Source organism: Camellia sinensis, chromosome 5 (assembly GCF_055761805.1).
Source record: "Camellia sinensis isolate YWXY chromosome 5, ASM5576180v1, whole genome shotgun sequence".
NCBI classification, from domain to species: Eukaryota; Viridiplantae; Streptophyta; class Magnoliopsida; order Ericales; family Theaceae; genus Camellia; species Camellia sinensis.
In genome coordinates, this window is record NC_138965.1 from 221,331,838 (window position 1) to 221,403,926 (window position 72,089).

Below are 72,089 nucleotides of genomic sequence, written 5' to 3' on the forward strand. Positions count from 1 at the left end.
ATGTTTTGATTGCGTAGACCGCATATTTATTTATTTCATTACCTGCGTAGACCGCATGTTTTGATTGCGTAGACCGCATATTTATTTATTTTATTACCTGCGTAGACCGCATGTTTTGATTGCGTAGACCGCATATTTATTAATTTCATTACCTGCGTAGACCGCATGTTTTGAATGCGTAGACCGCATATTAATTTCATTACCTGCGTAGACCGCATGTTTTGATTGCGTAGACCGCATATTTATTTATTTCATTACCTGCGTAGACCGCATGTTTTGATTGCGTAGACCGCACATTTATTTATTTCATTACCTGCGTAGACCGCATGTTTTGATTGCGTAGACCGCATATTTATTAATTTCATTACCTGCGTAGACCGCATGTTTTGATTGCGTAGACCGCATATTTATTAATTTCATTACCTGCGTAGACCGCACGTTTTGATTGCGTAGACCGCATATTTATTAATTTCATTACCTGCGTAGACCGCATGTTTTGACTGCGTAGACCGCATATCAATTTCATTACCTGCGTAGACCGCATGTATTGCTTGCGTAGACCGCATAATTGTTCAATTTCATTACCTACGTAGACCGCATGTATTGCTTGCGTAGACCGCATAATTGTTCAAAATTCATTACCTGCGTAGACCGCATGTTTTGCTTGTGTAGACCGCATACTTGTTAATTTCATTACCCCTGCGTAGACCGCATGCTTATGATCAATTTCGTTGCCTGCGTAGACCGCATGCCCCATTACATATCTGTATTTTCACAGCATTGTTATGCTTCCCACTTGCTTTGCGCTGTCACGCATTTCGAGTACACTACTATGCATGTTGCTAACGATATTGTACCTGTTAAGTTTGTTTTCTTTTCAGGCACGATATTGTATGTACGGTTCATTTGAGGCTGGTGCAACCAGACGAGCCGCACAGGTATTGTATCCTCCGAGTGAGACGTATTGAGAATTACATAATTCTCTTACATCCTTTCTGCATTGTAGTGTAGTTTGGTATATGCTAGCTTAAAATTGTCGCATGTGTGCGTCGTTACAGCTTTCTTTGCATGATCATAAGTTATGCTCGGCTCTGTGCATTGTCTTGCATTTTGCCCCTGCCTTCGGGCGCATATCTTGTTTGTCTTGCATGTTTGTCTGAGTCTTCGACCTTGTCAAAAATGGGTCATCTCCGGGCTTTGACATTCACTCCCGTCATTGTTATGACTTTCGAGTTCTGTCAGAGAGGGGCAACTGTAGACACCCCATTTTTGACCGTCCTCAAGACTTGGACGTCACCATTTGAACACTCGGTGATTATCCATGTTTGTGTTCGTTTGGAGTTCCCGGAGGTCTCGGCTCGCGCGCTTTGCCTCAGGATCTCCGAACTTGACTGTTTAGTGTCTGGTTTTACACCAAACACTTGTGTTTTGCCTTGGAGGGGCAGGGAATGCCTTGTGAGGCATCCCCACACACCACCGGCAGTGGCTAGAGGCCACCGGCTGGTTTTTGCTGCCACCGGCAATGTAGATTGCCAGCCGGCACTATTTGTTGCTGGTCAGCACTATTTAGTGCCGGCCGGCACTCTTTTTTGTCAAAATGACCTTTTTGGCCGGCCGACTATTGTGCATCTGCTTTTGCAGATATTTTAAGACAGCTGTCTTGCTTTTTGCTCCCCTCCATACACGTGTATGGAGGGATCTCCCTCTTATGAAGATTGTCTTGTAAGCTTTACAAGACAAGAAGTTCCATAAAGGGAGGGGCTTCTCTCTTGGCTAGAGGTTAGAGACTTGAGATATTTTGGAGAGCTTAGACAGCCATTGTTAAGCTCTAGTTTTAGGGTTAGGGTTAGATACACATCCTATCTCTCTTTCCCTCTCTTTTGTGCTCTAGGTGTTTTGTGTCTTACTATTGCACATAAGCACCTAGTGTTTCACCTTTGTCTAGCTACTGAGGTTCTAAGGGACTGATTTTAGTGTTTTATTGTTGGATTCAAGCCAAGGAAGGCCATTGGAGCATCATTGTTGAAGAGGTCTTCAAGGGTAAGAATCTCACCCCTTTATTCCCCATTTTTGCACCTTATTTCTACCTATCTTAGAACTATTTTTGTGCTTAGTGTATAATACAAAAAAGTTCTGTTTTTTAGTCCTCTTGATTGTTTATTAAGAGTGTTTTGTGGTTTGAGGGTGTTTGACCCCTCTTAGGCCTTGAAAGGTCTCGTTTTGTGCTATTTTGTGCTAGTTTCGGGACTTTGGTGCTTGGACCTCTTCACCACTGAAATCTTGAGGGATTTCAGTGGTGAAGATGGTTCCTTGAAGTCTCCAAAAGGAGAGGGCCACCCCCTCTCCTTATTGTCCTTGAAATGGACCATTTTTGGCCTCTTGAGGGAGCACCATGTTAGAGTATGTATTGACCATGTCTTGGCTGCTTTCCATGCTTAATATGTTGTATTATACCTCTGTTTTTTGTTGGTTTTGGTACACCATGCATGCTTAGCATACCTACCATGTAATGCCATGTTATTGCCTCAATGTGCCTTAGGTTGTTAGCCCTTGTTGGAGCATGTTTTAGGCTTAGTCTTGTGAAGGTTTTGTGCATATTTTGCCATGTTTTAGGTCTGTCCATGGTTGTTTGGGTCGGATTTGGCATGCATCATATAGCCCCTTTGCATTTTGGCTTGTTGGCCTTAAGTTTGTGCATGTATAGCATGGCACTTTTGCATTGATTTGGTGATTTGGGACCATCCACCATGTCATTTCAGACCTCATTGTATGCTTGTAAGTTTGCATTTGATGTCCCTTTAATGCCTTGTAAGGTTGTCATCTCATGCTCCATGTTTTGGTGATTATGCATGCCTTTGTTTTTGAGCCATTTAGATGCCATCTAAGTGGTCTTTTGGGCTTCATTTTATGTGCTAAAACTCTGTTTTGGTCAATAAGTTCATGCCATGTTTGGTCTTGCTAAGTGTAGTTCAATACTCCATTGGTTTGCTTTGAGCATTTGGGCTATTTGCTTGCTAATGTTTAGCTTATCTTGTTGCTTGGTATGACATCATCCTAACATGATTTATAATGCTTACTTTGCATGCTAATTGTCCATGATATCCTTCTTTCAAATGCGTTTGAGAGTCGTCCAATTTGTGCCTAAGTGTTGGCCTTTCAACATGTGCATGTGTGCATGTGTATTTGGTCCCTTATTATAGCACTTTGGCTACTGTTTTAGGCCTATTTAGAGTTTCCTAAATCATGTATAAGTCCATCCTTGCATCCATTTGCATGGCCCCATGTTTGCTTGTATGCTTGCATAAGTTTGCTGCCATGCCATGTTGCACCCTTAGCTTGCATGCCTAGGTTGCATTGCATCTTGCATGCATGCCTTGTTCCTTGACTTGATGATAGGAATTGGGCCTTAGTTTGTTTGATTGGTTTGCATTTCATTTGACATGAAAGTTGCATACTTGATTCCTTGGGCCATCATGCATGGAAATGCGTGATTGGTGGTCCGAGAATCGAGGCACATGCCCCTTTGAGTCATTACCATGATAAGGGACATGGTTGGTGCATATATGCCTTGAATTGTGCTGCCATGCTTTGTCTTGCCCTCTGTTGCTGTGAGTTGCAGGTTCTGCAGACTTTCTTTGCTGACCGGCAGTATATATTGCCGACCGGTAGTAAATCACCAGCCGATAGCTTTTGTTTGTGCCGGTGACAACACCACACTGCCGGTGGCAATTCCATTCAGCCGGTGGTGATCCCCATTGTCCAAGGAAGCAGTCCTGAGGTTTTGGTAGCCTCCAGAGGAGCAGAGGAAGGAAAACAGAGGCAGCCTATGCATGGCGGTGCATTTCCGAGCAGGACCGAGCGCGCATTGCATCTGGCTCTCCTCTCGAGGCGGTTTACTGCTTTTCCTAGATTAGTTAATTTGTTAATTAATTAATTAATTTGTAATATTTAATTAGCTTGCGTAGTTAGTTATTTGTATTAGTTATTTGTGTGTGAGTGGTGTGTATGTCTTCCAATCCCCACTTCTTTCTTCCCTTTTACTTACCTGCCTTGATGGTTAGTATTAGGGCACATTTAATTTAGCATACCCTATGCTATGCATGCGTGCATTCATGCATTCGTATTGCATACATTAGGCTCAGTACATCATGCTAACTGCATTTGTACTTCAATTCCAAATTGAATACGTGCATCGATTAATCGTATTTCACATGCCGTGTTTAGGGTTAGCCGAGCTTGCCTAGATTGCATTTTTGCATGTGATGCATTAGCCATTTTTAACATGAACTAGGACATGCATGTTTGCTAACTAGTTTATTGTTTTGGCACGGAGTACTATGTAAGTATTTTAATGCTTTAGCATATCGCATGCGTGTGAATGCTACCATAACAGTATGTTTACCATGTGGCTAGATGCTTATGTGATAAACTGTTTGAATGCCCGTGGGTGGAGGTTGGATTGTTTGAGTTGGAAAAACTCGTTGAAATCTGTATTTTAGCCTACTTGCGAGTAGCAAATTCCAAAGCGCTTTCCAAAACAAACGGATATGCAATGCTTATTTCCAAATTAGGCAATCTAGTCTATACTTGTCTGCTGTGCGCATAACATAGTAATTCTAGGCTAATAATTGGAATAAGAACACATAAAGTTTTCAAAATCAGATATCACGGTTAGTAGAGGCCGGTCTTCGAACCGGGCGAAAGGGGGTGCTCATAGCTGACCTTCCCCGATCGTACCCAAGCTCCCGAGCCGAGACAACTCCGGTGATGACGGACATGTGGCCTTCGGCACCGAGTCAGGGTTTCCTAAATTTCCCCATTTTAAAATATTTAGGTGGCGACTCTGTATCTGGCAAAGCGGTCCATGTTTGGCACTACTTTTTCAAAAATCTGTTTCTCAAAACGATTTGCCAGATTTGGACTCTTTGGTTCAGATTAAGAACCGCGACAACAAAATCGCGAGTCCGAACTGTAGTAGCGAAGGCCCCCTCGCGGGATGCGTTCTACAAAGGCCACATGTCCAACACCACCGGAGTTGTCTCGGCTCGGGAGCTTGGGTACGATCGGGGAAGGTCAGCTATGAGCACCCCCTTTCGCCTGGTCCGAAGACCGGCCTCTACTAACCATGATATTCGATTTTGAAAACATTTCGTGTTCCTATTCCATTTATTAGCCTAGAATTACTATGTTATGCGCGCAGCAAACAAGTATAGACTAGATTGCCTAATTTGGAAATAAGTATTGCATATCCGTTCGGTTTTGAAAAGTGCTTTGGAATTTGCTACTCGCAAGTAGGCTAAAATACGGATTTCAACGAGTTTTTCCAACTCAAACAATCCAACCTCCACCCACAGGCATTAAAACAATTTAACACAGAAGCACTTAGCTGCATGGCAGGCATACTGTCATGGCAACACTCACACGCATGCGGGATGCTAAAGCATAAATACTTACATCGTACTCCGTGCCAAAACAATAAACTAGTTAACAAACATGCATGTCCTAGTTCATGTTAAAAATGGCTAATGCATCACATGCAAAAATGCAATCTAGGCAGGCTCGGCTAACCCTAAACATGGCATGTGAAATACGATTAATCGATGCACGTATTTAAATTGGAATTGATGTACAAATGCAGTTAGCATGATGTACCGAGCCTAATGTATGCAATACAAATGCATGAATGCACGCATGCACAACATAAGGTATGCTAATTTTAAAGATGCCCTAATCTACCATCATAAGCAGGTAAATAAAAGGGAAGAAAGAAGTGGGGATTGGAAGACATACACACACTCACCCACACTTATTACAAATTTGCCCTCACTCAGAGGGACCAAATAAATATTACAAATTAATTAACTACGTAAGCTAATTAAATATTACAAATTGCCTAATCAACTAAGCAAATTAATTAATCTAGGAAAAGCAGTAAATCGCCTCGGGAGGAGAGCCAAATGCAGCGCATGCCCGGATCTTGCTCGAAAATGTACCGCCATGCATAGGCTGCCTCTGTTTTCCTTCCTTCACTCCTCTGGAGGTTGTCAAAACCTCAGGACTGATTCCTTGGACATCGGGGAATACCACTGGCTGAATGAAATTGCCACCGGCAATGAGATGTGGCCACCGGCCATTGGTGAAGCTATCGGCAGAGAAAGGATTGCCGGTCGGCAAAGTGTTCCTGCAAAATCTGCAATTGACAGCAACAGAGGGCAAGGCAAAGCATGGCAGCACAATTCAAGGCATGTATGCACTAATCATGCCCCCTATCATGGTTGTGACTCAAAGGGACATGTGTCTCGATTCTCGGACCACCAAACACGCATTTCCATGCATGATGGCCCAAAGAATCGAGTATGCAACTTTCATGTCAAATGAAATGCAAACCATACAAACAAATGAAATGCAAACCATACAAACAAATCAAGGCCCAATTCCTATCATCAAGTTAAGGAACAAGGCATGCATGCAAGATGAAATGCAACCTAGGCATACAAGCTAAGGATGTAACAAGGCATGGCAAGGCACTTATGCAAGCATACAAGCATACATATGGCAATGCAAATGAATAAAAAAGATGGACTAAAACATGATTTAGGCAGCTCTAATTAGGCCTAAAACAAGGGCCAAAGTGCTATAATAAGGGACCAAATACACATGCACACATGCACATGTTGAAAGGCCAACACTTAGGCACAAATTGGACAACTCTCAAACACATTTGAAAGAAGGATATCATGGACAATTAGCACGCAAAGTAAGCATTATAAATCATGTTAGGATGATGTCATACCAAGCAACAAGATAAGCTAAACATTAGCATGCAAATAGCCCAAATGCTCAAAGCAAAGCAATGGAGTATTGAACTACACTTAGCAAGACCAAACATGGCATGAACTTATTGACCAAAAATAGAGTTTTAGCACATAAAATGAAGCCCAAAAGACCACTTAGATGGCATCTAAATGGCTCAAATTCAAAGGCATGCACAAGTGCCAAAACATGGAGCATACTACACAAGCTTCCAAAGCATTAAAGATGCATCCAAGGTAAACATATAGGTGTGCAAATGGGACTGAAATGACATGGTGGATGGTTGCCAAATCACCAAATCAATGCAAAAATGTCATGCTACACACTCATACACTTAAGGCCAACAAGCCGGAATGCAAGGGAGCTATACTAAGCATGCCAAATTCGACCCAAACAACCTAGGACAGACCTAGAACATGGCAAAATATGCACAAAATCTTCACAAGACTAAGCCTAAAACATGCTCCAACAAGGGCTAACAACCTAAGGCACATTGAGGCAATAACATGGCATTACATGGTAGGTATGCTAAGCATGCATGGTGTACCAAAACCAACAAAAAATAGAGGTATAATACAACATATTAAGCATGGAAAGCAGCCAAGACATGGTCAATACACACTCTAACATGGTGCTCCCTCAAGAGGCCAAAAATGGTCCATTTCAAGGACAACAAGGAGAGGGGGTGGCCCTCTCCTTTTAGAGACTTCAAGGCACCATCTCCACCACTGAAATCCCTCAAGATTTCAGTGGTGAAGAGGCCCAAACACCAAAGTCCCGAAACTAGCACAAAATAGCACAAAATGAGGCCTTTCAAGGCCTAAGAGGGGTCAAACACCCTCAAACCACAAAACACTCTTAATAAACAATCAAGAGGATTAAAAAACAAAACTTTTTTGTATTATACACTAAACACAAAAATAGTTTTAAGATAGGTAGAAATAAGGTGCAAAAATGGGGAATAAAGGGGTGAGATTCTTACCCTTGAGGACCTCTTCAACAATGATGCTCCAATGGCCTTCCTTGGCTTGAATCCAACACCAAAATCAGTCCTTTAGAACCTCAGTAGCTAGACAAAGGTGAAACACTAGGTGTTTATGTGCAATAGTAAGACACAAAACACCTAGAGCACAAAGAGAGAAAAAGAGAGATAGGATATGTATGGATCCTAACCCTAAAAACCAGAGCTTCTCTCTGTGTTTTTTTGTCTCTAAAATGTCTAAAGTCTCTAAAATGATAGCAGATATGTAATTATGATTTTTCATTACCATTTCTCAAGCATTATGGTTCGAATACCCGGACACTTATTCGGACCCTTTTGCGTGATGGAAAATATGTAACTATGAAGTTTAGTTACCATTTCTCAAGCATTTGGGTTTGAACAGTCGTACACTTGTTCAGACACTCTTACATGATGGCAGATATGTAAATATAGTGTTTAATTATCATTTCTCTTGCATTAGGATTCGAACACTCAGACAGTTGTTCGGACGCTCTTGCATGATGACAGATATGTAATTATGGTGTTTACTTACCATTTCTCATGCATTTTGGTTCAAACACTCGGACACTTATTCGGACCCTCTTATATGATGGTAGATACGTAATTATGGTGTTTACATATAATTTCTCATGCATTAGGGTTCGAACACTCGGACACTGTTTTGGACCCTCTTGCAAGATGGCACATATGTAATTATGGTGTTTACTTGCAATTTTCTAATGCACTTGGGTTTAAATACTCAGACACTTATTCAGACACTCTTGCATGATGGAAAATATGTAATTATGGCCTTTACTTACCATATGTCATGCATTAGGATTCGAACACTAGGACACTTATTCGGACCCACTTGCATCGTGGCGGATATGTAATTATGGTGTTTACTTATGTAGACTCTACTTTCTTTGCGCCCCTCTTTCGGAGATGTTCGAATTGGTCTCCTACAATTCGTACTCCTATCATGGTTTTGAATCTAATCTCACAAAGTGCAATGTGAGATTGATAAACACCAAAGAGTCCAATCCGGCAAATCATTTTTGAAAATTGATTTTAAATCAAATAATGCCAAAGTTTGACTGCTTTACAAGATTACAGAATCGCAACCTAAATGTTTTGTTTTTTGGGAAATTTAGGAAACCCTAACTCGTGCCAAAAGCCATGTGTCCGTCATCACCAAAGTTGCCTCAGCTCGGGAACTTGGGTATGAGAGGGGAAGGTCCTGAAATGAGCACCCCCGCTCGCCCGATCAAAGGATTGACCTCTACTAAGCATGATATGTTGTTTTATAAACACATATGTTCTTATTCTGATTATTAGGTAACTTTACTATGTGGCGCACACATACAAGTATAGACTCAATCACGAGAATTGGAACAAAACAACTCATGTGTATTTTCGAAAATGGTTTGAAAATGCCACTCGCAAGTGGGCTAAAGCACATATTTGCCACCCTCGGGTGGGCTTAAAACATGATTCTGCCACTTCGCAAAGTGTGCTTAAAACTCTCATTCATCGAATTGTTCCAATTCAAGCAATAAAGCCTTCACCCACAGGCATTCATGCAGTTAAGCACTCAAGCAAATAGCCTCATGGCAAGCATGCTGTCATGGCAACACTCACACTCATGCAAGTATGCTAAAGCGTAAAAGCTTACCAAGTACTCTAAGCCAAAACAAAAGCTAGTTAGAAACAATGCATGATTCTAACTACGTCGAGATGCCTAATGCAACCCATGCAATAATGCAACTAATAGGCGCAGCTATCTAAGATGGCATATGGATGCAACAATTTGATAACATGCTTTGGAACACGTATTCTAATAAGTATTGAAATACAATGCAGTTTGAATGATTTGTCGAGCCTCGGTGCATGCAAGACAAATGAATGATGCACGCATGCGAGCATAAAGTATGCTAATCGAAACGTGGTCCCTAATCTAACCATCAAAAGCGATTAAATAAAAGGGAGAAAGACGTGGGGTTGGAAGACATGGACACACTCACGCACACTTATTACAACATTACGCCCTCGCGAAGGAGGGTCCGAATAAATAAGCTAAGCTAATCTAAGCTAAGCTAATCAATCTAATCCAATTAAATTAATCAGACTAATTATTACAAACCAATTGAGTAAAGAAAGAGCTAAGCTAAGCTGCTTAATTTTCAACACTGAACTAATTAGCAAACTAGTTAATTAAATTACAAAACAAGTGCTAACTAACAAGTAAAGCATCAAACTTTGCTGCCTCAGCAAGTTGAATATGCATGCACTCAGTTTTTCGCCTCGAAAAGCCTACCGGTTTACTTTTGAGATGCTCTGTTTGTAGGGTCGCTCCAAGAACTTTATGCTCTGTCTTACCAGTTCCATGATGAGGAATGTACTAGTGGCTTGCCAACCGTGAGGACTTGCTGCCGGCCACCTGCCGGCCAAGATTGGGGTCTGCCGACCAACAATGAAGCACTACCGGCCAATGATGAAGCACTGCTGGCCACTACTGTGTTGATTCACCAAACTGCAACAGAGAACACAGAGGAAAATGGAGGATTTTTCTTGGACATGTTTGTACTGCACCCTCTCCTTATCATCTCAAAACATCAAAGGAGTGGAGCTATTGGGTCGAAAACCACCAATCAAGCATTTTCAATGCATGATGGCCAAGGATCCAACTTGTACACATTTAATAAATGTACAAAACAAAGACTCAAGTCCACTACCTCATCATGGATGATCAAAGGCAATGGAGGCAAAGGAGATTGACCCATTTAATCACTTTGAGTATGAAATGGACCAATCTTCCTTGTGTTCAATATAACGTCTGATTGAACACAATGCAATGCACACATAACATGCTTATCTTGGTCATGTTTTACTTGGCTCATTTCTTGTTTACATATTTTACATTACCAAGCCATTCTTTAGTCAGTTTGTCCAAGATGAGTGTCCTCTAATGAGAGAGGGGTCAACCAAAGAATGGCTCAAGACATGAGAGAGATCATGCAGTTGGCTAGGAAGAACCCTCAAAAGAGAGTTAAAGCCATTGAGCACAAACTCTATCTCAAGCTTAAACACATTCATAAGGTTTACCAACCCTCAAAACAAATAGAAAAATGAAGAAATGAGGGAGGTTGCAGACTTTCAGTGCTGAAATGGCATGCTAAAGACCTTAAATCATGCAAGTAACACAGGCACAACATGTTTAAAGCCAAAAGCATTAAATCTAGTGAAGAGCACTACACTAGAGGCATGCAATATCAAACTCAAATAACCAAACCAGCTCTGGACAGAGCTTAAACATGCCAAATCAAAGGCTAAAACATGCTGAGATGGTAGTGCAAAAGGCAAGAAAAACATGTTAGGCTACAAACAAGGCTCAAAGCATAACTCTCAAAAGCAATGAAAGAGAGATATGTGAGAGTGTGACAGAGATATATGCATTGAAATCACATGTTAAATGATACTACAACATGCAAGCAACATATGCAAAACATGTTAGAGGCCTTGAAATACAAAGCTAGTGAAGCCATTTACACTACAACCATGCATAACAAGACTCATATGACCAAAACCACTCAACAGAGAGTTAAAGCATGCCAAATCAGTGGCAAAAACACTTTGAGATCAAGTCTCAAATAGGTAGAAAAACATGCTCACATGCTAGGCCATCAACACACGCAAACAAGACACAAGGAGGGGAGGCCACCCCCTCCTATTTTGGACCTCAAAACCAACTTTTTACCACTAAAATTTCCCTGGAATTTAGTGGTTAAAAGGCCAAGAAAAGGTTGTTTCAAAAGCTTTGAAAGATGGCTCAAAAGGCTTTACAAGCCAAAGAGCAAAGGGAGGAAACCACCCCTAACTAAACAAGGCTCAAACCATGATTTTGAAACCTTAAAAAATAGAGTATTTTAGAGGTTAAAACCAGCCTCAAATTATCGTAAAAAGATGGCCAAACACTTAACCAAAATAAAGCTTAAAAGGGACAGGCTTATACCTTTGAAGCACAGCAACAGAACAGCTGAAATTCTGAGCCAAAACCAAGCTCAAGGCCTCAAACCAAGCCTCAAAGAACCTCAGCTCCAAGGTGAATCTGTGCAAACAGCTATCAAAAAATATCTACTGATGCAATGGTGGCTGGCCGGCCATCAGTGATGGCTGTCAGTGCCTCATTGATGGTCGGCAGGCCAAGATGCATGGCCGGCAGTGCACCACAAATAGCAAGCTGGAAGGACCAAAACATTGTCCAAAAATGAGAAAGAATGGATGCAATGTTTGGAAAGCTCAAAATTGTGGCATTCTGCTGCAGATTTCGAGTTCTCAACAAGCAATCACACTTGTCACTGGATGTACCTACAAGGACATCCAAGTCTTGAGGATGGTCAAAAATGGGGTGTCTACAGTTGCCTCTCTTTGACAGAACTCAAAGTCACAAAGATGACGTGAGTGAATGTCAAAGCCCAGAGACGACCCATTGTTTACAAGGCCAAAGACTTAGACCGGCATTCATGATCACAATATATAGATGTGCCCGTAGGCTGGGGCAAAATGCAAATGACATGCATGATGCAAGAGCATAACTTATGATTATGCAAAGAAACCTGTAATGAAGCATTTGAATGCAAGTATCATGCAAAGAAAATGTGACATTTTAAGCAAACCAATGAGGTATAACAGTCTCACACATGAGAAGAAGTGAGCCAATAATACTAGCTGAACCGCCTTTCATATAGAAAAGATATAAGGAAATTATGCAATCTTAACTATGCATCACGCAAAAATAGCCAAAAAAGACTGCCAGGCATACCCGAAGCCTCGAACAAAACACATCCTAGCACGTCACGCGCGACAGGAGAAAAGGAAGCGGCGAAAACACCGAAGGGCGGTATAAACATCGGAGCACATCCAAATGTTTCTAACCAAAATAAAGTATAAACATCAGGCACACGACCCAATGTCTCTAACCAAGAACAAAGTGGTATAAGCGTCGGGCACACGACCCAAATGCTTCCAACCGGAAGGGAGGTATAAGCGTCGGGCACACAGTCCAAACGCTTCTAACTAGAGATGTGGTATAAGCGTCGGGCACACGTCCCAAATGCTTCTTATCGGAGAGGTGATATAAGCATCAGGAACACATCCCAAATTCTTCTAACCAGAAGAGAGGTATAAGCGTCAGGCACACAGTCCAAACGCTTCTAACCAGAGAGGTGGTATAAGCATCGGGCACATGTCCCAAACGATTCTAATCGGAGAGGTGGTATAAGCATCGGGCACACGTCCCAAACGCTTCTAACCAGAAGGGAGGTATAAGCGTCGGATACACGTCCCAAACGCTTCAAACCAAAGGAGTGGTATAAACACCAGGCGCACAACCCAATGCTTCTAACCAAACTAAGGTGTGGTGTAAACACCGGGTGTACTCAAATGCTTCTAACCAAAACAAGGTGTGGTGTAAACAACGGGCATACCCGAATGTTTCTAACCAAAGCAAGGTGTTCAAAGGACAGGAATGATCTTACCCGGAATCCCTCTAAATGAACCGCACATACAATATCACTCCTGTATAAGAAAGAAACTTAACAGGTACAATGCCATGCAAATGCATATGCAAGATAAATAACTGTAGCACAGATGTTAGAGGCATGCTTCCATGCACAACATGCAAGAAACAAAACAGAGACATATTCTACACAACATAATCAATGACGCATATTCAATGCAACATGATAATGCATGTTCTATGCAACAATGCAAAATGCATGCTCCATGCAATGATAAATACAATGTGCATTCTATGCAATGACAAAAGTGAGTGTGCTAAAGATGACTGAAAGGCTACCTCCGATTTACCTCTCGGAAAGAGTTACCACATGTTAAAAATGATACTCCTTGTGTGTTGATGGGCGATGAGCATCGTGCATTAAAAATGCGTTTCCGAGCTTCCGTGAAGACATTCCGAGTCAAACACTAAGCATACCTTGTACTTCTCAAAATCCAAGGATACAAATCAAATAAACAGAGGCATAAGAAGCTTATGGAAGCTTCTCGGCCATCAAGGGAGGTTGTCGGCCCCCTGCCGGCCATCGATGACCACTGCAGGCCACCAATGAAGCAATGCCAGCCATCAATGTCCCACTGCCGACTATAGATGGCAGATTTGGACAATTTTGTCTTTTTACTCACGGGTCTTTAAATACACATCTCTAAACCTCATTTCCCCACAAACCCTTGCACGAAAATCCTTTCTCTTGCTCTCTAGGTGCTCCTTCTCTCTAGATCCGCGCATTCTGCGTGTTTTCCAACACCCTAAAAACATTTTCTTCGCTAAAGCCCTCTTGTTCTCTTCACTTTAAACCGATCAGAATTTGATTTCAACGCCTCTTTCGTCATTTCCACCGTTCAAGGTTTATTTCTCTCAAGTTTCTCCCAAGGTTAGTATACTTTCCCGGGTTTTGACTTTCTTTGACTTCTTCCTCTCTCCTTGGGTTGACTTTTTCAAAGTTTCACCATTTTTTGCATTTTTGCTTACTTTTGCTTCTCTTGCATCCATTTCAAATGGCAGATGATGTCCCTCCTGACGGGGCCTTCCCTGTGCTTCCTCCGGTAGAGTTTGTGGCGGATTTTGAGGTCGAGCCGAAACCATTACCACCGAACATACGTCCTTTTGACCCAGCGGGGCATCATCTAGAGACTCACGTAGTACCTGCCACGGGAGGCATCAAAGCCTTCACTGACTTCGCTGAGGATGTGCTCGACGACCTTTTATTGAGAGAGCCAGCGTCTCACTTGTCAGCTATCGCCGTAAAGGTACGAACTTTCCTTTTCTGCAGTACTACCTTTAACTATTTGCATTTCTTGCACTGTTTTGATCTGATTGCATTGACTACCTTGATCTAATTGTATCTCATACATTACTGCTCGGCATTCAACTGTACTTTCCACTGTACTTTTATTATTTGATCTGATTGCATCACATGCATTGTCAGAGGACGGATCCCGCTTCTTCAGAGGCTATGGCACGACGACAGCCTGGGACTAGTACGATGAGCTGCCAGCTGGGGTCCGCGACATTATTGATGAGACAGGCATTGGTCAGTTCTGCTCCAGCCTGACGCGGGTTGCAGCGAGCCGCCCTCTCTTAGTGGCTTTAGTGGGGAGGTGGTGGGATAATACCAATTCCATTTCTCCACTACGGGGGAGATGACGATGACTCCCTATGACTTCGCCATGATCACTGGCTTAGGTGTGGGAGGTGATCCGATCCCTCTCGACCTTAACATAGGAGAGTGGGGGGCAGCATAGACCACATTGCTTGGGGCACGCCCACCAATACTTCAGGTAGGCATGGTCAGATACAGTTGGTTCGAGGAGCAATTTGAACGAGTTGAGCCTGAGACAGTTGAGGAGACAGAGCAGTATGCCAGGGGCTTCCCCATGTTCCTTTTCAGTACCACCTTGTTCTCGAACAGGTGGAATACTGTAGGCTTAGATCTATTGAGCGCATTGGTAGTACTCCAATGAGTTCATTTCTAGTACTGGGGCGGAGTCGGCCTCACTACTCTGTATGGATACATGAGCTCGACCTCTCACATGAGTGGGACCTTAATCGACGGCTACTGGCGGGCTTGGGAGGTACACAACTTAGTTCTCCCTTTTGCTTTACATTTTCTGCTTAGTATTTCCTTCTTTACATTTGTTCAACACACGTACAGCTGCTCTACATTCTCTGTATCTGCTCATGTACTGTATGCTTTTTGCTTCGCATTTTCTGTATTTGCTTATACACTGTATCAATCACATTTTCCCTGTGACTGTGCGTGTACGCATACTTCCCAGCTCTTGCTCCAGAGCCTATGGACGAAACCCCAGTGACAGTCCCATTTTCTCGAGTATACGACGGCCAGCTCCGTTATAGGACCCGGAAGAACTTCATGTTTTTATGTCAATACTTCGACACGGTCATGGTATACGAGGTAATCCAAAACAAAGTCATCTCACTTTTCAATCAACTTGATAGACACATGAATCAATTGACAACAACTGATCATCTGTTCATTCTCTCATTTCAGATCACAAAGCAGCTGTGGGATAGGATACCCTCGGGGCTCAGATTCCCGTACGAGATAGCTAAGGTCGTTGCTCGCCATCATATCCTCCTCAAGGGCCCGGTCTACCGGGCTTGGTTCTTAGGCGAGTGCTTCGCACGCCAGTGTTTAGGACTGCCTGCCCTATTCATATCGATGACGCCTCTAATATCTATGAGGGAGACACACAGACTTTTTGCTGAGGAGGTGATCCAATTTTTGGTAGGGCTGGAGGCGAACTACTTTCGTATGGAGGGTGACTATGCAACCTTTATCCAGGCATATCTGATGTCACCTCTGATCGGCGTCCGCGAAGGTGAGAGAGAGAGAGCTCCGGCTGCGAGAGAGAGAGGCAGAGGGGCCAGAGCTTCCAGGACACATGGCAGGAGAGATCCTAGAGCGAGACAGGGGCCGGGATGACCAGAGCTGCCTACTTCATTGACTTATCGGAAACGTTCTGGGGAGACTTGTCAGATCCCCATTGAGCCTGCACGAGCCGGGCATGTGCTTGTCGGGGTTCGAGGCCCGACTCCAGTATGTACCAAACTTTGCATTTTGCATATTTACTTCATTTCAATTATACTTTATAGAATATTTATCCCTTCAATGCACTTGCAGGCACCCATAGAGTACACAGGCCAGGCCCTTGAGCTAGTGGCTTCCTTGACAGAGATGGTACCGATGAGCCTGAATCTGCTCAACCTCTATAGGATTCCAGTAAGTTTTCTTCAATCTGCACTTCATGTCATGAAGTTTTCTGCTGACACATTAGCATTTCAACCGTTCCACGCTATAGTAATATGATACATTGCACTAAAACACTGCACTGATACACTGTTCCTATACACTGACATACATACACTGCATTCATTTACTGCTCATGGCACATTATCTTTTGCATCTAATACACACCACGACTAATACATCTTAACAAACTACCCTTTTTAGATCCCTTTCCAGACCCCAACTCCATCGGATGTCCCAGCAGGAGCCGATGCAAGACCTTCCGTACCTCCCCCAGCAACAAAGAGGAGAGGGAGACAGGCTCAGACACGCAGCCGAGATAGAGTTAGGGACATCCATCGCAAGAGTGGCCCCACAGAGCCCATTCTGGGCGATGATGACAACGAGACGAGCGAGGAGGAGGGCGAGGTAGTGAGTCCACAGTTAGAGTCATCAGAGGATGGAGACGATGTTGCTGGCTTGGATTCTACCAGTGGCGAGGACGGAAAGACTGAGGAGGACTTCGGTTCAGACTCTGATTCAGCTTCAGACAGCAGTGCCGATGGTGACAGTGCTCCAGAGTCTGCTCCGTCGAGGAAGAGAACGAAGAGGGCCTCTCAAGCTTGAGATAGTCAGCACCGATTTAGATGCTTTTTGCTTTGTTTTCTTTTTGCTAGTAGTGTTAGCACATTGTACAGCCTTAGGCAGTTTTATTTTCCTTGAAAACTTGTACTCTTTTGCAAAAAGAAACCATGATTGGAATGAAAATCCTGTTTTGGTTTAAAAAGTGTTGCACTTTGCATTCTAAGCATCACATAACATCGCACAACATGAAAATCAGATTGATCTTTATTTGAAAACTGCACACTGAAATTGCATTGTCTTAATCAGGTAGTGAACCAACTAACAACTGAAAGAACAAAACAACTGGATAAACAACATAAATATAACTCAATAAGCAAATCGCAACAACTTGATAATCAACATACATACAACTCGATAAGCCAATCGCAACATCTCAATAAATAACAAAAAAACAACTTAAACAGAGCCAGATGATTACAACTTGAACAAACATGCTCAAGCTCGAAAAGAACCAAAACAAGACCTCGAAAGGTGCCAATAACATAATACAACTGCACGGACTTCTATCACGGTTCTGAATCTAATGTCACAAAGTGCAATATGAGATTGATAAACACCAAAGAGTCCAATCCGGCAAATCATTTTGGAAAATTGATTTAAAATCAAATAATGCCAAAATAGACTACTTTGCTAGATTACAGAGTCGTCACCTAAATGTTTTGTTTTTGGAAAATTTAGGAAACCCTGACTCGTGCCAGAGGCCACGTTTCTGTCATCACTAAAGTTGCCTCGGCTCGGGAACTTGGGTACGAGAGAGGAAGGTCCTGAAATAAGCACCCCCGCTCGTCCGATCAAAGGATCGGCCTCTACTAAGCATGATATGTTGTTTTATAAACACATGTGTTCTTATTCTAATTATTAGCTAACTTTACTATGTGGCGCACACATACAAGTATTGTCAAGCCCTAAACCTGCCCCTAGAAGTTTGGGAATAACCACTTCAAAAATGGACACTTAACCTGTTTTATATCTATATATATGGGGCCTACACGGAAGCACTAAATATCAAAATTTGACACTGGAAACAAACTCCATCGAGCTACTACTATCATGCCAGGATCATAAACTTTTAACAAACAAATAAAATCTAAAACATACACCTGAACATCGGTTATATACATACATATATACAGGCCCAGCCTTGTAATTGGGCATATATCAAAAACATTAGAGAACGAAGTGTTGCACACATGTCAACTTTAGGCCAACAACTAGAGTGCAAAACCAAAGTTCGTCAAAACTTCATGAAAATAAGAGCAGCTTCTCTTAGGCTTGGACATGGAAAGGTTGACCAAAGAGGACAAGCGTCATGGCTTAGGACTGACCACTTGGTTGGCTACCTATAGAAACAGACACAACATAGGGTGAGCCAAGCTCAGTGAATAGTATGATACATAAATGCACAATTTAAACATAATACTTAACAATGCATAAATAAATGCGAAGATCATGTAGTTAATCTGTTCCTGTTTTCATTTCAAATTGCCTTAGGCCCCAATCGTGAGTCATAATGGTTTTAAGCCCTTGAACACATTAACATTAAACTTTTAAACATAATGGCATATAGCCCTTGTATACATGGCATGAAGCCCTTGTCAGAATGGCATAAAGCCCTTATCAGAATGGCATAAAGCCCTTGAAACATATTGGCATTAAGCCCTTGAAACATATTGGCATTTAAGCCCTTGAAACATTGGCATTTAAGCCCTTGAAACATATTCGCATTAAAGCCCTTGAAACATTGGCATTTAAACCCTTGAAACATATTGGCATTAATGCCCTTGAAACATTGGCATGAAGCCCTTGAAAAGTTGGCATGAAGCCTTTGGACATGTATATATGAACCCAAGAGGTGTCTCACACGGACTCTAGAGGTAACTCACAATGTAGCACTTAGTTCCGTGTAGCACTTTGTTTCATTTCATAACAACTTATACGGATGGCTATAAGCCTCATAACTTTCACATAATGGCTTTCAGCCTCATAACTTTCACATATGTATGGACTCAAGAGGTGTCTCACATGGACTCTAGCGGTGGCTCATAATGTAGCACTTAGTTCCAAGTAGAACTTTGTTCCATACCAATAATCATTAGGTCTTACAGACCAAACCATACATGTAATGTCATACCCCGGAAATAAATTCATACATATGCATTATGCTTGAATCATAAATAGAAATCAGAATTCATACTTGCTTATACTTGGCACTGTAATAGTGCTAGCAAATCAATAATAAGTATTTTTTTTTGTTCGTTCCATAAAGGAATCCCCCAACATTGTGAACATGTACATACATAAACTGGTAACATACGTAAACTTGTATCATACTTAACCTTGTAACATACTTAAGCTTGTAACATACAACCATTCATTAAGTCAAAACGTAACATATCAGAACATAGAGCATGCTTAGCAAGGACAGAGCAGTTTTCATTCTAACGTGGGCTACATAATGATGTTAAACCTTTGTTTTCATATCATAGATTCTAAACGACCTCGAGTCCATACGTAACACAACAAAATAATCTTGGACTCATACAGGTATCATTATTCATGGATGAACATAAGCTCCATTTATTCTTAAGAAGTACATAATATACTGAAAAATAACAGAGGTTTAATACTTGTTATTGACAGAACAAAAGGGTTCCAAAGTCATACCGACGTACGCAAATCTTTCCATATTCATAGAAATTCATATTGATTTCCACTTGTCATAAACGTTGATAACACTTACAAAGAACAGAGTGTTAGTGACAATAATTATTAACAATAAATAAGATGTACATTTCTGTACTACTACTCACAGCGTTCAGGTGCTTGATCTACCCATGTAGCTGACCCTACACAATTCACATAATTCAAACATAATTCATCATAGTACAACACCAATCAATTCACTATGAGTCAACACAACATAATCCAATAAAGTCGATATCACTTAATTCATCAACACCATTTGTAATTTAACATAATTCAAAATAAATCCTTGAATTCCATTTCAACATTCCAAAACTGAGTTCATATCATCCATATCATTAATAGATTATTTCCCCAATTTTCCCTTCACATTACAGCATGAATTACAATGTTCATAACAAAGTTCATTCGCCAATTTTAAACATAATTTTCAAACATTTCCAAATTCCAATTAAACTTGTACATATCTAATTCAATATCTCAATTTCATTATTCTACTTTCAATTTGGGCCAAATCATTGGTTATCATCATTAATCAACCTAGGGTTTCAAGAAAATATTGAAATTTCAAGAAAAATACAAACTTATTAACCCATTACTTTTTATTCCAATTTTCCGAATGATTATACATCTAGAAGTCACAATCCATCATTTTAACCCACCAATTTAACTTCCAACATCTCCAGCTCTAAACCCTCAATTCTCAAGTTGGACATAATATACTCAAAACTATAGATTTTGTTTGTATATACACGAAATTCCATAATTCCATCGATGAATGCAAATATTGAAAGGGAGTAAGGACTTCTACCTCAAGATTCAAGCAAGAAAAGCAAGCTTTGAGAAGAATCCTCCACAATTTCAAATTTCAATCGGTTGAAAATGTTGACCCTTTCTTGTTCTCCATCCTTGATGCAAGATCCATGGTGGATTTGTTGAGAAAAGTGGAGGAAATCAAGGTTTTGGGAGCTAGGGTTTCGGACATGGAAGAGGGGAGAAGAAGAGAGGAAAATAAAATGTAAGAAATGGGCCAAAAATCTCGTTTTTGAGCTGCTGTCCCGCACAGCCCGCACGTGCGGCGCTATTCCCCGCACGTGCGGCTCTGCTTCCGGCACAGATGTGAAAACTTCAAACGGGTATAACTCTCTCATCAGGACTCCGTTCTAGGTCGTTCTTGTGTCCAAACTGAAGCCCCGAAACTAAGCTTTCCAATGGTTCTAACCTCACATTCAAATTCAAAGTGTAGAAAAAGAAAAGGGCAAATGAGTGACGGCTGATCGTAGAATAATTATCCGAATTATATTCTTTAGTCCAATCTTACTTTACCATCATACCACCACCTCAATCAATACCCCAAAATAGATAAAAACATTCTCAATTCCAATAGATATAGTTGAATTAAAACACATTAACGCCTAATTAAATAAGGATGACTTTTGGGGTCATTACAAGTATAGACTCAATCATGAGAATTGGAACAAAACAACTCATGTTTGTTTTCAAAAATGGTTTGAAAATGCCACTCGCAAGTGGGCTATAGCACGGATTTGCCACCCACGGGTGGGCTTAAAACATGATTTTGCCACTTCGAAACGTAGGCTTAAAACTCTCATTCATCGAATTGTTACAATTCAAGCAATAAAGCCTTCACCCATAGGCATTCATGCAGTTAAGCACTTAAGCAAATTGCCTCGTGGCAAGCATGCTGTCATGGAAACACTCACGCTAATGCAAGTATGCTAAAGCGTAAAAGCTTACCAAGTACTCCAATTCAAAACAAAAGTTAGTTAGAAACAATGCATGATTCTAACTACGTCGAGTTGCCAAATGCAACACATGCAATAATGCAACTAATAGGCTCGGCTATCTAAGATGGCATATGGATGCAATAATTTGATAACATGCTTTGGAACACGTATTCAAATAAGTATTGAACTATGATGTAGTTTTAATGATGCACCGAGCCTCGGTGCAAGCAAGACAAATGAATGATGCACGCATGCGAGCATAAGGTATGCTAATCGAAGCATGGTCCCTAATCTGACCATCGAAAGCGATTAAATAAAAGGGAGAAAGACGTGGGGTTGGAAGACATGCACACACTCACGCACACTTATTACAGCATTGCACCCTCGCGAAGGAGGGTCCAAATAAATAAGCTAAGCTAATCTAAGCTAAGCTAATCAATCTAATCTAATTAAACTAATCAGACTAATTATTACAAACCAATTGAGTAAAGAAATAGCTAAGATAAGCTACTTAATTATCAACACTCAACTAATTAGCTAACTAATTAATTAAATTACAAAACAAATGCTAACTAACAAGTAAAGCATCAAACTATGCTGCCTCAGCAAGTTGAATATGCATGCACTCGGTTTTTTGCCTCGAAAAACCCATTGGTTTGCTCTTGAGAGGCTCTGTTTGTAGGGTTTCTCCAAGAAATTTTTTCTCTATATAGACACCCCATTTTTTACCTTCCTTAAGACTTGGGCGCCACTGATTGTTTATTTGGAGATGAAAGTTGTGGAGTGCAAAGGTTTGATTTCTTCGGCAAGGAAAGTCAAATCCCAACTTCACACCCCTTTTTGGAGCAAAACCATTTCTGACCAAAATGATTTTGAGACCTTATAAGCCTCTCTTTCAAAATATTTTTGAAACAAAGTTCCTACGATGTTCCGAGGCTCGTATTTCGTTAAATGTTGTGCTTTTTAGTAAACTGAGAAAGGACAAAGTGGAAATGAATGGAAGAGAGGTGAACTCATTGAAAAATCTTTTAAAACACCTTAGTTAAATCTTTGGAGTTGAAGAAAAGAGGAGAGGAGAGAAGAAAACTAGCCGAGGAGAAGTTCGGCAAGAATTCGGGTAGGATCAAAACTGAGCAGCCTTCACTCAAATGACCATAACTTTTTGCACAGTTGGAATTGTAATGTGTGGTATCCACCATTGGAAAGAAGACCTCCAGGGCTTCAATTTAGGCTCAAGAATGGCTGCAAAGGAGTCCATATGAAGGAGATATGTCCGGTTGAAGTCGGGCCCAAAAAGCAATTTTTTTTTGGCCAACCAGAGGTGGAGGTTGTTGACCATGAATGGGATTTTCTAGCCAAGTGCCGGCCATGAATGGCCATTGCAGGCCCCCTACCATCCAGGAGAGACCCTTGCCGGCCATGAATGATGAAGTACCGGCCATGGATGATGGCTTGCCGGCCATTGATGCAGAAAGTCAGTTTTTGGCAGATATTTGTTCTCCAGCTATTACAGCTGTCCTTTTTGGGATATTGTAGACACCCCATTTTTGACCGACCTTAAGACTCAGACATCACCGATTGAGCGCTCGGTGACGTTGCATAATGTGCTCGTTCAGAAGTTTTCGAGTTGGGGCCGTGAGCCCTGCCTCCGGACTTCAGAACCCTCTTTTGTGCTTTGCCTCGGTTTGCGAACCAGGCTCGGTTTTCTTTGTTTCTTTTCCTGAGGGGAGGGAGAGGTCCCGTAGACCATCTCTCAGTGGCCGTGGGCTACATTTGGTGGCTGTAGGCCATTTTGCCCATTTCGGAGCCCGGTTTCTGGTTTTTCGGGACCGTTGGCCGTGTGCCTCGGTTCGGGACCGCCTAACCATCTCCACTTGCTCTGATTTTTGGCATACATCTTATTTTCTCCCTTTTGAGGGACACTGGGGTCTGAGAAACCCACTTCGTGGCTGAATGCCACTTTCGGTGCTTAACAGCCCATTTTCGGGACCCCGAACTGCGCGTTTCGGCCCCCGAACATTCGTTTTGCATCAGTTTTTGTTCATTTTTGGCAGGTACCTCTGTTTCATCACCGGGAAGGTCACTGGAGGGTGGGAGGCCAGCAATTGTCTTGGCAACCAGTTATATTCCATTTTTCGCCCTCCGACGCCCGTTTTTCGCGCTTCCGAGCCAATGTTGAACACCTTGAAGCCACTTTCTTCAACCACAAACCACATATTTGTGATGTACACACATGGGAGGACCCTAAAAGTTTATGGCCGGCCACTAATGTTGCTTGACCCTTTTGAACCCCTCCTTCCGAGCCAATGTTGAACACCTTGAAGCCACTTTCTTCAACCACAAACCACATATTTGTGATGTACACACATAGGAGGACCCTAAAAGTTTATGGCCGGCCATTAATTCCATTCGAACCTTTTGAACCCCTCCTCAAATTAGCTTGTTCTCTCTCCTGTTTTAGAGTTTCCAAATTCGAACCACAGGGTTGTGAAGAGGAGACCTGGGAGGCCACCAATATGTGGTGGCCGGCCACTATTTCAAGTTGACCCTTTTGACCCCTAGCTGGCCGGCTAGGGGGGGTGGCCGGCCGGCCACTTCCAAGCCCAATAGGTGGCCGGCCATGTTCCTCTCTCCTTCCACTTTACAGCTGTGTAGCCCTTTCCCCCAGAAAATATCCCAATCCGAGAGATATTTTGTGGGGGGAAAACTTGCCTATTTTCCCCCACCTTTTGCCCCTCCTTTACTCCCCTTTTCTTGTCCATATAACCAGCTGGTGGCATCACATTTAGGGGTTAGAAAATTTGTTCTTCAAGCCTCAAGACACAAATCCTCCTCCATCCCTCTCATTTCCTTGAAAACCTACAAGTCCTACACCTTGTTTTCTTCATCACCACCAAGCTCTACCACCACCACTCCATTTCAGAAGCAAGGAGAAGAATTCCAGCAGCTTAGAGTCATCAAAATTGGTCCAAGAAGCAACAAAAGTATTGATCTTCAAGGGTGAGTCCATTTCCCTCTTTTTTAGCTTATTTCTTGCAACATTTCTTAGCCTCTCCTTCTTATACATTTGAGCTCCGACCAAAACTGAAAGTACCTTTTTTTTGAGCTCATTTTCATGTCTCATGAAGGGCTCAACCCTGTTTGAGCCCCCCATCTTGCACTTGCTTCATTATCCTTCTAAAGTGTCATTTTCTTGCATGATATTTTTAGCTTGTGTGTGATTTATTTTGGAGCATGTTATAAACTGTAAGTAGGCTTATTTTGAGCCTCTCTTCAACATCGAAGAAGGGCTCAACACTGTTTGAGACTTCCATGTTGTACTTCCCTTTATATCCTCTTTTTGGTCCCATTTTTGTATGCCTTGGAAGCCCCTGATGTTGCTGTTTTTGGACCTTGGTCCGAACTAAAAATGGCTTTATTTTGACCTCCTGAACATGTTTTATTAAGGGTCTTTTCTTGTTTGATGAATTTTTTGTATACCTCATGTTATAGCCACTTTTGAGCCTCATTTTTGCATTGCATTTCTAGCATATTTGTGTACTGTTTTTGGGGCAGCCATAAACTGTAAATAGTCCTATTTTGGGTCCCTCTTCAACATTTTTGAAGGACCCTAACCTGTTTGGGGCCAGCAGCTATGAGTTTCTTTTTAATCTCATGTTTAGGGCCATTTCTTGCATGCTAGTTTTGCCCTATCTTGGTTTGTTGTTTGGCCATGTTTTGTACTGGTAAAATGCTAATTTTGGGGCTTCCTTGCTTCTGTCTTTACATTCCATGTCCATATTGTGCATGTTTGGTATAGCTATAGGCCATTTCGGGTGCCAAAATTCGTGTTTCGGAACTATTCCGTGCATCGGGTGTACTTTCGCCTCGTTTCGGGGCTGTTTTATCCCATATTTCATTGCTGAAAATCCATTAGCATGCTTGCATACCATTTTTGCCATATTTGCATTGCGTATGTCATTGCCTCAGTTTGCGTGCCCGTATGCACGCATTTCGAGGCACTTCATTTTCATCCACCGGCATCCTATGTGAGTGTGGCTGAGGCTCTCTCATGTTGGTATAAGCCCATATCATGTTTTCATGTCATTTGCATTGCTTATGTCATTGCCTCGGTTTGCGTGCCCGTGTGCACGCATTTCGAGGCACCTCATTTTCATCCACCGGCATCCTATGTGAGTGTGGCTGAGGCTCTCTCATGCTAGTATAAGTCCACGTTGCGTTTTCCATGTCATTTGCATTTGCTTATGTCATCGCCTCGGTTTGCGTGCCCGTGTGCACGCATTTCGAGGCACTTCATTTTCATCCACCGGCATCCTATGTGAGTGTGGCTGAGGCTCTCTCATGTTGGTATAAACCCATATCATGTTTTCATGTCATTTGCATTGCTTATGTCATCGCCTCGATTTGCGTGCCCATGTGCACGCATTTCGAGGCACCTCATTTTCATCCACCGACATCCTATGTGAGTGTGACTGAGGCTCTCTCATGTTAGTATAAGTCGACGTTGCGTTTTCCATGTCATTTGCATTGCTTATGTCATCGCCTCGGTTTGCGTGCCCGTGTGCACGCATTTCGAGGCACTTCATTTTCATCCATCGGCATCCTATGTGAGTGTGGCTGAGGCTCACTCATGTTGGTATAAGCCCATATCATGTTTTCATGCCATTGCATCGCGTATGTCATTTTCTCGGTTTGCGTGCCCGTGTGCACGCATTTCGTGGCATCTCATTTTTACAGCATAGTGCATACTAGGTTGTATCTTAGATCGCATTCCGTTATTTTCTCGGTTTGCGTGCCTGTGTGCATGTATTTCGAGACATCTCATTTTTACAGCATAGTGCATATTAGGTTGTATCTTAGATCGTATTCTGTTATTTTCTCGATTTGCGTGCCCGTGTGCACGCATTTCGAGGCATGTCATTCCATAGCATTCTGTATGTTAGGATTGCATCTTAGGTGTATTTCGTGCATATCATGCATATTGCATCGTGTTCGGAATAGGAGTTAGCCCGGGCACGGGAAACGAGGTACGTTTCGTACTCCGAGTGACGGAACGTGTCTCAATTCCCAGTCATCGACACTCCGGATTATCCATGATGGAGTTAGGTTTCATTGTGTTTTTACGTGCATTCATTCTATATTGAGTTGTGGATTTCGACTCCTCGGCCATCATGCATCGATATGCGTGATTGGTGGCACGAGGATCGAGGCATGCATATATCTGTGAAAATACATTGCTATGCATCATTCATCAGGAGCAAGGCAGTCCCTGGCTTGCATGCCAGTTTTATTTGCTTTCTTAGTTAATTCATTAATTAATTAGGAATTTGTATAATATTCGGACTGTAACATTTGGACTGTAATATTCTTTTATTCGGGACTGTATATTTATTCGGACCCTCCGAGTGAGGGCACAACTGTAATAAGTGCGCGTGTGTGTGTTGCATGTCTTCCAACCCCACGTCTTTCTCCCTTTTATTTATCCGCTTATGGTGTTTAGATTAGGGCATATTTCAATTAGCATACAGTATGACAGCATGTTTGCATCATTCATCTGTTTTGCATGCACCGGGCTCGGCGCATCATACTAACTGCATTGTATTTTCAATTCCAAATTGAATACATGTTAGCTGTAGCATTCCATATGCCATATGTAGAATAGCCGAGCCTGCTATAGTTTGCATTTTTGCATGTGTTGCATTAAGCATTTCTGTATATTTAGGATCATGCATGATTTCTAATAAACTTCTTTTTTTAGCTTGGAGTACTCGGTGATTTTTATGCTTTAGCATCCTTGCATGTGTGTGAGTGAATGCCACGAATAGCATGCTTACCATGAGGCTAATTGCTTATATGATATAACTGCCTGAATGCCTGTGGGTGAAGGTTGGGTTGTTTGGATTGGGACAATTCATCAAATATTTGTTTTAAGCCCACTAGATAGTGGCAAAACCATCTTTTCTAAGCCCACCCGAGGGTGGCAAAATCTGCATTTTAAGCCTACTTGCGAGTAGCAAACCGTCTTTCAAAAACAAACATGAAATGTTTTGTTCCAATTCAGGCGACCCAGTCTATACTTGTATGCTGTGCGCATCACATAGTAACCTAGGCTAATAACCGGAATAAGAACTCACAATGTTTTCAAAAATAGATATCATGGTTAGTAGAGGCCGATCTTTGATCGGACTAGCGGGGGTGCTCACGAAGTGACCTTCCCCAATCGTACCCAAGTTCCCGAGCCGAGGCAACTTTGGTGATGACGGACACGTGGCCTTTTGGCACCGAGTCAGGGTTTCCTAAATTTCCCAAAATAAAATATTTAGGTGGCGACTCTGTATCTGGCAAAGCATTCCATGTTTGGCACTTCTTTCAAAAATCTGTTTTTTCAAAACGATTTGCTGGATTTGGACTCTTTGGTTCAGACTTAGAACCGTGACTACAAAATCGAGTCCGAGCTGTAGCGAGGTCCCCCGCGGGCTGGTTACAGTTTCTGGCGACTCTGCTGGGGATTTAGAGAACTTGACTCGAACTCTTGATATCTGTGTTTGACTACACTTGTGTGTTTCTTTGCATTGCATTTGCATTGGTGCGCCTAGGACACCGTGTTTGCCATCTGCTATTCCTGAACGGTTTGCCGGAGACTTGTCTTGTCAAGGCATGACCATAAGGCTGACCGGTTGTGGGCTCTGCCAGTATGGGAACACAAACCCCGGTTTTACCGGGGCACCCTTTTTGACCATTCGACCTAGTGCATATTCGGATCCATAGTGACCATTCAAAACTAGGACAGGTTGCTTACCCGTTTATAGGTTGTTTAAAACCGCTTCGTACGTAGTGAAACCCTAGCTCCTGACAAAATAGGACAGGGAAACCCTACCCCAACATAGGGGTGTTTTGGCTCTCACTTATCTGTTATGTGCTTTAGAGTGCGTCTCTACAGGAATGCAAGTATCAGTGTATGAGTGTGGGCATCAAGCCTGCGGGCACCAGTTTGCAAATTTTTGCATCAGGCCTGCGGGCATTACTATCAGTGTTTAGGAGTCAGCTTTACCTGTGGGTATCAGACTCAGATTTGGGGCAGAATTTTAGGACAGAATTCAATAGAGGGTACACTCACTCAGCTTTGCTCATGCGGGTTATCGTGAAATCAGGCTGAGGTGCTGTCTGTTTTCTCTTTTTCTAGGGTAGTCTTGGAACTATAGCTTCAGAAGGCTTCGATATCCCCCAGGTACATTGGACTAGTGCTGATAGACTTTGTTAGGTCAGAAATTCAATTCAAGGGCAACCGGTGTTCTTTCGCTGAGGCGAGGTAAAGAAAAGCCGGTCAGGGCTCATCTGTTCATCTAATCCGTCAGTCGCCAGTCACATCACCTTTGTTCAGACTCAGCAGACCGTGATGGCACAAGGTTCGGAAGAGTTTGCGGCCGTGACAGCAGCGCTAAATCAGGGAACTACCATGCAGGCTGAGACCAGTATTGAAACGCAGCGCCCATCTGGGGCATCTGCCTCACATCCAGCTTTGGGACCCCAGCCGAACTTTGACCCAATTCCGCCAGTTGAAGACTTACAGTGTCTGAATCCTCGAGAAGGGTTGGCTCAAGCTCAGGTGCTCAGACCCCTGGTGCAGCCTAATGAGAGAACTCAACCCTTTCATGTTGATGAGTTCAATCTGACTACAGTGAAAATTGCAAACCTTGAGAAGCAATTCAAAAAGGCACAGGGCCTTAACTCCATTCCTGACATTGAGGACGGGTACACCGAGTCTGCCGTGCGGCTCCCGGACAGATTCAAAATGCCATATATCGACCGTTTCGACGGGTCTGGAGATCCAATGGTGCATATCCGACTTTTCTTAGATGTCCTGAAGCCGATGGATCTGACTAAGCCACAGAAACTCTCTCTGTATGGAAGAACCCTGTCGGGTGTAGCAGCCACTTGGTATACCAAATTGGAGGATACAATGAAGCAAAACTGGGAAGAACTGGCTGAGGCCTTTGTCGATCAGTATTCCTACAATACCCAAGTTGAAATGACCATCCAAGAGCTTGAAGCAACTCGTCAGAACCCAACAGAGCCTTTTGTGGAATTCATTGCGAGGTGGAGAGCAAAGGCAGCACAAATGACAGATCATCGCCCTTCTGAGAGGGATCAAGTGCAGATGATGGTCCGAAACCTCGAGCATGATATGTTGCAAAAGTTGATAGTCGCTTCACTATTCACCTTCAAAAGTTTGCATGAACTGGGGGTTCAAGTCGAGAATGCGTTCAACAGCGGGATCATTCCCAGGACAAGGGAACTGACAAGGAGGGTGATTTCAGGGAGTACCAATGGCAGAAGTAGCACTATTCCCAAACCCACCGAAATCAATGCAGTCGCCACAGCCGACCCTTTTGCCAAACCAGGCCTACAAACAGCTGGCCCAGCCCGAGCTCAAGGCAGAACTTTCACCCCCTCTATATGAGCCTGACTAGCACACTAAAAGCCTTGATGGAAAAAGGGCATCTCAAACCCCTCGATCCTCAACCTCTTCCCGACCCACTCCCAGCCAGACATAACCCCACCAAGTATTGTATGTACCATCAGCAGCGCGGTCATGGCACCGACCGTTGCTACCGCCTTCGTTATGAGGTCCAAAATCTCATCGACAACCGGACGATAGCTCCACCTTCAGACCCTAATGACCAAACATCTCCTGCCTACCTTAATCACATCCACATGCTGCCGTCCACCTTTGACCCCAGCATATACATCACCCCGGCCCATCTACCCAAGCCTGAGGTGTTTATCCCAGAAAGCATGGACTTATGCATGATGGGTGCACCTGAACCTCAACCATCTCAAACCCGTGAACCCACTATTTCTGAGTTGATGGGAATGATTAAAGATCTTCAAAAAACCGTGACGGATCTGGCCTCCGAGACATTGGCTCCATCATCGACCACACCACATACCGGGAACTTCATGACAAAAGACTCCCCGATGTTGGGACGGGCTGCATTTGAGGAAAGCCAATCCCTTGGCGGAGTGGAGGTGAGTGGGAGGAACAAGATAGGGGCAGGCATTGGTCCCCATGAACACCTTCGATAGGATATTGAGGCTTTGAAAGCTGAGGGACTGAACAAAGAGCAAGTCCTCGCAGTTGTTACAAAAACTGTGGATAACACTTTCGCCACTCAGAATGAGAGTAGTCTGAATCAAGGGGCAATCCAGGAGAAGGGCCTTTGTACGAGGAATGTTCCTTTCAGCCCTAATCCTCCACTTGGAAGAGATCAGCAGACTAGGCCAGCACCTGCTAATCCCCCTGCTGGTGCGTCTAGCAAAAATCCACAAACCTTGAAATACCAACCCCGAGGTCGGAGGGTCTTCCATGCCCTCTATATGCCTTTGTCCAAAGCTCTCCAAATCCTTGTTGGACAAGGCCATCTCAAACCCCTTGAGTCTCGGCCTCTCCCAAACCCTCCTCCGGCTACACATGATACTACCCAGTACTGCGCGTACCATCAACAAACTGGCCATACTACCAACGCCTGCTTCCGTCTTCGCCATGAAGTACAGGATCTATTTGACAATGGGGTCATCCCCGCACCAAGTCCTGCAAAGTCTATCGGCACTTGATCAGTGAACTTGGGGGATAATGTGATGTGATTAGAGGGATGAACCACCTGCGGGCAACGCTCAGTTTACTCCAGATATGGTGGATGGCATGCACTATTTTGAGCATTTGCGAATGCCGGTTTCTGACTCGGGTATTGGGTCAGTCTTGTTGTTTTGTTTTGAGTCTGTCTTTTTGTTCTGAGTCAGTCTTTTTTATTTTGGGTCTGCCTTGTTGTATCGAGTCAGTCCTGTTGTATAGGAGTCGGGTGATTCCGGGGGGTGTTACTTCGGGCATCACCATTTTTGTTTTATGTTTGTCTTTTCGTTTTGTTTTGAGTCTGTTTCTGCCAGGGAGCCAGTTGTACCAACAGATTTGAATGAAACAGCAGTGGTTTTTCATGCTTTGTGCTTGCTTCTGCTTTGTGCCAGTTGTGCTAGAAAGTTTGAATGAAACAGCAGTACTTTTCGCCTACTCTTCTGCACCCCGAAATCATTGCATTGACCTAAGTTTTTCAAAACTTTTTGAACACCGCAGTGAAAACAAAGAGGAAGAGATTCCTCGGGTTTTGCAAATTTTTGATCAATTGAGAGAAAGAGAGGCATGCTAAGCCCTTAATGATTGAAATCATGCTTGTTAGCATGAGTGCTGAGAAGGACCCTGGCTTGATCCAGACTGGTTTCACACTATCTTCAGCGCGAGCGATTTGTCGCTTTCTTAAAAATTTTCAAAAACAAAATGTTTTGCGCGGTCCTGCGAAGACCTGTGTGGAATCACTCTTGAGATTGTGCAGCCTAGGATCGCTCTCAGCCTCGAGACTCAACCCCTTCGCTTCCAAACCTTGAAACTTGAATTCAGAAGGTTCAACGGTCAATTATGATGTGAGGCCTGTGTGGCCGGATTTGAAGCAGCCCTCGAACAAGTGGCCAGGAAAGTCAGGTCAAGAAGATCAGATCTCATCAGAAGAAGCTTACAAAGCAAAACAGCAGCCATTCCCCTGGATTCAGATGACTTCAGGATCTCAAAACCATTTGACACGGACAAAGCTACACTTTTACCCTTGAGAGGCTCGCTGGGCAGAAAACCCGGAAGGGCGACCTAGGCAAAAGTTAGAGCAAGAGAAAAAAAAAGAAAAAAAAGAAAAATGCAAAAGAAAATAAAAAAAGAAAGATGCAAAGAAAAGAAAATCAAAAAAGGGGAAAAAAGAAATGAAAAGAATTGAAAAGAAAAGAAGAACAAAGCTCGCAAGGTCGAAAACCCACAACGGGCGCCTTGGCAAAAGTTAGAGCCTAAAAAGGAGAGGTTAATACCCGAGTGTACCTTAACCCCGAACTACGTAAGGCTTGATTCCCATCTTTGGGATACGTAGGCAATTTCATTCTGAAGTCCAGCCGTAAAACAATTCGATTGTGTCCATGCGATGGTTTTGGTCACCTTTGTCTTCTCTGTATCCGAGAGTTCGGTTGCAATCATCACTTCGAGGACTGATTATAATGCGCTGCGGTGCCATTCACACAAGGGGCAACTTTCCGTTGCCATTCAACGCGTCGCGGTGTCATTCAAACAAGGGGCAACTTTCCGTTGCCATTCAACGCGTCGCGGTGCCGTTCAAACAAGGGGCAACTTTCCGTTGCCATGCAGTTCCCCTCAAGCAAGGGGCAATCTTCCTTCGAATCCGAGGTTGTGCATCTCGAGAGTAGGTTCCGTGCTCGTTGAGCAGTGGTCGTTTGCAAAACAAAAAAATAGTTTTTGAGAATTTTTAATGAAGTTGACTAATCTTCTCGAAAAGTATTCCATTTTCAAAGCTGGACCATTTCTTGGACCCAAAAGAGGAAAACTTTCAGTGCTCACAGCCTAACTTGCATGATTTTAAATCAGAAAATCAAACAAGCATGTTAATCTAACTTTCATTTTGGTCAAATTATTTTTAGAAAAAAAAAAACTAAAACAAAAAATGGTCAAAATGATGAACTAAGGGCACAGTTGAGTCAGGCTTCCTATCTTTCCCATTGTCAACATACTTGCCAAGAAGGGCACTCTACCTGCCAGAAAAGGGCACAACTAAGGGCAGAAAGCTCTCACATCCTCCAAACAACGAGGTATCAAGCAAAGTGCGAAGCGCGAACTAGAATGGGGTAAGATATTCCACTCCATCATCTGGACAGATCTTATCACGTCCAAACTCCCCAACAAAGCATCATCAACTGATGTTGGCTGCAGATTTGCTACACACCCAGTTGTAGCATAACCTTTCCGTGGGAAGAATTCACTAACTGTGAGCGAGAGAAAGAGAATCTAGCAGAATGCTAGGGACACGAGCCCACAATTTGTTGTTTATCCATCAACCACCCAGGGGAGGGATAAAAAAATGAGAGATTGAAGAATAGAGAGATGTGCGGTGAGGGAAAAAGTGAGAAAAGGGCTTTTTCAGAAAAATAGAGCTTGAGGGCCGAGTGATGCGAGGATCACAAACGAGAGAGGGTGGGAAACACTACTCGGTGAAATAGGCTCCCTGAGCACGTCTGAGTGTCGTGTCTTTTTGTTTTCTCTCGATTCTTGTTTTGAGTCATTTTGAGTGTTACTCGATGTGTCTAGGTTGTGTGCCTTTTATTTCCTTGTTGAGTTGTCTTGCTGTGTTCAGTTGTAGGCTCGATACCCGGTCAAAAGCCCATTTACCAATTCCAGAATAAAATCGTTTTGCGCTCAGAGTGCCGTGCCGTTCTCCACATCTGTGCAAAACAAGATTCATTCTTTCATAAAACTGCAGGGTTCAACCCAGGTCATTGTCAGAGCAGCAAAACCAGGACCTATCTGAAGCTATATAAGTTCCGGACTGCAAAGCAAAAGAAAAGAGGGAAAACCGAAGCATCTGAGTGTGTTTCACCTTCTTTAAACTCCGTGATTGTGCTCCGGATGTACCTCTTCAGGCCTTGCCAGTGCCCTGAAGAATGAGCGTGCCTCTACTCCAAGCTTAAGCATGCTTCAAGCCAGAACGGCAATTAAAGCAGCAGCAGCAGATGTTATCTCTCGCCAATATGAACAGGGTGTGCCCTTTTTGAGCTGAATGTGTTGCAAAGTCCTCTAAGAGATAAATCAGAGGCACCAGAGTACGTATTTGATGCTCCTCTACTACATAGAATGTGCACTTTCATATACACTGTTGTTGCATGCGTGCCGCGCATCGTTATGATTCATGTATAGAATATGCTTGCTTTCGAGTCTACATAGAATTTGCTTTCAATATTGCATAGAATATGCTCCTGTTTCTTGCATAGAAAATGCACCTCATTTGCATAGAACATGCATTCAATCGCACTTTCTTGTGCATTTCAAAATCAATCGCGCTGTTTAGCGTATCGCACTGTTTAGTGCATTTCAATCGCCCTGTTTAGCGTATCGCACTGTTTAGTGCATTTCAAATCAATCGCGCTGTTTAGCGTATCGCACTTTCTTGTGCATTTCAAAATCAATCGCGCTGTTTAGCGTATCGCACTGTTTAGTGCATTTCAATCGTGCTGTTTAGCGTATCGCACTGTTTAGTGCATTTCAAATCAATCGCACTTTCTTGTGCATTTCAAAATCAATCGCGCTGTTTAGCGTATCGCACTGTTTAGTGCATTTCAATCGCGCTGTTTAGCGTATCGCACTGTTTAGTGCATTTCAAATCAATCGCACTTTCTTGTGCATTTCAAAATCAATCGCGCTGTTTAGCGTATCGCACTGTTTAGTGCATTTCAATTGCGCTATTTTGCGTATCGCACTGTCTAGTGCATTTCAAAATCACTCACGCTATTTTGCATATCGCACTGTTTTGTGCAGTTTATCACTCGCGCTTTCTTGCGCATTGCACTATTTTGTGCACCTTACTTGCATTTTGCATGCATTCCATCGCGCTATCTTGCGCATCTCACCTGTACTTGTTAGTGCATTGTATCGCGCTATATTGCGCACCTTATTTGTATCACACTGTTTTGTGCATTCACCTTGCTCGTACTGTTTTGTACACCTTAAGCATCGCACTATTTTGTGCATCTGTTTAGCACTATTTTGTGCATTCACTCTACATCGCACTGTCTTGTGCACTCCTCGGTCTAGGAGACCTTAAATCCTCTAAAGGTGCAATTCCTTTGGTGTTTGTCGTGCCCGAACGACTTCCGGTGGTCTGGTATAGCCACTTGCCTGTGTTTGCAGTGAGTTCCTAGGAGACCAACTGCGACGGTGGAAACTAGAGTTCGAATGGCTTATGCCTAGAACGCAAAGGTTCGGGATTTCCGAGACTAAAGTCTGGTTTAAATACCCAGAGGCGTGTCCTCGGCTTGAAATCTGTATGGAAGCCCCATAGGTTGAGATACCGTGTATGCACCTCAACTCTAGATACTGAACTAACCTAGTCTGTCACCCCGTTGGAGAATAGGGAAAGCTGCGACCATGGTCAGGGAGAAAAGTAGTACCTGTGGTTCGACCAAGAAGAAGTGAAAGATCCCCAGCAGCATGAGGTAAGTCATTGCCAATTGCCCCTGTAAGATACCTTTATCTCTTAGCCATTACATTGCATTTTAGCCACCACATTACAGTGCATTGCATGAATCCTCAATTTTCGAACTGGCTTCGCGTAGCGTATAAGTCCAACTTTCAAAACCGGCTTTGCGTAGCGTATAAGCCCAATCTTCAAAATCTTCTTGCATATCATTTTGCATTTTGCCCCCTTTGCCTGCGGGCTCGCCTGCGGGTACATCTCTGTTTATCCTGTACGTTGGTCTAAGTCTTCGGCCTTGTCAAAAATGGGTCGTCTCTTGGCTTTGACATTCACTCCCGTCACTTGTGACTTCCGAGTTCTGTCAAAGAAGGGCAACTGTAGACACCCCATTTTTGACCGACCTTAAGACTCAGACATCACCGATTGAGCGCTCGGTGACGTTGCATAATGTGCTCGTTCAGAAGTTTCCGAGTTGCGGCCGTGAGCCCTGCCTCCGGACTTCCGAACCCTCTTTTGTGCTTTGCCTCGGTTTGCGAACCAGGCTCGGCTTTCTTTGTTTCTTTTCCTGAGGGGAGGGAGAGGTCCCGTAGACCATCTCTCAGTGGCCGTGGGCTACATTTGGTGGCTGTAGGCCATTTTGCCCATTTCGGAGCCCGGTTTCCGGTTTTTCGGGACCGTTGGCCGTGTGCCTCGGTTCGGGACCGCCTAACCATCTCCAGTTGCTCTGATTTTTGGCATACATCTTATTTTCTCCCTTTTGAGGGACACTGGGGTCTGAGAAACCCACTTCGTGGCCGAATGCCACTTTCGGTGCTTAACAGCCCATTTTCGGGACCCCGAACTGCGCGTTTCGACCCTCGAACATTCGTTTTGCATCAGTTTTTGTTCATTTTTGGCAGGTACCTCTGTTTCATCACCTGGAAGGTCAGTGGAGGGTGGGAGGCCAGCAATTGTCTTGGCAACCAGTTATATTCCATTTTTCGCCCTCCAACGCCCGTTTTTCGCGCTTCCGAGCCAATGTTGAACACCTTGAAGCCACCTTCTTCAACCACAAACCACATATTTGTGATGTACACACATGGGAGGACCCTAAAAGTTTATGGCCGGCCACTAATGTTGCTTGACCCTTTTGAACCCCTCCTTCCGAGCCAATGTTGAACACCTTGAAGCCACTTTCTTCAACCACAAACCACATATTTGTGATGTACACACATAGGAGGACCCTAAAAGTTTATGGCCGGCCATTAATTCCATTTGAACCTTTTGAACCCCTCCTCAAATTGGCTTGTTCTCTCTCCTGTTTTAGAGTTTCCAAATTCGAACCACAGGGTTGTGAAGAGGAGACCTGGGAGGCCACCAATATGTGGTGGCCGGCCACTATTTCAAGTTGACCCTTTTGACCCCTAGCTGGCCGGCTAGGGGGGGTGGCCGGCCGGCCACTTCCAAGCCCAATAGGTGGCCGGCCATGTTCCTCTCTCCTTCCACTTTACAGCTGTGTAGCCCTTTCCCCCAGAAAATATCCCAATCCGGGGGATATTTTATGGGGGGAAAACTTGCCTATTTTCCCCCACCTTTTGCCCCTCCTTTACTCCCCTTTTCTTGTCCATATAACCAGCTGGTGGCATCACATTTAGGGGTTAGAAAATTTGTTCTTCAAGCCTCAAGACACAAATCCTCCTCCATCCCTCTCATTTCCTTGAAAACCTACAAGTCCTACACCTTGTTTTCTTCATCACCACCAAGCTCTACCACCACCACTCCATTTCAGCAGCAAGGGGAAGAATTCCAGCAGCTTAGAGTCATCAAAATTGGTCCAAGAAGCAACAAAAGTATTGATCTTCAAGGGTGAGTCCATTTCCCTCTTTTTTAGCTTATTTCTTGCAACATTTCTTAGCCTCTCCTTCTTATACATTTGAGCTCCGACCAAAACTGAAAGTACCTTTTTTTTTAGCTCATTTTCATGTCTCATGAAGGGCTCAACCCTGTTTGAGCCCCCCATCTTGCACTTGCTTCATTATCCTTCTAAAGTGTCATTTTCTTGCATGATATTTTTAGCTTGTGTGTGATTTATTTTGGAGCATGTTATAAACTGTAAGTAGGATTATTTTGAGCCCCTCTTCAACATCGAAGAAGGGCTCAACACTGTTTGAGACTTCCATGTTGTACTTCCCTTTATATCCTCTTTTTGGTTCCATTTTTGTATGCCTTGGAAGCCCCTGATGTTGCTGTTTTTGGACCTTGGTCCGAACTAAAAATGGATTTATTTTGACCTCCTGAACATGTTTTATTAAGGGTCTTTTCTTGTTTGATGAATTTTTTGTATACCTCATGTTATAGCCACTTTTGAGCCTCATTTTTGCATTGCATTTCTAGCATATTTGTGTACTGTTTTTGGGGCTGACATAAACTTTAAATAGTCCTATTTTGGGTCCCTCTTCAACATTGTTGAAGGACCCTAACCTGTTTGGGGCCAGAAGCTATGAGTTTCTTTTTAATCTCATGTTTAGGGCCATTTCTTGCATGCTAGTTTTGCCCTATCTTGGTTTGTTGTTTGGCCATGTTTTGTACTGGTAAAATGCTAATTTTGGGGCTTCCTTGCTTCTGTCTTTACATTCCATGTCCATATTGTGCATGTTTGGTATAGCTATAGGCCATTTCGGGTGCCAAAATTCGTGTTTCGGAACTATTCCGTGCATCGGGTGTACTTTCGCCTCGTTTCGGGGCTATTTTATCCCATATTTCATTGCTGAAAATCCATTAGCATGCTTGCATACCATTTTTGCCATATTTGCATTGCGTATGTCATTGCCTCGGTTTGCGTGCCCGTGTGCACGCATTTCGAGGCACTTCATTTTCATCCACCGGCATCCTATGTGAGTGTGGCTGAGGCTCTCTCACGTTGGTATAAGCCCATATCATGTTTTCATGTCATTTGCATTGCTTATGTCATCGCCTCGGTTTGCGTGCCCGTGTGCACGCATTTTGAGGCACCTCATTTTCATCCACCGGCATCCTATGTGAGTGTGGCTGAGGCTCTCTCATGTTAGTATAAGTCCACGTTACGTTTTCCATGTCATTTGCATTACTTATGTCATTGCCTCGGTTTGCGTGTCCGTGTGCACGCATTTCGAGGCACTTCATTTTCATCCACCGGCATCCTATGTGAGTGTGGCTGAGGCTCTCTCATGTTGGTATAAGCCCATATCATGTTTTCATGTCATTTGCATTGCTTATGTCATCGCCTCGATTTGCGTGCCCGTGTGCACGCATTTCGAGGCACCTCATTTTCATCCACCGGTATCCTATGTGAGTGTGGCTGAGGCTCTCTCATGTTAGTATAAGTCCACGTTGCGTTTTCCATGTCATTTGCATTGCTTATGTCATCACATCGGTTTGCGTGCCCGTGTGCACGCATTTCGAGGCACTTCATTTTCATCCACCAGTATCCTATGTGAGTATGGCTGAGGCTCACTCATGTTGGTATAAGCCCATATCATGTTTTCATGCCATTGCATCGCGTATGTCATTTTCTCGGTTTGCGTGCCCGTGTGCACGCATTTCGTGGCATCTCATTTTTACAGCATAGTGCATACTAGGTTGTATCTTAGATTGCATTCCGTCATGTTCTCGATTTACGTGCCTGTGTGCATGCATTTCGAGGCATCTCATTTTTACAGCATAGTGCATATTAGGTTGTATCTTAGATCGTATTCTGTTATTTTCTCGATTTGCGTGCCCGTGTGCACGCATTTCGAGGCATGTCATTCCATAGCATTCTGTATGTTAGGATTGCATCTTAGGTGTATTTCGTGCATATCATGCATATTGCATCGTGTTCGGAATAGGAGTTAGCCCGGGCACGGGAAACGAGGTACGTTTCGTACTCCGAGTGACGGAACGTGTCTCAATTCCCAGTCACCGACACTCCGGATTATCCATGATGGAGTTAGGTTTCGTTGTGTTTTTACGTGAATTCATTCTTTATTGAGTTGTGCATTTCGACTCCTTGGCCATCATGCATCGATATGCGTGATTGGTGGCACGAGGATCGAGGCATGCATATATTTGTGAAAATACATTGTTATGCCCCTTTCCTGCTCTCTGTTGCAGCAAATGAAGAATCAACAAACTTCCGGAGTTTGGCGCGTTTTCCAAGAAAAATCACAAAACAGAGGCTAATTGGGGCATCCCGGTGGATTTCCGCGCAAGGTAGCCCAGACATGCATCATTCATCAGGAGCAAGGCAGTCCCTGGCTTGCATGCCAGTTTTATTTGCTTTCTTAGTTAATTCATTAATTAATTAGGAATTTGTATAATATTCGGACTGTAACATTTGGACTGTAATATTCTTTTATTCGGGACTGTATATTTATTTGGATCCTCCGAGCGAGGGCACAACTGTAATAAGTGCGCGTGTGTGTGTTGCATGTCTTCCAACCCCACGTCTTTCTCCCTTTTATTTATCCGCTTATGGTGTTTAGATTAGGGCATATTTCAATTAGCATACAGTATGACAGCATGTTTGCATCATTCATCTGTTTTGCATGCACTGGGCTCGGCGCATCATACTAACTGCATTGTATTTTCAATTCCAAATTGAATACATGTTAGCTGTAGCATTCCATATGCCATATGTAGAATAGCCGAGCCTGCTATAGTTTGCATTTTTGCATGTGTTGCATTAAGCATTTCTGTATATTTAGGATCATGCATGATTTCTAATAAACTTCTTTTTTTAGCTTGGAGTACTCGGTGAGTTTTATGCTTTAGCATCCTTGCATGTGTGTGAGTGAATGCCATGAATAGCATGCTTACCATGAGGCTAATTGCTTATATGATATAACTGCCTGAATGCCTGTGGGTGAAGGTTGGGTTGTTTGGATTGGGACAATTCATCAAATATTTGTTTTAAGCCCACTAGATAGTGGCAAAACCATCTTTTCTAAGCCCACCCGAGGGTGGCAAAATCTGCATTTTAAGCCTACTTGCGAGTAGCAAACCGTCTTTCAAAAACAAACATGAAATGTTTTGTTCCAATTCAGGCGACCCAGTCTATACTTGTATGCTGTGCGCATCACATAGTAACCTAGGCTAATAACCGGAATAAGAACTCACAATGTTTTCAAAAATAGATATCATGGTTCGTAGAGGCCGATCTTTGATCGGGCGAGCGGGGGTGCTCACGAAGTGACCTTCCCCAATCGTACCCAAGTTCCCGAGCCGAGGCAACTTTGGTGATGACGGACACGTGGCCTTTTGGCACCGAGTCAGGGTTTCCTAAATTTTCCAAAATAAAATATTTAGGTGGCGACTCTGTATCTGGCAAAGCAGTCCATGTTTGGCACTTCTTTCAAAAATCTGTTTTCTCAAAACGATTTGTCGGATTTGGACTCTTTGGTTCAGACTTAGAACCGTGACTATAAAATCGAGTCCGAGCTGTAGCGAGGTCCCCCGCGGGCTGGTTACAGATATTTTCGACCTGAAGCCTCATTTTTCTCTATATAGAGAATCTTTTCAACGGTTTGATGTTAGAACATTTTTAGGAAGAGATTTGGGAGCCTCTCTCTCTACAATCCTCTCTCTAGATTCCTCTCTCTCTAGAGCTTTGTGCTTAGAAGCTTGCATACATCAAACTTTAACCTATCAACCCTTAATCAAAGTTGTTGATCTTTGACAGGAACAGATGCGGATATTGGTGTTGCATTTCCTCATCTTTTTCCCAAGTAGCTTCGGTCCCATAATGTTCTTGCCATTCAATTTTCACCATAGGGATCTCTCGATTCCGCAGTTGTTTCACTTGTCGATCCATAATCTGAATTGGCTTTTCTTTATACACTAACTTATCATCCAGAATGATTTGGTGGTAATCAATGATATGAGATAGATCCGAAAGATACCCACGAAGCATGGATACATGGAATACATTATGTACTTGACTCATACTTGGCAAAAGGGCAACTCGGTAAGCTATGGGACCCACTTTCCAAAATTTGAAACGGACCAACATATCTGGGTGTCAACTTACCCCTTTTCCCGAACCTGGGGTGTCCTTTCATCGGAGTAACTTTCACAAATACATGACTATCTACTTCAAATTCCATATTCCGCCGTCTGTTATCCGCATAACTCTTCTGTCTACTTTGAGCAGTTTTCAATCTTTCCCGAATAGTTTTAACCTTTTTAGTTGTCAACTGAACAATTTCCGGCCCTAGCAATGATCTATCTCCAATTTCGGCCCAACGCACGGGGGAACGACACGGTCTTCCATACAGAGCCTCATAGGGTGCCATCTCAATGCTCGAATGGTAACGATTATTATATGCGAACTCTACCAATGGTAGATGGGCCTCCCAACTTTCCTGAAAATCCAGAACACACATTTGAAGCATATCCTCTAATGTCTGTATCGTCCTTTCAGATTGTCCGTTCGTCTAAGGGTGGAAAGCTGTCCGTTCGTCTCGAAACAAATTTTGGATCCTTGTCTGACACAATTGAGATCGGAACACCATGGAGTCTTACAATCTCATTCACATAAATCGCAGCAAGCTTATCTGCATTATACTGAGTCTTCATAGGTAAGAAGTGAGTGGACTTAGTCAATCGGTCTACAATGACCCATACAGAATTCATACCCCAAGGAGTCCGTGGTAACCTTACAGCAAAATCCATAGTAAGATGTTCCCACTTCCAATCCGGGATTGGAAGGGGCTCTAACAGTCATGCTGGTCTCTGATGCTCTGCCTTTACTTGTTGACATTGTAAACATTTAGAGACGAACTCCGCGATTTCCTTTTTCATACTCGGCCACCAAAAGTTTTTTTTCAAATCCCGGTATATTTTAGTACTCCCCAGATGCATTGAAAATCTTGAGGCATGTGTTTCTTCTATCAGTTTCCGTTTAAGTTCCAACACAATGGGGACACATATTAAGTTTCGAAATTTGAGTACCGAATCCACCAAACTAAATCCCGGTTTTGGTTTTGTCTCTAACTCACCACATATGTTCCTTAGAGTTTCATCTTCCATTTGATGTAGTTTGATCTCTTCACGTAATGTCGGTTGGGCCATCAATGCTGCTATTATTGCTTCCTGTCCATGCATCACTAAGTCTACCTCCATCTTCTCTAAGTCAATCACTAATTCCTTTTGTCTCATAAGAAAATTTTCCAAACTTCCCATATTCTTCTGAATAAGTGCGTCTGCAACTATATTGGCTTTGCCAAGATGGTAATGGATCTACAAATCATAATCTTGAATAAGATCTAGCCATCGCTGTTGTCGCATATTTAACTCCTTCTAGGTAAACAGGTACTTGAGACTCTTATGATCAGTATAGACCTCGCAGGTGGTGCCATACAAATAATGTCGCCATATCTTCAAAGCAAAAACTACCGCGGCAAGCTCGAGGTGAAGTGTGGGATAATTCTTTTCATGGGGTTTAAGTTATCGAGAAGCATAAGCGATAACGTTTCCATTTTGCATAAGCACAAACCTAGCCCTTTGTGAGAAGCATCACCGTAGATCACAAATTTGTCAGTACCAGATGGTAAAGCAAGAACCGGAGCTGTAGTCAACTTCATTTTTAATTCCTAGAAAGCAGATTCCCACTGTTCTGACCATTCAAACGCGACCCCCTTTTGAGTCAATTGTGTAAGCGGTACAGCGATTTTGGAAAAATCTTGAACAAACCTCCTGTAATATCCGGCTAATCCCATAAAACTACGCACCTTAATCACATTGGTAGGAGTTGGCCAATTCACGATCGCCTCAATTTTGTGTGGATCAATAGGGACTCCTTACTTTGTTATTACATGCCCCATAAATGGCACCTCTTGTAGCCATAATTCACATTTCTTCAGCTTTGCATACAGTTTCTTTTCACGGAGTGTTTGAAGAACTGTACGAAGATGATTCTCATGAGCTTCTACATTCTTTGAGTAAATGAGGATGCCATCAATAAACACCACTACAAACTCATCCAGATAGGGCTTCAAAACACGATTCATCAAATCCATAAATGTTGTTGGTGCGTTAGTAACTCCAAAGGGCATAACTCAAAATTTATAATGACCATATCAAGTTCAGAAGGCTGCTTTCTCAACATCATCGGCTTTAGCCTTTAATTGGTGGTATCCGAACCGTAAATCAATTTTCGAAAAGACTTGTGCCCCTTGTAGTTGATCAAACAAATCATCGATCTGCGGCAATGGATACTTATTCTTGATTGTTACCTCGTTGAGTTCCCTATAGTCAAGACACAATTGGAGTGTTCTGTCCTTCTTTTTCACAAACAGAACTGGTGCACCCCATAGAGAAACACTCGGGCGAATGAACCCCTTATCAAGTAAATCTTGCAACTGAACCTTTAATTCCTTCATTTTAGCTGGTGGCATTCTATACGGAGTCTAAGAAATGGGTTGAGTTCCCAGTATCAATTCAATTGTAAATTCGATTTCACGGTCCACTAACTCCCTTGGCAATTCTTCCAAAAAAACATCTGGAAATTCACAGACAACTGGAATCATGTCAGTACTCCCGTTCATCACTTGCCCTTCCAAAATACTGCATAATACCCCTGACACCCGTTCTGAATTAATTTACAAGCCTTTGCCGCAGAAATCAAATAAGGTGGAGAAATCACACCATGTCCCTAAAAAGTAGATTCTGATTGTCCCGGAGGATGGAAACTAATTTGCTTTGTCAATTAGTCTATAGTCGCACCATATTCACTCAACCAGTCCATTCCCAAAATAATATCAAAATAGGTCATATTAAGAGGTAACAGATTGGCATATACTCGGATATCCCTAAGCTGGAGTTCACAAGAAAAATATACAGAAGCACAGATCATAGAGTCTCCCAAAGGTGAAGACACACATAATATATAAGACAATTTTTCCTCAGATTTTTCTAAATTTTGCGCAAATAATTTTGACACGAAAGAATGGGTAGAGCCAGAATCAAACAATACATAAGCAGAGTGATCGTGAACAATAAATGTACCTGACACCACTGTTGCCACATTTTGCATATCCCCCAGAACCAATGCAAATACCCTGCCTTGTCTCGCAGTGTCTTTATTGTTAGCAGGTTTGGCAGCTGACTTGGTGTTGGAAGTTGGGGTAGACCCTACTGAACTTGTAACAGTTTTATTCCCATTTTGTTGATTCCTTTGAGGACAACCCCTTACCAGATGACCTGTTTTGCCACATCGAAAACATGCTCCTGACAGCCAATAACAAGTCCCCCGGGGCTTCTTTCCACATGCTGAACAAACAGGAATTGAATCTGAAGTGAAGGTGGAAGCACCAGAAGTCCCTGAGTTCTGTTCCTTGTGTGGTGGAGTAGTTGACCCCTTTAACCATTGGTTGTTCTGCCTTTTCCCTTTCCATTCAAAAATTCGGTTCTGCGTAGCAAGGTTTCCCTCCGCTATAACAACCCTTTCCAGCACATCAACATAAGTGGGCAACTTCAGCATGTTGAGTCGGTCCAGAATAGCACTCCGTAATCCCCCTTCAAATTTTCGTGCCTTCTTATAATCCGTATCCACCATATGAGGTGCAAACTGGGCTAGTTCTGCAAATTGAGCTTCATACTACGCAACGGTCTTGTTCCCTTGTCTGAGAGTTTAAAATTCTGTCACCTTCTTATCTCGCATACTTTGAGGAAAGTACTTGTTATAAAATAGTTCCAAAAATCTATCCCAAGTTAAGCCTTGATGCACAGTTCTCGTAAGCATCCACCACATCCGTGCTTTGTCTTCACGAGTAAAGGTAGCAAGTTGCACTTTTTGGGCTTCGATACACAGAAATACTTCAAACAGTTTTTCTATTCCCAACACCCATGATTCAGCTTTCATCGGTTCTATTCCTCCCTTGAATGATGGCGGCTTCATCTTCTTAAACTCCTTTGTGAGTGTAATAGTCCGGCCCTCAACATGGAAGTCTTGTACCACAGGTGGAGGTATCGGTGGCAATGGTGGTTGTTGTTGTGGTGGTGGCTGTTGCTGTTGTTGTCGTAAAGTCTCTGCCATGTCCATAATCATTATCTCCATTCTGTCCAACCGTGCAGAAGTAGCATCTTCCGGGTCTTCCGTTCTTGTTCTCACCATATTCTACATAACAATCAATTACAATATGCACAAGAGATATACAATAGGCATGGTTCAAAATCGTTAGCGTTAGCAGAGCACATTTAACGTTGCCATCAATTTTTTCTTATGCTTTCGGAATATTATGCATGATGCCTAAGTCTTTTCTAGACATCCTAAGGCTCAATGGATTCGTGTGTGAGATAGCAACTCGTGCTCTGATACCACTTGTCACGCCCCAAACCCGTCCCTAAAAGTTTGGGCATGACCACTTCAGAAACGGACACTTAACTCAACATACATAAGATATAGGGCTTGAACAGAAGCATTTAATATCATACAACAACATAAAACAATATCCATTGAGCTACCACTACTATGCCAGGATCACAAACATTGCATAAGGTAGATAAACATATAGTGACATACACTTGAGAGCTAGTTTTATACATATACATACACGGATCGGCCCCATGATTGGGCGTATAACAAAACATTGGTGAAGAGAGGGATTATATACATTTCAACCTTAGATAGACAATTAGGGTGCAATGTCAAAAGCTTAACATAACTTCACAAAATGCACAGGCTTCATCTAGTGCCTGGACACACCGAGGTTGACAAAAGAGAGACGAGCTTCAAGGTTAAGACTGACCTCCAGGTTTACCTCCTACAGAAACAGACATAACATAGAGTGAGACAAGCTCAGTAAATAATAATACGTAACAATTCAATGGTCAACTTGAATTACAATGCATATCAATGCGTAAGTAAATGCAGAGGACATATAGTTATCCAGATCCTGTAATTATTTCCAAAACGGCCTTAGGCCCAGTCTCTAAATAGAGTGGCATTAAGCCCAAAGGTATATAGAATGGCCTTAAGCCGGACAGATTTTACAGATTGGCCATAGGCCTAACAGATTCCATAGATTGGCCATAGGGCTAACAGATTCCACAAATTGGCCATAGGTGTAACAGATTCCACAGATTGGCCATAGGCCTACCAGATTCCACCGATGGCCATATGCCCAGATATCATCAGAGCAGACTACTTTCAGAGTCATAAAGAGTCTCAGAGTCAGATGAAAGTACACATATTCTTTCAATTGTTCGTATAAGTTGACATAATTGAAATGCGATAACAGAGTGCTAATAGTAATTATTATCGATAAGTAAAGTGTACTATTACAGTACTACTACTCACTATGCGGTAGTGGAGTGCTTGTTCCTCCCGGGTTATGACCTACACACATGCACAACCCATAATTAGTTCTTATTCCTTGCTACGTCATTTTCGGACTCGCTTCGTTTCAAATGAATTTATAGATATCAAAAGGGCATCAAATACAAATTTCAAAATTATTAGAGGGTCAAGCACATAAAACGAAGTAGACGGATTTTTCTAGCATGGGCCGCACGTGCGGCTGTGAGCCCCGTACGTGCGGCAAGGGTTCCCACACGTGCGGAAGTAAAGCCCCACACGTGCCTTTTTAGCAGTAACCAAAGTCCCAAAATTCTCCATTTCCTGCACTTGCAGCCATGACTCCCGCACGTGCGGCCTTGCTCCCGCACGTGCGGCGATTTCCTCTGTGTGAGCAGTCCGAAATTCAAGCAACATCCAATTTTTGGTGAGCATTTACAAGGCTTAAAATAGACACATTAATTGCTAAAACATGGTTCAAAAATCATGTAAATAGGAGGTACAAACATATACCAATCTCAACATGAATTGATTCTTTAATCCTTAAAACTCCTAAACATAACTCAATTCCCCAATATTTCCATCTTTACACACACACACACACACACACACACACACACACACACACACACACACACACACACACATATATATATATATAAAGCCATTGTTCACATAGATGAGCTCAACTTAGCAATTGAAGAAATAGGATATAGTTTTCATTAAGTATTCAATATAATTCCCAAAGCAATCAAGCGCAAGAGTCATCATTGTAGCACGCGCCCGCGAGGGACCCCGCTACTACAGTTTGGACTCGATTTGTGTCACGGTTCTTAATCTTGAACCAAAGAGTCCAAATTTGGCAAATCATTTTGAGAAAACAGATTTAGGAAAGAAGTGCCAAACATGGACTGCTTTGCCAGATACAGAGTCGCCACCTAAATATTTTTTATGGGGGAATTTAGGAAACCCTGACTCGGTGCCGAAGGCCATATGTCCGTCATCACCGGAGTTGTCTCGGCTCGGGAGCTAGGGTACCATTGAAGAAGGTCAGCTATGAGCACCCCCTCTCGCCCGATCCGAAGATCGGCCTCTACTAACCGTGATATCCATTTTTGAAAACTTTATGTGTTCTTATACCGGTTATTAGTCTAGAATTACTTATGTCATGTGCACAGCAAACAAGTATAGACTAGATTGCCTAATTCGGAAAGAAGCATTGCATATCCGTTTGTTTTGGAAAATGTCTTGGAATTTGCTACTCGCAAGTAGGCTAAAATGTGGATTTCAACGAGTTTCTCCAACTTAAGCAATCCAACCTTCACCCACAGGCATTCAAACAGTTTATAACACATAAGCATCTAGCCACATGGTAAGCATGCTATCAGGTTAACATTCACACGCATGCGAGATGCTAAAGCATAAATACTTACATCGTACTCCATGCCAAAACAATAAACTAGTTAGCAAACATGCATGTCCTAGTTCATGTCAAGTTGACTAATGCAACACATGCAAGATGTAATTAGAGTAGGCTCGGCTAACCTAAACATGGCATGTGAAATGCAACCAATTGATGTACGTATTCAATTTGGAATTTGAAATACAAATGCAGTTAGCATGATGTACCGAGGCCCAGTGTATGCAGCACAAATGTATGAATGCAAGCATGCATTGCATAAGGTATGCTAATTTTAAATATGCCCTAGTCTACCATCATAAGCAGGTAAATAAAAGGGAAGAAAGACGTGGGATTGGAAGACATACACACCACTCACACACACTTATTACAGATTTGCCCTCGCGCGGAGGGACCAAATAAATATTACAGTCCGAATAACAAATAAATTAATTATTACAGAATTTCTACTTATTTAATAGAACGAATGCAAAATGAAGGAGAGAGATGGCCACAGCCTCCGCCTCGAGATACGCGAATGATGCATGCTTAAACCCGCCTTGCCCGGAAAGTCCGTACCATACCAAGGCTATCTCTGTTTACACTGCCCTATCTCTCTGAAAAATTCCAAAGTGCTGGGACAGGTTTATTGTATACTGCAGAGGACCACCGGCCGGGGGAAATTCCCACCGGCAGTGCATAATTTCCTATACTCATCACTGACCATGTGAGGCGCATATCTCGCCAATTCGGTGAAGGCACGGTCGTACTCTGCCACTGTTCTGCTGCCTTGTGTCAGAGTCTGGAACTCTGTGGTCTTGCGATCTCGAACACTAAGTGGAAAATGCATGTTGTAAAACAGTTCCAAAAATCTGGCCCAAGTTAAATTAGGATTAGCCTCCCGGATCATCATCCACCACCTTCGAGCGTCGTCGTCTAACGTGTATGCTGCTAATGTCACCTTCTGAGTGTCGGTGCTAGGAAAGATCTCGAACAGCTTTTCCATTTCCAAAACCCATGCCTCGGCCTTCATCGGCTCTATGCCCCCTGCGAATCTCGGTGGGTTCATCTTCTTGAACTCTTTAATCAAAGTCATCGTCCCTTCCCCGTACAAGGCTGGCTGTGGAGGCACTTGGGGCACTGGAAGAGGTGGAGCTGCATGTCGGCCATCCGTCTGTTCGGCCAGGGTTGATGTAGCACTTGCATTCTGTTGCCTCATCTGCCTCAACTCATGAGTTAAACCTTCAACTAGTCTCTCTAGTCTGTCCAATCTATCCTCTGGTTGATCTCGGCCAACTGATGGTCTACCTCTCCTCATGATGCTATGAGTAGGCAAAATGCAACCTTAAAACAAACTGAACCAAGAAGCATGTATGCAAATAACAAATGGTTATGCTGAGATGATGCACACCTTGTCAAATAACAAGCAATATGATGCAATCCTAAGATCATTCTAAGGGCATCCTATGCTCTTTAGGACTCAAGTGTGTGAATAACGTACTATAAGGAATGCGTGCTCTGATACCAATCTGTCACGACCCCAAACGGCAGAGGACCACCGGCCGGGGGAAATTCCCACCGGCAGTGCATAATTTCCACCGGCTGCTTCTGGATTTATCGGCCATTCACCAAAGGCCGGTCGGCACTGAATTCTGCCGGTCGGCAGAAACTTCCTGCAAGAGACAGTTTTGACAGCAACAGAGAACAGACAGTATATGGCATGGGATTTCAGGCACATGTGAGCATAGTCATGTTTCCCATCATGCTTTGAACTCAGGGAAGCATGGCCCTCGATACTCGAGCCATCAATGGTGCAGGATAGCCCAAGAGATCGAGCTTGCCACTTGATGTAAATTGCATGCAATCACACGAATGAGGACCAAGACCTTATCATGTCGAGATCAAAGGCCCCGGTGACCGAGAGTTAAGGCACATTACATCACTTATAGTATGAACGCCCCTTAACCCTCACACTTGGTTTGACACCCCAAACCAAGTAATGCAATGCATGTGATGCAAACATGGCTCAAGATGCAACATGATATCAAGATACAAGGCATACCAAGTGTCATGCAACTAGTATGGCAAACATGCAATGTTAGGCATACAAGATGCAAATGCAATGTAAATATGGACAATTTAAGCAATAGAATAATCATGCTACAACACCTAATGAAGCAACCATGCAACAAACATGAACAAAGCATGCAATGGTGGCTTAAAATGGTAAAGGGGCAGACCTTAACCCACCTCAAAACAGTGGCCAAAAGTGTCCAAAAGGTGGACCGATACTCATGCCAACAAGCAAGCCAATGGTCTTAAGGTTAAGGCACAAAAAGGAGGCACTTCACTCCCACCAACATGACCACTCATGGCATGACTTGGACAAGCCAAAATAGAATTTTAACATGCAAAAAGGGACTCCAAAACCTCCTAATATGACAGCTTAGGTGGCTCCCATGAAATGCATCCACCAAGACTCATTTCTAGGCATCAAAGGGTACACCCTAAGAGCATGGAAGAGGTCACAAATGCAAGCATACAAGCATGATTTATAGGCTGAAATATGACCCTAAATGATGGTAAATCATGAGGATGGCCTAAGCTATGCATGTTGGAGGTCAATATGCTCAAGGCTTACAAGCCAAAACACAAAGAGGTGACACCAAACAAGGCTAGCATGACTGAAACAAATGGCCAACAGACCTTAAACATGGTAAAATAATGCCAACACCTTCATGGAACCATGCCAACACATGCAAGAATCATGGCCTAAACACAAGATACAATTCTAGGCCACATGGAGGAATGTAAAGCAAGTATATTAAGCATACAAATGGGTACAAATCCAGCCAAAACCAGAGATCACATATGACCCAAAACACCCAAAAAAACTTCTGAAATGGGGCCAAAAATGATCAAGCATGCATGTTACCCTTTTAAGCCAAAATGCAAGGAAACAAGACAATGAAGGGAGAGGGGTGTCCCTCCCCTTTGCAAGACTCCAAACCACCTTCCTCACCACTGAAAATCCACTGGTTTTTAGTGGTGAGAAGACCAAAACACTTAAGCAAACAAGGCCTTACCAAAGAGGCAACAAAAAGGCCAAATAAGGCCTAAGAGGGTGAGTTTGAACTCAAACCATGAAAGACTCTTAATGAAAGTTCTTAAGCATGAAAATACAAGCCTTTTTTATGTTATGCACAAAAATTAAATCAGCACGTAAGATAGGTAAAAGACTAATGCAAGTTTGGGGAAACTAAAGTAAAATGCTCACCCTTGAAGCACACTTCAAGAACAGCCAAGGCAGCCCCCTTCTTTTGATCAAAAACAGCCCAAAAACTCAAGAATCAACCCTCAAAGTCCTCAATCTCGGAGCAAGGTGTAATAGTGTGTGTATTGGTGCAAAAGTAAGGTAAAATCACACTTTTAGGCCAAGAAACACACACAAAAGAGGAGAGAAAGGGAAATATAGAGATAGGGTGTATCTATATGTGGAAGCTCTGGTTTTGCCTTCAAAGTCTCTAACCTGGAGCAAAGAGAAGGCCTCTCCTCTTATAGAACTCCCTCTTGCAAAGCTTATACAACAAGCTTGCTTAGAGGGAAATCCCTCCATACACGTGTATGGAGGGAAGCAGAGTTGGTGCCAGCTATCATAGCTGGCACAAAATATCTACATAAAGTAGATGAACAGTGGTCGGCTGCCCGAAAATGTCATTTTGCCAAAATTTAGTGCCGACCGGCAACAAACAGTGCCGACCAGCAACAAAAAGTGCCGATGGCAACAAAAAGTGCCGATGGCAGCAAAAACCAGCCGGTGACCTCTAGCCACTGCCGGTGGTGTGTGGGGATGCCTCACGAGGCATTCCCTGCCCCTCCAAGGCAAAACACAAGTGTTTGGTACAAAACCAGACACAAAACGGTTGAGTTCGGAGATCCTGAGGCAGGGCGCGTAGCCGAGACCTCGGGGAACTCCAAACGAACACAAACAAGGGTAATCACCGAGTGTTCAAACGGTGACGTCCAAGTCTTGAGGACGGTCAAAAATGGGGTGTCTACAGTTGCCCCTCTTTGACAGAACTCGAAAGTCATAACAATGACGGGAGTGAATGTCAAAGCCCAGAGATGACCCATTTTTGACAAGGCCGAAGACTCAGACAAACATACAAGACAAACAAGGTATGCGCTCGAAGGCAGGGGCAAAATGCAAGACAATGCACGAAGCCGAGCATAACTTATGATCATGCAAGGAAAGCTGTAACGAAGCACACATACGACAATTTTAAGCTAGCATACACCGAACTACACTACAATGCAGAAGGGATGTAAGAGAATTACGTAATTGTCAATACGTCTCACTCGGAGGATACAATACCTGTGCGGCTCGTCTGGTTGCATCAACCTCAAATGAACCGTACATAAAATATCGTGCCTGCAAAGAAAACAAACTCAACAGGTACAATATCGTTAACAACATGCATAATAGTGTACTCGAAATGCGTGACAACGCAAAGCAAGTGGGGAGCATAACAATGCTGTGAAGGTATAGATGTGTAAGTGGAACATGCGGTCTACACAGGTAATGAAATTGATCATGAGCATGCGGTCTACGCAGGCAATGAAATTGAACATAAGCGTGCGGTCTACGCAAGTCAAAATATGCGGTCTACGCAGGTAGTGAATTTGAACAATCATGCGGTCTACGCAAGTAATGAAAGTGATTACAAACATGCGGTCTATGCAGATGATGTAATTAACATGCGGTCTACGCAAGTAAAGAAAGTGATTACAAACATGCGGTCTACGCAGATGATGTAATTAACATGCGGTCTACGCACGTAAAGAAAGTGATTACAAACATGCGGTATATGCAGGTAATGTAATTAACATGCGGTCTACGCAAGTAAAGAAAGTGATTACAAACATGCGGTCTACGCAGGTAATGTAATTAACATGCGGTCTACGCAAGTAAAGAAAGTGATTACAAACATGCGGTCTACGCAGGTAATGTAATTAACATGCGGTCTACGCAAGTAAAGAAAGTCATTACAAACATGCGGTCTACGCAGGTAATGGAATTAACATGCGGTCTACGCAAGTAAAGAAAGTGATTACAAATGTGCATATGGGAGTGAGGACATATCATTCATAATGCAGGGATGTAAAACACTGTAACACAGCATAATTGAAGCGATTTGTGGGAATCCTCAAGACATGAGAAGGATGCGGGAGGGAACGTTCTTCGTACGTGTCGAGCATCACTCGCAGAAGTTGTGGCCTGAGGTCAACTCGAAGGTCCACATTTCAAAAGTGCGCTTCCCCGCATGGTCTCAAGTAACGAAGGTGCGAAACCACGTCGTTGACCTGAACAAAGGCGTGGAAGGTGCGTTGTCCGCAAGGGGAGTTTTGCTGGTATCCATTCCGACACTTGGCTACCCTGCCATTCTATGTTTTACTTTCCTTTTTACTAGTAGTTTAAGCACATTGCACTGCCTCGGGCAGGTTTTATTCTTTCTCAAAATTACGCATTTTGCAAAGCACGTGACGGGGATGAAACAACTATTTTATCCAAAAGATGTTTGCGTTTGTAAACTTTCTATGCATCGCATCGCAAGGCATCACACCACAATGTGAATGAGATTGAACTCATTTTGAACACCGAGTATTCGCATCGTAATAATCAGGCAGTGAACCGACTTACAACTCGATAAGCAAATGTACAAAGGCATGATAGGACCAAACAAGCGTAAGCACAACTCGATAAATAAATCAAAAACTCAAAGAGAGTGAAATACAACTCGATAAGCAAATGTTGAAAAACCGGACAAGTAGACAGGCGTGACTTCACAAGAATCGATCACCGGGGGAAGGATCGGAGGTGATGGAGTTCCCCAATCCCTAGCATAAATAGCTCAGGGAACCAGGAGGAAGCCCATCGGCCAGGAGGAGAGGTCATCGGCCACAAGGAATGGCCATCGGCCAAATATTCATTCGGTCGGCAAAATATGACGGCTGGTCGGCAGAATATTTGGCCGGCCGGCTATGAATGAGGGAATCACCAGAATGTTGACACCTGTCCTCCACCCAACCTTATCTCCTACAAAAGACCCCGACTTCGTAGTTTTTCTCAATTCTACACTGATTTGCTCTGATGGAAGAGTTTCTTGCTCAAAATCTCACAGCTTGGATTGCTAGCTTGGATGGCTCGGAAAAGTTGAATTTCCGGGGTTTCGGCATAAATGCACTATTCACTCTGGGTCGTACCTCGTTGCACCTCCCGTTTCTTCAAGCTGCGGCAAGGTTTTGGAATCTGGTGACGCATGTCTTTAGCTTTGCTGGGCAAGAGATATGTCCTACCTTTGAAGATTTCCAAGCCTTAATGGAGTCCGAGCGCGACGAGGAGCTCCTGCCCCAACTCAATTTCGGCCATGCCCAATCCCTAGGGCGAATGTGTGGACTCAGCATGCGTGACGCTCGGTCTCTGATTTGTGACGAGATGCTAGACATTCCGAGTTTGACCAATCGATTTTCTGATGCTAGTGATCGCAACAACCATCACTGGCAAGGCTTCCAGCGACATGCCCTCTGTTTATGCATGCTATCCCATTTTCAATTCGTCTCAGGCTCTGGAGGGTCTAGTGTCCGGCTGATTGAGGTTGCCCAAGGCTTGAAGGAGGGCAAGAGCTGCATTTCCATGACTCTGGCTGAGACGTTAATGGGCTTAGACGCCTTTTACCGTCGTGAGACAACCAGATTAGCAGGGAGTCCACTACTACTACAGGTAATGTTTCCCACCCAATCTCGCATTATGTATTTGCTCACATCACTCGGCCCTCAAGCTCGATCTTTTCTCACAAGGCCCTATTCTCACTTTTCTCTCCTCGTACATCTCTCTATTCTTTACTCTCTCATTTTTCATCCCTTCCCAGGTATGGTTGATGGACAAACTGCAGGTTGTGGACTCTTGCCCAGCATATTCAGCTCGCGGCTACTTCTTCCGGCACCGTCTAGTCAATGCCTGAGATGAGGGATGGTGGTTCGCTTGGATGCGCCGCTTGTCCGCAGACCGTATTGCTTGGCAGTGCCCTTGGCTGAGCCTTCCGGCAATGAGTTACAATATGCCCCGGCAGACCGGGATTCAATTGGTTGGTCTAACTCACTGTGTATTCTACTTCCCCTTTCGAATTCGACACCAATTTGGCCATGACCAGACCTGCCCGCCAGAGGGGATAGAGTATCCTGCTGCATTCCCAGCCCGAGGCGCACAGCTTGCTTGGCAGGCCACCGCGTGGAGGATGAGAGAACTCCTGGCCCCTGCCCCTACTTTCAGTTGCACTTTGTACGACGAGTGCGTGGATTGGCTCAATGAAGAAGCACAGATTGGGCCTAGCTTACCGTCAGAAGTTTCGACCAGCTCTGGGGGGGGCGCAGGAACACCTGACTTGACTATGCCCCAGATTTATTGCTTTATTAGTACTTTCAAGTTTTCTTTATGAATGTAATAAAAAGCAACTTCGATTGTATGCAAGTGCAGGAGAACTCTGTTTTGAAATCAATGAAATTGAAGGTTGTGGTACTGGAAATTTTCCGCTTTGGTCCAAAAAAATGGTCAAAGTTGTAAAAAGATTATTTGAACAAAGTCGGCTTTTATTAAAACTTCTCAAAAATCATTTTCGATGTGGATCAAAACTGAACACGCCTGAGATCTGTCATTGAGAAGCACAACCCTAGATCCCTGCAACTAGAAAGTTGCCTCTAGTCTGAAGAGCGTCGCAGCACTGCACAGCAACGGAAAGTTGCCCCTAGTCTGAAGAGCGCCGCAGCACTGCACAGCAACGGAAAGTTGCCCCTAGTCTGAAGAGCGCCGCAGCACTGCACAGCAACGGAAAGTTGCCTCTAGTCTGAAGAGCACTGCACCGGAGATCATAACCGAACCCTTGAATGCTGAATAGACAAAGATGGCCGAGACGATCGAATGGACAAAGTTGATCGGGGAAGTGTTATGGCTGAACTTCAGGATGAAGCTGCCTACGTATCCCAAAGATGGGAATCAAGCCTTACGTAATTCAGGCTTAGGTTCACTCGAGTATTTTCACTCTCCTTTTGCGCTCTAACTTTTGCCAAAGCCGCCCTTTGCGGGTTTTCAGCCTTGCGAGCTCAGTTTTTATATTTTCTAATTTTTTTGTGCTCTAACTTTTGCCTAGGTCGCCCTTTCGGGTTTTCGGCCTAACGAGCCTCTCAAGGGTAATATTTCTTCAACTTGTCTATGTTGATTGGTTGGGAAAATTCCAGGCCATCTAGGTCCATCAGAATCACAGCTCCACCTAACCAGATAACTTTGATGATGTAGGGACCGGTCCAATTGGGTCTGAACTTGCCCCTTGGGTCGTGGATGAGAGCTCGGTTGTCCTTGAGCACCAAATCCCCTTCCTTCAGATTTCTGGACTTAACCTTCTTGTTGAAAGCCCGGGCAATTCTGCGCTGATAACTTTGAACGTGGTACAGTGCTTTCAGCATTCTCTCATCAAAAAGCATGAGTTCCTCAAACCTGCTCTGCTGCCAATCTGCTTCGGCTATTTGACACTCAGCCAATACTCGTAAAGACGGAACCTCAATTTCGATAGGTAGAACGACCTCCATTCCATAAACTAATGAATACGGAGTCGCTCCAGTAGAAGTTCTAATTGAAGTCCTGTAGCCCCATAGAGCAAACGGCAACTTATCTGGCCAATCCCGGTAGGTTTCCACCAACTTCCGCAGTATATGCTTGATGTTCTTGTTGGTGGCCTCAACTGCTCCGTTGGTTTGCGGCCGGTATGCGGATGACTTATGAAAAGCCACATTATATTTCTCCAACAAGTCAATCATTTCCTTCTTGAAGTGGGAACCATTATCCGAAATAATCTCGTTTGGCACCCCGTAGCGACAGATGATGTTTTTTTCTGATGAACTTTGCGACATGCGACGCCTTCAACACCGCATATGATTGGGCCTCAACCCACTTCGTGAAATAATCTATCGCTACCAGGATAAACTCATGCTGATTCGACCCCTTCAGGGTAACAGCTCCGATTACATCAATTCCCCAAACGGAAAATGGCCATGGGGACGTCACGTTGTACAGCTTGGACGGTGGGATGTTCACACGGTTTGCATGGATCTGGCATTTGTGGCATCGCCGAACAAAGTCGATACAATCCTCCTCCATGGTGGACCAGTAGTAGCCCTGTCTGAGGATCTTTCTGGCTAGCATTACTCCATTCATGTGTGCACCGCACTCCCCTCCATGGATGGCCTCCATCAGGCGCTTCGACTCTTCAGCTTCTACACAGAGCTTATGCATTCCAAAATGACCTCTCTTATACTGTTTACCCCCGCAGATGATGAACTGAACAGCCATTCTTCTTATTGCCCTTTTATCCTTGGCATTTGCCCCTGGCGGATACGCCTCCTTTTCCAAGAAGTTCCAAATGTCATAATACCAGGGGTTGTCGTCCTGAGCCTCATCTATGGCGGAAATTGATTCATACGCTGGCGCAAACTTCTGATCAATAATGACTAGACGCATCCGGACTCCGGACAGGATGTCTATCATGGAAGATAGAGTTGCTAGTGAATCTGCGAACCTGTTGCTCTCTCTTACTAGGTGGGTAAAATTTAGCTTCTCAAACCGAGGAATTAACAAATCCAAGGTTTGGTGGTAAATTATCATCCTTTCCTCTTTGACTTTCCAGTCTCCTTTTGCTTGAGATACAACAAGGTTCGAGTCCCCAATGACGTCCAACCGTCTTGCCCCTAGTTCTAGGGCTACCTCTAGGCCAGCAATACATGCCTCATATTCTGCTTCATTGTTCGAGACTTTGAACCAGAGCTTAAATGCTAAAGGGATACGGGAATCGTCCGGCGCTATCAGCAAACACTCCTATCCCATACCCATATTGGTTCGACGCTCCGTCAAAGTACATTGTCCAAGTTTCATCTTCGATGTGCAGAATGGCTTCAGCTGGGAACAGGTACTCAACCGCTTCATCCCCTTCAACCGGGTGGTCGGCAAGGAACTCCGCTACTGCTCTTCCTTTCACTGACTTGCGTGTTACATACTTCAGATCAAATTCAGAAAGCAACAGCAGCCAACGAGCTAGCCTACCCGTAAGTGTTGGTTTCTCGAAAAGATATTTGATGGGATCTAAGCATGAAACCAACATTACAGAGTGAGCTAACAGGTAGTGCCGCAGCTTCCTGGTAGCCCATACCATGGCCAAGCAAGCCTTCTCCAGCGGAGTGTAGCGGGTCTCGTAATCCAGCATCTTCTTCCTCAAATAGTAGATGGCCCTTTCCACTTTGTCTTCTGACTCTTGTGCGAGCATGCAGCCCATGGTAGTCTCAGTTACTGAAAGATACAATATCAACGGTCTCCCCGGCTCTGGTGGTAACAACACGGGCGGGTTCTGTAGATATTCTTTGATCTGTTCAAAAGCTGCTTGACATCGGCCGTCCCATTGGAACTTCTTTCCTTTCTTCAGGAGACCAAAAAGTGGTTCACAAGTCAAGGTTAATTTAGAGATAAACCGTCTTATGAATTGCACCTTACCCAGAAAGCCTCGCACCTCCTTTTCAGTCCTTGGTGGTGGCATTTCCAAGATGGCCTTGATTTGGAAGGGTCGACCTCGATGCCTCTTTGTGTAATCAGAAACCCTAGCATTTTCCCTGCTGTAACACCAAATGTACACTTTTGGGGATTCAACCGCAGCCGAAACTCTCTGATCCTTTGAAAAAACTTTTGTAAGGTGGTGTAGTGGCCCTCTCTTTCTTTGGACTTGACAATCATGTCGTCCACGTACACCTCGACCTCTTTATGGATCATATCATGTAGTATTGTGGTTGCTGCCCGTTGATAAGTAGCTCCAGCGTTCTTCAAACCAAATGGCATTACTCTGTAACAATATGTACCCCACGGGGTAGTGAACGCAGTCTTCTCCCGATCTTCGGGTGCCATCACTATCTGATTATAGCCTAAGAAGCCATCCATAAACGAAAGCAAGGCATGTCTTGCCGTGAAATCTACCAATTCATCAATGTGCGGCAAGGGAAAGTCGTCCTTCGGACTAGCCCTGTTCAAATCTCTGAAGTCTACACATACCCGAATTCTGCCATCCTTCTTCGGCACCGGAACAATGTTGGCCAACCAAGTCGGGTATTCGGATACCAGCAGGAAGCCTGCATCGATTTGCTTGGTGACCTCTTCCTTGATCTTAATGGCCTAATCAGGGCGGATCCTTCTGAGTTTCTGCTTGACAGGCCGGGCCTCGGGATCAAGAGGGATCCAATGCTGTACAATCTCAGGATCGATTCTAGGCATGTCTTCATAGGACCACGCGAAAACATCTTTGAAATCCTTTAATAAAGTGACTAAGCGCTCGCGTTCCTCTGAAGACAACGTGGACCCAATCTAGACCAGCCGCGGGTCCTTCTCAGTACCAACATTCACGGTAGTGATTTCATCCATTAAGGGTTTAACAAATCTTTCCTGCTCTTGATCAATTAACCGTTGCAAAACCGGAGGAATTTCTTCCTCGTCGTTTTCATCAAAATTTTGAAAATCCAGATTTAAGCAATAAATCAAAGGCACAGAAAAATACTCAGAAACCACATCCACATCGTTCTCATTAAGTACTTCCAAGCCATCTGATTCTTCTGTTACAATAGACTCAAAAGAGAAAAAAAATGATGACCTAGACAGGACTGTGGCATCCGGGTTATCACCCCCAAGAATACCGGACTCAGACTCAGTCGAGCTGGAACCTGATTCCGACTCACAGGACTCGGTGGAATCAGATTCCGGCTCACTACCTGACCCGGTGCTGCTGGACAAGAATCCTTCTTCATATTGCCAGACGAGAGAGGGTGCGACGGATGCATCCAAAATAGTTGCTGGTAGGCTCACAGCCGTTTCATTCTCGATCATGCATACCGAGGAGTTATCTCCCAAGCACTTCTGTTCGATCGGAGGATCTGAAAGTATACATGCCAGTGCTACCCCCATTTCATTTTCAGCGTCCTCAGACTGCATTTCCCTACTTTGTTCAGCCTCAACTGATAGATCTGTTTGCCCTTCGGCGATGTCACTCTCAGGTAGCTGCAAGTCGAAGAAAATCTCAAAGCCCGGTACGCGCTTCTTTTCTGCGTTCAGCCATGATTCTGGGAAGCCACAAAACGGAAAGTCCTCCCCCTCCCAGACGAAGCGTCCGTTTAAGGTACCCTGAATGGGTCTATGCATCAACTCAAAGGGCTTCCCAGCCTTCTTTGCTCTGGCTCTTCCAGCCATTTCCTTTCCTTTCCTTATCCAGTCCTCTTTGGTGGGTAGGTAACCCAATCCAAAGGTATGAGGGTTGTGTGGCACTTCGGCCAATGCTGTGACGCCTTTCCGGCCGCTCTTGCCCAATCCCATCTTGGGGATGTGTTGGAGCTTGTTCATGAGATAGACTGCCTGAGCACTGACATATACCCCTTCACTAGTAGCCATAATGTTCTGTACAACCTGGGCCTCAGCCAAGGTAAAACCCGATATGAACACATCTTCCATACCGTGTTCAATTTCTAGAACAGGCGTGGATACTTCTGGCGGCGGATGAATCGATGAATTTCCGAAGACGATAGCTACTCCCTTCCCATAGGGGTATTTCACCACTTGATGTGGGGTGGAGAAGACTGCCTTTGCCTGATGCAGCCACGGCCGCCCTAAAAGCAGGTTGAAAGTTGCAGGAACCTCCAAGACATGGAAATCTATCTCATGCTGTCCCGGCCCAACCTTTGTTTGAATCTTAACTGTTCCCATTACTTCCCGGCTTGTGTTTTCATACGCCCGAATCACCTGGGCCGTTGGCACAAAATCCGCGACTTTCAAACCGATCGCATAGGCTGTCCTTGCGAGGCAGACGTTAATGGCGGACCCCGTGTCAATAAGAACCACGGGTATCCATTTATCTCTGCACTCCACAGAGATGTAGAGTGGTTTGTTATGGTTCGCACCCTCAGGTGGCAGTTCTTTGTCAGAAAAGGTCAATGTCGGAGAACTTCCTCCCGAAAAAACTAGGCCCACCAGCTATTCGGGCGTGGTGTCTATAGAAAGCTTGGCTTTGTCCATAGCTGTAAGGACAGCTTGTCTATGTACTCGAGAAGCCATAAGCAGCCTCTAGATGGAGATGTCTGCTTGTATCATCTTCAATTGTCTCAATACGGCCTCATCTTCGAGTTGCTTTTCCTTTTGCTTCTCTGCCTCTTTATCTTTTCCAGACGCCTCCGGTTGATCTAGGTGCGGAGGCTTGAAGTACCGTCCACTCCTAGTCATGTGATCGACTTCGCCGATATACCAGGTATCATCCGGTTGGTTACCCCCCCAATCCTCGTCTGTGTGGGCAAGACATAGATCATCGTCTTCCCACCACATGCCATCTGCAGCTGACAGGCACCTATCCGGTTTTGGCATGACTGTTTCGGTACTTGCAGTACCTTCTATCCCTATGCTTGCAACATTCTCCATTTCTGTACTTGTGGCAGTCTCAACCCCTACGTGGGCTTTTGCCTTCCTGATCCTCTCAGAATCTTCGAATCTTTCCTGTTCTGACTGCGTCAATGCAGTAGATTGTTCAATGATTCCTGTACTCAAAATGCTCCATTCCTGAACGAAACTCTCGACACCGGCGCTCTCCGGCGATGTATTCTGTTCTTCGACCCTCCCGGCTGTTATTGACATTCCTGCTCCTGCCGGGCCTTGTTTTGACTGAAACTCTCCTGCCACATCTGGCTGATCTTCCAACCATCCCGTGGCCTCGGCCGATTCCTCATAATCAAACCAATTGATGGCTGAGTCTTCTAGATCTTGGTTATCATAAAACTGGAACTTGGCAAGATCCTTTTCCACAGCTATCAAATCATCCGTTCCCTGTCCTGGACTGTCCCCTTGGATTGCACACAGCTCTCATTCTGCTGGAAATTCCACATCTGGTCTATTCTGGCCCATCGGTGAAATGTAGTCACTCGGACTATAAGCATTCCCAACATCACTCCCAGACTCCGCAGACTCTGGCTCAACAACCCCCTTCTCCTTTGGAGTCTTCTCTCTCCTGCTCTCGATGGTCACCACCACAGGCTTGGGTTGGGTTATGGAGACGTCCATCATGCACAAATCGGTGCAATCAGGAAGGAAAACCTCCGGCTTAGGCAGGTAGGAGGGTGTGATATAGCTACTAGGATCGTAGGACACGACCCCAGTGTGGATGAAATTGATTCTTTTGGGTGGTGGAGCTTGGTTATGTGTGGGGAGAGGATTTGTAGTAACATTGGGTTTCTCAGGTGGTAAAATCACCCCGTTATCAATGAGATCTTGAATCTCATGACGCAATCGAAAGCACAGATCGGTGTCGTGACCGTGCTGCTGGTGGAATGCACAATACTTGGCTGGATTGTGGGCAGCGGGGAGTCTTTCCGGTAAGGGCCGCGGTTCTAGGGGCTTCAGATGCCCTTTTCTGATCAAAACCCCCAAAGCTTTGGACAGGGGCATATAAAGCAGAGCGAAGGTTCTGGTATTTTTGTGAGGGTATTTGGCTATTTGTGGGTTGCTTCCGGATGCACCGGAGAATGGTGTGGCTGCCATAGTTCTCGGGGAAGGGTTGGTGGTGACCATACTCACTTTGGAGGTCCTGGTAGTTGTAGTGCCACTCGGGCCTGCATTAGTATTTCGATTGAAAGTTCTGCGGGGTTGCTCCCGGTCGTTATCAATCAGACCTTGTTTTAAGGCATCCTCGATCTGCACCCCCATTTCATGCAGATCAGCAAAGGTAGGGAAAGGGAGTACAATCATCTTTTGCATTAGCTTCGACTGAAGATTGCGCACAATCATCCGAATCTGGTCTTTGTCCGTGGGCCTTAAGGTCATCATCGAAGCCTTAGCCCGCCATCTGGTTACGAATTCTGAGAAGCTCTCCTTGGGTTCTTGCCTCGTTGTCTCGAGATCCCGGGTTGTGATCTCGATTTGTGTATTATATGAGTACTGCAGGATGAAGGCCTCAACCATCTCGTCCTAACTTCTCTTGACGTCATCCTCCAACTTGGCATACCACGCGGCCGCTACACCCGACAGGGTCCCGCCAAACAAAGACAGCTTCTGCAATCTAGTGAGGCCCATTGGCCTTAGGACGTCTGAAAATAGTCGCAGGTGTACCATGGGATCCTCAGATCCGTCAAAACGATCAATTTGTGACATCTTAAAACGATCTGGCAGCGTCACGGCTGTGTCAGTGTATCCGTCTCCAATGTCCGGAATGGACTTCACTCCTTGAGATTTCTTGAACAACTTTTCAAGCTTGCGCATTTTTAATGCCACGGGGTCTACCTCAGACTCGAAAGGAGAATCCGATTGATTGATGGGAGTGGGTGCCTTGGATAGTTGAGGCAGAATCGGGGGTGGAGCCGGCCCCGTTGGGATGTCTGTATCTTCCTGGACATTCCGGGCATTTGGCATCTCTTCGGGTATCGGAACCCTTAGTGGGGGAGGGACTTGCTGTGAAGCTGACGCCCCGGTTTGCTGCTGCAATCTCACAATTAACTCCGCTTGCTCACTCATAATTGTGGCTTGTTGTTTGGCGAATTCTGCCTGTCGGAGAGCATCCTGCTGCATCATTTTCATGCTTTCTTGGAGTTGGCGTACCATCTCTTCTAAACTAGCCATGCTGCTCTGTTCTGACTGAATTGTCGGTATATGTTCCCTTTCTGCGGGTGAAACAGGATCCTGATCCCTACTGTACACAGGTGGGGTAGATAAAGCCCTCTGTACTGACTGTTGAACTGATGCCATCCGTTTAGTAACCGAGGGTAGAGAGTGGTACACTGGTTGTCCGTCTACCAGATCCTCAGATCGATGGAGCCGACGTCCTCTAATCCAAAGTGCTTGGGGAATATCTACCGGGTTGGAAGCAATGATGCTAAACTACCTAGCAAAAAGATAAATAAAGCAGTAAATAAACTAACAATCGGACAGCATAACGGCATAAAATAAACACACACAACGCACAGTTGGGTATCCATAATACACAGTTGGTAAGCCGGACACACTGTTCCTCGATACTGATCACTGTTCCCCGAAATCTCTGTTCCCAAAACTGAACCTGATACCCGCAGATAACTGATTCTCATAAACTGATACTGATGCCCTCAGGCCTAATACTTAATCTTGCAAACTGATATGCACGTTCCTGTAGAGCAACACTCTAAAAGCACATAGCAAGCAAAGAGAGCCAAAACACCCCTATGTTGGGGTAGGGTTTCCCTGTCCTATTTTGTCAAGAGCTAGGGTTTCACTATGCACGCAGCAGCTTTCAAACAACCTATCGTCGGGTAAGCAGCCTGTCCTAACTTGGAATGGTCACTATGGTTCCGAATATGCACTAGGTCGAATGGTCGAAAAGGGTGCCCCGGTAAAATCGGGGTTTGTGTTCCCATACTGTCAGAGCCCATAACCGGTCAGCCTCATAGTCATACCTTGACAAGACAAGCCTCCGGCAAACCGTTCAGGAATAGTAGATGGCAAACACTGTGTTCCTAGGCGCACCTATGCACATGCAATGCAAAGAGACACATGAATGAAATCAAAACAGGATATCACGAGTTCGAGTCAAGCTCTCTAAATCCCCAGCAGAGTCGCCAGAAACTGTAGCACGCGCCCGCGAGGGACCCCGCTACTACAGTTCGGACTCGATTTATGTCACGGTTCTTAATCTTGAACCAAAGAGTCCAAATCTGGCAAATCATTTTGAGAAAACAGATTTTAGGAAAGAAGTGCCAAACATGGACTGCTTTGCCAGAAACAGAGTCGCCACCTAAGTATTTTTTATGGGGGAATTTAGGAAACCCTGACTCGGTGCCGAAGGCCACATGTCCGTCATCACCGGAGTTGTCTCGGCTCGGGAGCTAGGGTACGATTGGGGAAGGTGAACTATGAGCCACCCCTCTCCCCCGATCCGAAGATCAGCCTCTACTAACCGTGATATCCATTTTTGAAAACTTTATATGTTCTTATACCGGTTATTAGCCTAGAATTACTTATGTTATGCGCACAGCAAACAAGTATAGACTAGATTGCCTAATTCGGAAAGAAACATTGCATATCTGTTTGTTTTGGAAAATGTCTTGGAATTTGCTACTCGCAAGTAGGCTAAAATGCGGATTTCAACGAGTTTCTCCAACTTAAGCAATCCAACCTTCACCCACAGGCATTCAAACAGTTTATAACACATAAGCATCTAGCCACATGGTACGCATGCTATCAGGTTAACAGTCACACGCATGCGAGATGCTAAAGCATAAATACTTACATCGTACTCCGTGCCAAAACAATAAACTAGTTAGCAAACATGCATGTCCTAGTTCATGTCAAGTTGACTAATGCAACACATGCAAGATGTAATTAGAGTAGGCTCGGCTAACCTAAACATGGCATGTGAAATGCAACCAATTGATGTACGTATTCAATTTGGAATTTGAAATACAAATGCAGTTAGCATGATGTACCGAGGCCCAGTGTATGCAGGACAAATGTATGAATGCACGCATGCATTGCATAAGGTATGCTAATTTTAAATATGCCCTAGTCTACCATCATAAGCAGGTAAATAAAAGGGAAGAAAGACATGGGATTGGAAGACATACACATCACTCACACACACTTATTACAGATTTGCCCTCGCGCGGAGGGACCAAATAAATATTACAGTCCAAATAACAAATAAATTAATTATTACAGAATTTCTACTTATTTAATAGAACAAATGCAAAATGAAGGAGAGAGATGGCCACAGCCTCCGCCTCGAGATACGCAAATGATGCATTCTTAAACCCGCCTTGCCCGGAAAGTCTGTACCATACCAAGGCTGTCTCCGTTTACACTGTCCTATCTCTCTGAAAAATTCCAAAGGGCTGGGACAGGTTTATTGCATACTGCAGAAGACCACCGGCCGGGGGAAATTCCCACCGGCAGTGCATAATTTCCACCGGCTGCTTCTGGATTTATCGGCCATTCACCAAAGGTCGGTCGGCACTGAATTCTGCCGGTCGGCAGAAACTTCCTGCAGCAGATAGTTTTGACAGCAACAGAGAACAGACAGTATATGGCATGGGATTTCAGGCACATGTGAGCATGGTCATGTTTCCCATCATGCATTGAACTCAGGGAAGCATGGCCCTCGATACTCGAGCCATCAATGGTGCATGATAGCCCAAGAGATCGAGCTTGCCACTTGATGTAAAAATGCATGCAATCACACGAATGAGGACCAAGACCTTATCATGTCGTGATCAAAGGCCCCGGTGACCGAGAGTTAAGGCACATTACATCACTTATAGTATGAACGCCCCTTAACCCTCACACTTAGTTTGACACCCCAAACCAAGTAATGCAATGCATGTTATGCAAACATGGCTCAAGATGCAACATGATATCAAGATACAAGGCATACCAAGTGTCATGCAACTAGTACGGCAAACATGCAATGTTAGGCATACAAGATGCAAATGCAATGTAAATATGGACAATTTAAGCAATAGAATCATCATGCTACAACACCTAATGAAGCAACCATGCAACAAACATGAACAAAGCATGCAATGGTGGCTTAAAATGGTAAAGGGGCAGACCGTAACCCACCTCAAAACAGTGGCCAAAAGTGTCCAAACGGTGGACCGATACACATGGCAACAAGCAAGCCAATGGTCTTAAGGTTAAGGCACAAAAATGAGGCACTTCACTCCCACCAACATGACCACTCATGGCATGACTTGGACAAGCCAAAACAGAATTTTAACATGCTAAAAGGGACTCCAAAACCTCCTAATATGACAGCTTAGGTGGCTCCCATGAAATGCATCCACCAAGACTCATTTCTAGGGATAAAAGGGTACACCCTAAGAGCATAGAAGAGGTCACAAATGCAAGCATACAAGAATGATTTATAGGCTGAAATATGACCCTAAATGATGGTAAATCATGAGGATGGCCTAAGCTATGCATGTTGGAGGTCAATATGCTCAAGGCTTACAAGCCAAAACACAAAGAGGTGGCACCAAACAAGGCAAGCATGACTGAAATAAATGGCCAACAGACCTTAAACATGGTAAAATAATGCCAACACCTTCATGGAACCATGCCAACACATGCAAGAATCATGGCCTAAACACAAGATACAATTCTAGGCCACATGGAGGAATGTAAAGCAAGTATATTAAGCATGCAAATGGGTACAAATCCGGCCAAAAACAAAGATCACACATGACCCAAAACACCCAAAAAACTTCTGAAATGGGGCCAAAAATGATCAAGCATGCATGTTACCCTTTTAAGCCAAAATGCAAGGAAACAAGACAATGAAGGGAGAGGGGTGTCCCTCCCCTATGCAAGACTCCAAACCACCTTCCTCACCACTAAAACTCCACTGGTTTTTAGTGGTGAGAAGACCAAAACACTTAAGCAAACAAGGCCTTACCAAAGAGGCAACAAAAAGGCCAAATAAGGCCTAAGAGGGTGAGTTTGAACTCAAACCATGAAAGACTCTTAATGAAAGTTCTTAAGCATGAAAATACAAGCCTTTTTAATGTTATGCACAAAAACTAAATCAGCAAGTAAGATAGGTAAAAGACTAGTGCAAGTTTGGGGAAACTAAAGTAAAATGCTCACCCTTGAAGCACACTTCAAGAACAGCCAAGGCAACCCCCTTCTTTTGATCAAAAATAGCCCAAAAACTCAAGAATCAACCCTCAAAGTCCTCAATCCCGGAGCAAGGTGTAATAGTGTGTGTATTGGTGCAAAAGTAAGGTAAAATCACACTTTTAGGCCAATAAACACACACAAAGGAGGAGAGAGAGGGAAATATAGAGATAGGGTGTATCTATATGTGGAAGCTCTGGTTTTGCCTTCAAAGTCTCTAACCTAGAGCAAAGAGAAGGCCTCTCCTCTTATAGAACTCCCTCTTGCAAAGCTTATACAACAAGCTTGCTTAGAGGGAAATCCCTCCATACACGTGTATGGAGGGAAGCAGAGTTGGTGCCAGCTATCACAGCTGGCACAAAATATCTACATAAAGTAGATGAACAGTGGTCGGCTGCCCAAAAATGTCATTTTGGCAAAATTTAGTGCCGACCGGCAACAAAAAGTGCCGATGGCAGCAAAAACCAGCCGGTGACCTCTAGCCACTGCCGGTGGTGTGTGGGGATGCCTCACGAGGCATTCTCTGCCCCTCCAAGGCAAAACACAAGTGTTTGGTACAAAACCAGACACAAAACGGTTGAGTTCAGAGATCCTGAGGCAGGGCGCGTAGCCGAGACCTCCGGGAACTCCAAACGAACACAAACAAGGGTAATCACCGAGTGTTCAAACGGTGACGTCCAAGTCTTGAGGACGGTCAAAAATGGGGTGTCTACAATCATCCCAATAATACATCCTTGACCTACATGATGAACCCTAACTTACATTATGTAGAGGAACTCCTACCCGATCAAAGAGAGGGTCAATTAGAATAAATTAAACACACCTTGAGTTGGAATCTCTATGAACCTTCTCAATTTTGTTTTCCAATCTCCTCCTTGAAGAACTTCCTTTCAAATCCTCTTCCTCTCTAGTTCTCTCTCTCTCAGGAGATATTCTTGTAATGGTTCTAAGTCAAAGGTTCAAAGTATATGATTATATACCTAAAAGGTGAATAAGGATGAAATTTAATTAGTTTAATCATTCCAAATTGAAATTTCACAAAAAATTGTATTATGACTTAAAAATCATGCTGATCTCAAATGTAAAATCAATTTCAGATTATCAAGCCTCTAAGGCTCTCAATTTCTGATCCAAACATTTTAATTGTGATAGATATATATTTTTTTTCTTATATTCGCATGGAATTTCACATTAAGCATTTAAATGCACAGAATAAGGGATTAAAAGTATACCAGAAACATGTGCGAGGGTCGAGTTATTACAGACACTTATTCAAGACCATCTTGCATGATGGTAAATATGTAACTATGGTGTTTACTTACAATTTCTCATGCATTAGGGTTCGAACACTTAGACACTTTTTTGGACCCTCTTGCATGATGGCTGATATGTAATTATGGTGTTTACTTACCATTTCTCGTGTATTAGGATTCGACCATTCAGACAGTTATTCAGTCCATCTTGCATGATGGCAGATATATAATTATGGTGTTTACGTAAAATTTCTAATGCATTTTGGTTCGAATACTCGGAAACTTATTTGGACCCTCTTGCATTATGGCAGATATTTAATTGTGGTGTTTTTAGAAAATCTCATGCATTAGGGTTCGAACACTCTGACATTTATTCGAACCCTCTTGCATGAGGCAGAATTGTAATTATGGTGTCTACTTACAACTTGTCATGCATTGTGGTTCGAACACTTGGACCTTTATTCGGACCCTCTTGTAAGATGGCAGATATGTAATTATGGTGTTTGCTTACCATTTCTCATGCATTAGGGTTTGCACATTCAGACACATATTCGTACCCTTTTGCATGATGGCAGATGTGTAATTATGGTGTTTGCTTACAATTTCTCATGCACTAGGGTCAGAACACTTGGAAACTTATTAGGACCCTCTTGCATGATGGCATATATGTAATTGTGCAGTTTACTAACAATTTGTCATGCATTTGGGTTCGAACTTTCGGACACTTCTTCGGACCGCATGATGGCAGATATGTAATTATGCTGTTTACGTACTATTTCTCATGCATTTGGGTTTGAACATTCGAACATTTATTCAGACTCTCTTGCATGATGGCAGATATGTAATTGTGGCGTTTTCTTGCCATTTCTCATGCATTTGGGTTCGATCACTCGGACACTTCTTCGGACCCCCGTGCATGATGGAAAATATGTAATTATGGTGTTTACTGACAATTTCTCATGCATTAGGGTTCGAAAACTCAAACACTTATTTGGACCCCCTTGCATGATTGCAGAAATGTTATTATAGTGTTTCCTTATAATTTCTCATGCATTTAGGTTCGAACACTCAGACACTTATTTGGACCCTATTGTATGATGGCAGATATGGAAATGTGGTTTTTACTTACCATTTCTCATGCATTTGGGTTTGAACACTCGGACAATTATTTGGACTCTCTTGGTTGATGGTCGATATGTTAGTGTGGTGTTTACTTACAATTTTTCATGCATTATGGTTCTAACACTCGGACACTTATTCAGACCCTCTTATACGGTGGTAGAATTGTAATTATGGTGTTTATTTACAATTTCTCATGCATTAGGGTTCGAATAATCGGACACTTATTCGGAGCCTCTTGCATGATGACAGATATGTAATTATGGTGTTTACGTACAATTTCTCATGCATTTGGGTTCTTACCCTCACTACAACAAGTTGGGTTTTGAATGACGAAATTTTTTTTGTCTCAGAAGAGCTAATTTCGTCACTATAGATATTTGTGAGGATATATTTTCGTCACCAGTTTTGTTATTGAATGTATGTCACTAAAAACCACCGTGACAAAAAATAATTTCGTCACCAATGAATTTAATTCAGTGACGAAATTTTTTGTCACCAATAAAACAATTTTTTGTCGCAAAACATTCTCCTTTTCGTCACGAAATAATTATTCAGTACCATATTTATAATTTTAGTTGACGAATAAATTTGTCCCAAATGTTGATCATTGATGAGGAAATAATTTCATCACAGTAAGGTGTGAAGGTGACGAAATTTTTCTTCTCCAAAAGTCATACATGGGTGACGAAATATATTTCGTCGCAAATATATTTATATACATGATGAAATATATTTCATCGCCAAACAACAAAATCAATGAAAACTTTCATATATGCATTGCAATAAATTTTGTCACAAAAAATGTTTATTAACTACGAATAATCACTTTGTCATAATAACAAGTACAAATGACGAAACAAATTCGTCACTAAACCTGTTCCATATTTTATATTTTATATTTCAACTTCAATTATTATTTCACAAATATCCTTGCTCATATCCCAATAGCCTTTTAATTGTACTAAGAAATTCACTAGCTATTATACATCACTCTACACAAAAATTCAGTAAACAATTTATGTTATAAATCAAAATATATCCATCAAACAACTTTAATAATATAAACCATTAAGTATAACAAAAAAAACCATCAAAGCAAATCCCAAAATGAACTAACGTGGAATCCACAAAAAAAATCAACACTCAATCTTGATTTGTAACTACAACTAAGTATCAGTTCATGAAACAAAATTCAACAGTTGATCTTCATTTGCAAGTATACTTCCAAACGTCATAAAAAACCAATCTGCAAAGAAAATAAACAAAGAAAACATTAATATATTATCAATTACATCTAAACTCATATATAAATAATTTTATTTTATAAACCAATTTAGTAGAAATGCATCTAACAAATCAAAACTTCAAAGAGTTGAGGTGATCCTTGATGATAAAGCAACACGGATAACATAAGATGCTGAAAGATTGCAAGAATACCATATATCACTATCACTAATGGCAGAATATATATATATATATATAAT

At 43.4% G+C, this 72,089-nt stretch overlaps 1 protein-coding gene across 1 annotated transcript; it reads right to left on the bottom strand.

The window, feature by feature from the left end:
- Positions 1-20,067: 20,067 nt before the first annotated feature.
- Positions 20,068-43,800, bottom strand: LOC145792102 (uncharacterized). Its single transcript, XM_082872596.1, has 5 exons — positions 43,597-43,800; positions 42,781-43,021; positions 42,305-42,390; positions 41,811-42,144; positions 20,068-20,111 (listed from the first exon to the last, which is right to left on the bottom strand). The coding sequence occupies exons 1-5, from the start codon at positions 43,798-43,800 to the stop codon at positions 20,068-20,070; spliced, it is 909 nt and encodes a 302-aa protein (XP_082728722.1).
- Between the last annotated feature and the right edge of the window lie 28,289 nt (positions 43,801-72,089).

Excerpts from the sequence above, each read along its gene's own strand:
- LOC145792102 (XM_082872596.1), bottom strand. The coding sequence starts at position 43,800 with ATGGATTTGATGAATCGTGTTTTGAAGCCCTATCTGGATGAGTTTGTA. Across the intron at positions 42,145-42,304 it reads CGATTTATGTGAATGAGATT|GAAAGTTGGGAGGCCCATCT; the intron begins GTAAGACTCCAT and ends CTGGATTTTCAG. Across the intron at positions 20,112-41,810 it reads CCCCAGGTTCGGGAAAAGGG|GGTCAGCTACATGGGTAGAT; the intron begins GTAAGTTGACAC and ends TGAATTGTGTAG.